General features: G+C 41.5%; 1 protein-coding gene and 1 long non-coding RNA gene across 4 annotated transcripts; one reads left to right on the top strand and one right to left on the bottom strand.

The window, feature by feature from the left end:
* Positions 1-19,705: 19,705 nt before the first annotated feature.
* LOC142096619 (uncharacterized) lies at positions 19,706-43,330 on the top strand. Its single transcript, XR_012678058.1, has 3 exons — positions 19,706-19,860; positions 36,276-36,407; positions 43,142-43,330. It is a non-coding gene; the product is annotated as an uncharacterized LOC142096619 (long non-coding RNA).
* On the bottom strand, positions 41,998-71,711 carry SUDS3 (SIN3A corepressor complex component SDS3). Of its 3 annotated transcripts, XR_012678056.1 has the most exons (13): positions 71,391-71,710; positions 68,720-68,789; positions 66,220-66,275; positions 63,942-64,013; positions 61,698-61,717; positions 61,445-61,601; positions 59,884-59,979; positions 57,426-57,487; positions 56,530-56,551; positions 55,238-55,343; positions 48,157-48,241; positions 45,598-46,269; positions 41,998-42,950 (listed from the first exon to the last, which is right to left on the bottom strand). XR_012678056.1 is itself a non-coding variant. In XM_075178540.1 (12 exons), the coding sequence occupies exons 1-12, from the start codon at positions 71,506-71,508 to the stop codon at positions 46,171-46,173; spliced, it is 963 nt and encodes a 320-aa protein (XP_075034641.1). In that variant the 5' UTR covers positions 71,509-71,710; the 3' UTR covers positions 44,397-46,170. The 3 variants fall into 3 exon arrangements, 1 of the variants encoding a protein (XP_075034641.1); XM_075178540.1 differs by lacking the exon at positions 41,998-42,950 and having other exon boundaries at positions 44,397-46,269; XR_012678057.1 differs by lacking the exons at positions 41,998-42,950; positions 45,598-46,269 and adding an exon at positions 49,548-49,606 and having other exon boundaries at positions 71,391-71,711.
* Between the last annotated feature and the right edge of the window lie 378 nt (positions 71,712-72,089).

Genomic DNA, 72,089 nt, shown 5'->3' with positions numbered 1-72,089 from the left:
GGACTGATGTGAAATGAGCGCTGCGGAATTAGTGGCGCTATATAAATAAATAAATGATGATGATGATGATTGCTGGTGTGTTCCCCTTTATCTGTCTGCCTTAATGCATCAGTGGTCCTTCAGCCCTCAAAAAAAGCCATAGGAAAAGATTATAAAATCATTATTTATTATTTTACACGGTGATACAACTTGATATTTATTCAGTAACATAAAAACTAAAATGTTTAAGAAATTTAATAACATTTGTTAAGAGCAGTTCTTTATATTGCCTACAAATATTCATCTAGAGACTGGAAACTGAAAATAATGTTGGATTCTTTATAGCAGTACATTTTTAAATCTGTAAATGTCACAAGTCAAAAATGTTGTTACAGTTACTAGTGTTGGGAGTTAAATTTAATGTATAACCATTTACATAGCAAACAAAGCTCACTTGCTTCCACCAACAGAATAAATACATTTTTCAAATGTAATGAAAAGTAAGTATTTTGTAGCAATGTTAATTTATCATTGTGGTTATTCTGTAAAATTTAAATATTAATTCAGCTAACCTGTTCACTATGTACTGCAAACCAAACTGAAATCAACTGCTGCAAAGGGAGAGCTACATATTTTAAAAAAATATTAAAAGGGGAACTATTATATAAGTCAACAAAGATGAGCTCTGATGGTGGCCATTCTGCTCCTTTTCTCTGGTGGAGAAAGTGCCACCAAATTGACATAGAGAGAGGTAAGAATGGGGTTTATTAGGGAGTGAATAGCCAGGGTTTTTAGGAGGGGTGAGTACTGGAGAACTGAGCATAATTAAACATATTGATTCATAATAACTCTATAAGATTCATTACTTTACACTTAGTAATCCTTACCACAGTAGTTTAACATGAAACTCTACTACAGTGAATCCATATATATAAATAATCTATGGTAGAGGGACATCGTCTGACTGGGGCATGAAGGGACCACAGGGGAAACCAATGACTGGGGCCCACCTAATACCATGTAGCGCAGGGACAAATGCAGGATGTGAGGAGGGTTTCCACTCCATGCCACCAGAGGGCGTGACCAGCATGCATGGGGACATGGCTATAATTATAGACAGTGCTAGCCTGCTCTCCAAATCTTCCAATGCCCTTCATACACACAGGCAATGCTGTTAGTTGCATGCAGCACCCCCTTCATGAGCAGAGCAGTGTGAACCAGGACATAGCTCCCAACTGTCCATATAGTTTTCTCTGTGCAGCTACCCCTCCCTATAGTTTAATATAGCAGCCACCCCTCCCTATAGTTTAGTATAACTGCCCCCTCCCTATAGTTTAGTATAACTGCCCCCCTCCCTATAGTTTAGTATAGGCAGTCCCTCCTCTGTATAGTTTAGTATAGGCACCCTTCCTCCCTATAGTTTAGTATAGGCACCCCACCGCCCTGTAGTTTAGTATAAGCAGAAACGCTAATTTTCTTTAGTTGAGCTGGCCGCTGTCGCTCCTCAGATCAGGCAGACAGGAAGTGAAGTAAGACCTCCTGTCTGTCTCACAGTACTGTGGGGACCCCATATAGCAACAGGCTGCTGTCCACTGACCACCTATGCTTTTGATCAATTCCTGAACCCCCCCCCCCCCTCCTTCACGTATTGGAAAAAAAAATTTAAGTAAAAAGTGAGCTGCTCACTACTCCATTCCACCAATGAAGGGGGCGGGGTTATCAAGCATCAAGGCCCACCATGGAATACCCCGGGGATCCAGTCCGATACTGTAGTGGGGTAAGACCAGGGAGCAATTAGGTAAATACTCTAGATGTTCAGATGCAAATTTGATTTGTAAAGTTTCAGTTTCTCACTTATTGGACAGATCCAGCCATTTTGTGCTTGAGTTTCAAGGGTCAAATCACATAGAGGTCTGTCACTACTGTGGGAAGTTGACTGCACACATAAGCCAATATTAATCATCTGCCACATTATCTAAAATATTCTAAATCATTAAAATCTTATTGGAACTACTATTGATAGTTAAAATAAAGCTTCTGTCTGAAATTGCCTGTTCAAAGCTCATAAAAATTCTGTTGCTGCAATTTGACAAATAGCCTGTGAATAGAAAATCTGTAATCATTGAAACCATCGGCCCAGTCCACAATTTGTTTCCATGATTACTAAGTTGTTATGTAAAATCCGCTATTTACAATATGACTCAAATGACAGCAAATGAGTTTTTCTGAATTTTCAACAGGTAATTTCAGACTTCATAAAACATAAATTTGGATTATATGGCAGGAACAATGTAATATTATAATTATTATTGGAGATTTGTAAGGCACCACAGTGCTCCACATTCTCTCCAGACACTGCATTTAGAGTAGTGACAATCTAAACAGAACATTACCAGATAGTGATAACTATGAGACCAAGTTCATCCTATTACTATGGGACCTAAAATAGACACACAGCCTGCAACACTATTTCTCTCTTTAGTGCTCTGAAAAGGACATATTAGATCTTCAACTCCCACAAAAGAACATGCTTCAGCAGTGTCACAAAGTCATCAGAAAGGTGGACGTATTCCTGCCAGCAGCTGACACTACTGCAGTTTAACATGCCCCCGGAGTTCACCAAAGACCCTGCAAAGAAGTTTGGGCTTAGCTGCATGGTCCTCTGAGGCAGATGCTAGCAAGCTAGCTGGAGTTTTGCATAGTACGTACTGAGCAAGCCGGGTCAGTAACAGGAGATCCAAATGAAGCAGAAACATGAAGCAGAAGGATGGCTGAGGTAGCAGAAGTCAATGCCAAAAAACTAACAGAACCAGAATCGTTTAACAGAACCAGAATCGCCAAACAGGAGAATAGTTAGGGACAATCCGGTCAACAACGAGGAAACAAATGAGGGGTTAAAGAAGCAAGACACAGAAACCATGAACAGCATTAGGAAGATAGTGATCCAATACTCTGGCACTGATCCAGCCTTTTATATGCTAAAGAATATAATTTCTGGCAGTAAGTGACATCTCACTGACTTTTTGACTTCCTAAGCCCTGGCTGACCCAGAACCGAAAGTCGCGTCCCATTGCTAGGTAACAGGCTGTGCACTGCTGGAAATACAGGCGTCTGTCCCCGCTGCAGGAGTAGAGATAGGTGACAGCGCCTAACAAGGATTTACAACAATAGGTCTAATCCAGTCCATGCATACATAAGCACCAATCTGCTCAACCAGAGTCCTAACAATCAGAGCTGTTCATTATTTGAAATTCCTACAGCCCTACATTTCTGAAGTGTAATGGGATGTACCCTATCTATAAGGTGTAAGGATATTTGAAGTCACTTAAGAATTTCATGGCCATATAAAGGCACAAGATGATAGGCCAAGTTCTTTTATACAGGTCAAAGCAATACAAGTTAACTTCATTTATCCAAGATAATTTCCATTAGTGAAACATTAGTCCTTACAATACACAAGTTTCACTAACTGACATTAAAGGTGATATTAGAACATTTTATTAGGAACATCTGAAAATGTAGATAGATAATAAACATTGCAAAGTTAATAATTGCACACGGTTCTCAGAGAGAGTTATAGAGAGAGTAAAATAAAAGTGAATGCAAAGTATTGCACAATATACATAATCAAATACAGAATTATCCATAAATATTTTATATTTACAACTGAAAAATAAAAAACAATTAGTGTCAAATGGTTTTAAGGTTTTAAACAAGGAGAGGAAGATAGGGGGGGGGGGGGGGAGGAAAAGCCAGGGTGAATAACGCTAGGGGGAGAAGATCAAGAACCCTTTCAAGAAATGGAGTAGGAAATAGGAATAGAAAATCTAGGATGGTACCCAGATCGAATAGGGGAAGTATTATAGCAATGGGGAGGAAATTGTGTTCAGTTGAGTCCAAGACCGCCAAGTTTCATGAAATGATACTGTTGAGCTCTGCAGGATACAGGTCATAATTTCGATTTCATATATGAACCAAATCTTCAGCGCATACTAGTTATAAGAGATTACATCACTATTTTAATTAGATTTTCTTGACAGGTATTTTATTAATCTATTTGACTAACATTACTTCCTTATTCCTCCTCTTGCCAGTTTCATGCGAGCAGCACAGATTACAGAGGAAGCTTTGTGTTTTCCTGCAGCTATTCTAGCATTAGCCCCACTGTTCCCATCTCTGGTTTACAGTCCAACAGAGGAGGATTCCCGAGCCTGAAGCACCAATAGGGAGCACCAGCAGTAATGGGTAACCCGACTTCCTGAATCTATACCTATTGATTCTATAGAAGGCCATGTTTTCTTTGTCTGGGGTTTTATGTTTTTTACTTGGTAGGGATAAGATTTTGCAGCACTTAAAAATCACCACCCACAAACAAAAAATACAATAAAAAAAATTGATCAATACTATTAGATTTGATTAGTAAATTTAATCACTCTGTAGAATATATTGGAATTAAATTCTAACTGGGAGTGCATGAGAAAATATATCAAACAACTACACAGAATACTGAGCAGGTGCCCCAGACATTACTTCATAAGCTATAAAATCATATCTCATGCAGTTTTCCCGGAACAGATGAAATTGAGACTAAATGAAATTCATCTGAATACCATAAAGCCTTCCTAGCATATAAACAGTAGATAGATACCCCTAATCAAGTTGTCATTCAAATAGAAGTCAAAATGTGCATGTACGACATTAAAATGGAAATTCAATTCTCAAAAGTGAATACATGTACTAATAGTCCATATAGCTGTTCATTGTGCAGCCAACGGCCTGATCTGAGAGAGAATAGTTTATACTATAATATAAAGTGGAGTGAATGAACTTCGAACGACCAGACATTTGTCTAAGTTTTGTGTCAATGGTGTGATAGGTTGTGGGTTAAGGATACAGATTGTCCAGGAAAACATGTCTGTTATGGGCACAACTAGAAGTCACCCTTTGGAGAAATTTTAAATGGATAGAAATTAATTTCCACTATAAACTTTGTTTCTCAATTGTTCCATTTGAACAGCTTCATGAAAGACCTTAAAATATGCACTCAGTATAGACAACAAAACATGTGAGGGGTCAAAGACTTGTATTTAACCTAAGAAAACTTCACTCTCTCCTTACTTTAAAAATAAGGATTATAAAGATACACTCATTGAAGTGTTACTAAAAGATTGTCACGCAGAGATATCCAAGAGATCAAACAACCCCAATGTAAAGACGCTTAAAACTTTAATCTGAGTCACATCTCTGATTCACATCATAACTGGATCAACTCTGTTGAAAAATGTCAAAAATAATCATTGCTGAAAAGAAATGAAAATATTTTATTTTTGTTCTTTAACGTGTATAATTATATTTCCATTTAAAACAACACACCCATGGGTGTGACTTGTGAAATTTTGGGTATTCATTAACAGGTCCCTGATAGATACCCTTGGCTACTTCCCTTTAGATCGGTACACACAGAAACAATAGCCCTTTATTTATTTAATATGTTTATTAAATATTCTCCATTTATGGTAGTAGTATTGCATTTTTTTCTATTTCCATATTTTGTATTTACATTAAAGTATTGAAATTTAGTAGTCACAAAGGTAACTGATGAAATGTAAAGGAACATACAAAATAGCGTCCCCAGAAACTCTAGTGCACTGTTGTACTGTTGGGCACCCAGAGGCAAAGGCAGGATATCTACAGGGGGTTTCCATGCTGCGCTGTCAGAGTGGGCATGACCATTGGTGTGACTATCATTTTAGCAACTGCTAGGCTGCTCTCCAAAGCCTTTCCATCCACTTCAAAACATGGACAATGTTATGTGCACTATTGTTAGATGTACGTAGGATGCCCTTCACAAGCAGAGCCATGTGAAACAGGACATAGTCCTTCCTGAGAAAGATAGTAACCCAAAATCAGCATTGTCCCACCAGAATCAGGACAGTTGACAGACTGTCCTCCTTTCTCCAACCTGTTCTTGCAGCTTTCACTACTTGCGACTAATCGTGTTGCTACTTGTCTGGAGCCTTGATTGTTGCGGTTTGGTTTGGAAAAAGGAAAGGTATATGAAATATGGTAAGCTGTACAATGAGTGAACACTCTAGGCAGGGCCCCCTAACCAGCCAAGATATTATATCAGTAACTCGCAGCACCCAAGTTTAATAATTATGCCTCCTGACCTGCAAGCAGTCTCAACATTAAATTAATACTATTCCCATTTAAAAATAGACCTATTTCACCCCAACCTACTACAATATTAAATTCATAGCTTTCCCAACCTACTACAATATTAAATTAATAGCTTTCATATTTAATATATAGGCCTATTCCCCCTAACATGCTCCTAAATTTAAACAATATTATTCACATTTAATAAATACATGTATTTCTACGTCTTAACCATCATCTCACATCATCCCCCATACACAAACAGGCTGCTTAGCGAATGGCTGCTGTTGCTGTCCATAATAACTCAAGCATCTACCCACATTACATTAACCCTTTCTCCCCCCACACTTCCCTTCTTCCATTCTGCATTTCGGAGGCAGGCTCTTGTGGCTACCTCTCTTGCTGCAATCATATGTGGGACTGGCTGCACACATGTCAGGTGGTGCATGCCCCACGTGTTAAACATAAGATGTGAGCAGTACACAGTAGTGTCCTCAATTGCTATTATGCTGCACAATAATGCCCCTAGTCATATAGTGCCCAGTTTACAACATGCCGCAGTAATGCCCCCAGTTCAAATTATTCCACACAGTAGTGCCCCTAATTCATATTATGCGCACACACACACACACACACACACACACACACACACACATTACCATTATAACACATAAACAGCCTGTTGACCAACATCTGGAGTCAGCACACTGACCTTTCAGAGAAAGCTTTCAGATAGACAGTCTTCCGTTACGTTGATGGGAGGAGGCGCTGCTTTGGCCGGCGCCGCAACTCCATTTCTTGAAGCAACTGAGGCGTGCAAATGTTACATGCTGTCAAAGTGAGAGAGGGGTGGGCACAGAACGGATCTATATTATCCGTTGCTGCCTGGTCCCAGTTGTTCCATTCCCTGGCAAGTGGGGGGGGGGGGGGTATGGGCAATTAGAAACCTCCCCTAGGTGCTTGCCTGGTACCTCAATGCACCTTGTGGGGAGATAGATTGTAGACCTCGGGGGTAGGGTTATCTCACTTTTTTAAGTCCTTTTCTCCTGGCTGTGGATCCTGGCAGGGTCCACCAGGATTTCACTCAGGAAACCCCGCCAATTACCTAAAAGTAACTTGTTATAATTTACACACACACTCCAGGTAACGGGAATAAGCCACTTGGCATATATATTATAAAGTTGTCTAACCTATAGGTCGGTAACCTGATAATTACTGGGTGATGTACAACAAGTTTAATCTTTGATGTGGTGATAAGGGCAAAACTAATTTAATTGCCACATGAAAAATTTGCAATAACATATATACAATAAATTAAAAGACTTAGATTAGGTGAACAATAATGCACAGTAGCAACAGTTGAAACAACATAATATAGCAATTTCTGAATGTAATTGGGAAAAGGCAAAACTCAATACAAATGAGTGAATGAAGCAGCAGTAACAATGTGAACACAGAGAATCACATTTAAGATACTTTGAATGACTCTTAAGGAGAGTTATGTACTCTGCTCTAAACCTGAAGACTGAGGAGGTGTAACAGTATCATGTCACTAAATGTACTCTTTGCCTAAATCATGGGTTTGTGCTATAGATGAGGGGTAACTCTTAATTAACATTCAGGTGCACACACTGATACAAGATAATTAATATTGGTCATATGGACGAAATGGAGAAACTACCTCAGGCAGGTTTGGTAAAGGTCATTTACAAACCTAAAAATATGCTGATGTTTAAAGCCTTTCATTTTATGGAAATGTGCCTCATTCTATACCTCACATATAACAAGGAGCACTCTCTCACTGAGGTTTTTGAAACTGTCCTATAAAAATTATCTGTGTCACCTTTAGTGGGTTTGGGTGGAAATGTGCATGGTGGAAAGATTAAGAACATAACATTAAAGTCATGCCTGCACCACTGTCCCTGAAATCAACCCTCTCTATACCTTCAAACTCATTATGACAATCCTATCCCTCAGATCAAAACCTAATTTTTGCATGTGGATTTATAACCAGGCACATTTTTGCACCTAGCCTGCACTCAGCAAGAGACACACTCGCCCGCCCATCAGTTCTCCTCAAAACATGCAAAATCGTGCACCCCACAACCAACCATGTAAACAACTTGTTCTATGCCACAAAATCTAATATTTGCATTTACAGTAAACGGAGACACACAAATGTGATTAGCCCACATTTAGTTAACAAATCCTCCAATCCGGCTTGCAGACGCCACCATCTCTGCTACAAGTCCATCTGGTTTCCTTTACAAACAGGCTCATTCGTGCAAAAATGAATGCATTATGTCACAAAACCTAATGTGCACTGTGGGTTCGCAGTTTTGTAATTTTGCTGCATTTTGGATCCTTGTTCAGGTCAGTCCCCTGTTTCCTCACTATGATCGTACTGTATCAGTGCAGTCTGGTACTGGACAACCTTTACTTTAACAGGTTCAAAGAGATCCTGCATATAAATTCCATGTCTTTCATTGTTCTGACCTAGTCACTACACTGTTCATTTTCTAACTGAAGTCTTTAAGGTAACTGGGTAGTCTATGATCATGCATAAAAATTCAGACATCTGATTGTTTTGCATTAAAAGGTGTTATTTTTAATTGACTCATTTATGGCCTCTTAAGCATTTGGAAATTTGCTGACCTCTAATGTGTTCCTGATTCAGATACTGTGACACCTGCTATGACCTGAATCATTCATGTATACATCAAGGATCATCTGTTTGTCCCACTGTAATTTGACTACAATTTAATTAGTGAAACTGGAGGCTCAACCTTAAAGTGACCTCTCAGAGAAGAAAAAGCTCTCATTTGACACTGTAGCCCAGTTCTGGACAAGCTGCATCTCTCCAGGAGTTGTGAAACTACAAGCCCCAGCATGCTTTGCCAGCCGATATCTATCAGGATACAATGGGACGTGTAGTTTCACAACACCTGGAGAGCCACATGTTGGCCTGGTCTGTTGTGGAATGTCACAAATATGGTCTTCAGACCAGGTTTTGTAACAGTATATACATTTGACAATAGTTGGAGGCATTTCAATTCACTTGTTAATACTATTAGATATCAGGGAACTTTTATACCTCCAGTAGTTCACAGGAAAATAATGATCAAATTGGTGCAAGGGAAGAGAGCTTGCTCAGCGCCTGTCAACATCTAGTATATCCAACATCCCTCTTCATGAATGCGCTACCCTTTCTTCTCATTAACCAGTCTATTAATTAGTTACATCTACTTTACTCTACGCGGTTTATCAGCTGTAATGATAATCAATAACAATAAGAATCAATAACAAGAATGTAAGGATGTGGAATTTCATGCAGACGCACACAGAAAAACAAAACATAGCCTCCGAGCCTAAGCAGACTTTTCTTTCTATTTATACACTGAGCTCTTTAGACCTTTCCGTGTTTTAATCTCTTATTCCTTTGACAGAGAGCAATGCTGTTTGCATGTGTTGAAAAGCTCTTTGAGGCAGTTTAATTTGTGTTTCCTCTTAAGGAATTATATTCCACCTGAGATACAAGAGTGGTAAAGTCAGCTCTTTGTTCCTGGATTTACATTTACCATTGCAGGCGAAATATCTAATTGTGTAAGTGTGCTTATGTAGTGTAACCAAAAGTGCTATCTTTAAGGCTTCAGAGACCCAGAAATACAGAGAAGTAAACACTTCAATAAATGTCATGCAATTATGATTAAGAAGAATGGACAGCAGGTAACAAACATTGCTACTTCACAGGCAACTCATTTAGCTCCTGTCACTTACAAATTGTGGCACTTTACCTGGCTGTGAATGCTTGCATATATTGTCACTTTCTCAGTAGAAAATAAATGGTATATAAATAATACATTTCAATGGCTAATTGAGTAAATGCTGTGAGTTTTTAAAGACACAAAGATCCCTATATCATGAAAGGGTTACCTTTACATATGGTTAGGACAATTCCTGGCTCTGCAGTGAGGCTACATTTTTTGTCAAGAGTTTTGCACCACAGCCTTGCAGAATTGTATACAGGGCACACCATTGCACGTATTATTATTATTTTTGGCTTTTTAAGCTTTAACTCAGAGAAAGTGGGGTATTCTGGCTAATACTGGGCTGTTACCCTATATGTTAAGCATCCATCACCCGTAGCAATACAGAATTTTTTTTGTTTCACCCTTCTGTTTACATCTGGCTTTACCTTGCACTCACTCATCTCCTTGCCTTTTATGCTTGTCCCACTTTAAGCCTTTAACCTTCCATGTTTTCCCCATGTAAACATCATCCAATATGCCTTTATTTGCAGTAGTATTATACCAAAAGGCATTGTCTTTGTGCTTCTCCTTCTCTGCAACATCTATTATGATCATAAGCACGGACCTTCCCAGTTTAAATAAAAAAATGGTTATAGGGTCCCTTACATCTGCAGAATTACTGCGCTTTATCATCACTGCTGACAATGAAGCTGGGTATTTGGTACACATCATAAAACTGTCTTATTTATAAATAATGGGTACATCACTCTACCTGTATAGAAACAAGAAACCAAGGACATCTTCAAATATCTAAGGATACTATAGTTTCTTTGGTGACTTCTCTGTGACGTTACATGTCTGGCTGAGTGGCTGAATATTACCTGCAGTTTAAATTTACATAGATGACAAGCAGTTATAATGACAATCTTGCTTTAACTTCATACTCTTGGTTACACTTAGAAAATCAAATAGCTCCATGTTATAACCGGTTTACAGTGTACAGTATCCTTGAGCCTAACAGACATCCATTTAATATTTATATTAATATTTAATATAAATTATTTTCTGTTGTCACAGAAGAGATGGCTTCAGCACTCCTTACTATGTATTCTTGAGGGAAAACACCAAGCATACACTCATGGTCAAAAGTTTTGAGAATGACACAAATATTATTTTTCACAAAGTCTGCTGCCTCAGTTTTTATGATGGCAATTTGCATATACTCAAGAATGTCAAGAAGAGTGATCAGATGAATTGCAATTAATTTCAAAGTCTCTCTTTGCCATGACAATGAACTTTATCCCAAACACAACATTTCCACCGCATTTCAGCCCTGCCACAAAAGGACCAGCTGACATGTAACGCCCCCTGCGGGGAAAGACAGGGACAGACGCAACACAAAAGAACTCACCTTGTAAACGATGGTCACCTCCAGTCCGCTTCCGATTTCCCAGCTGCGATCCAATCCCAGCAGATCCACAGCCGCAGTCACCTCCAATCACGTCCCTCTAAGATAGAGGCAGAGATTACGGCCGTGCCTACCAGGTAAGGGCTGTCCGAGACTACGGCAAAGAACAAGGGCACAGTCAGTCCAAGCTCCTTGCCGCCTCCTCACTTTGTTCTTGCCAAGACGCGGGGGACTACAGGCACTGAAGGCCAAGACTAATCCGAGGACTAATCCCGCCTCAAGTACCTCACACACCTGCCGGTGAGGGCCTAACCGAAAGGGGGAATCGAGCGTGATACTCACCGGGACACTCCCACTTCCGATCCGGTTCTCCTGCACCTTCCCGACTCCTGCGGATGACAAGAACACACAGCCTCCCTCTACGCTCTCCGTGGGACTAAGATGGCACCCACCAAACTGGACTGACTGCAACAGCGACCCGACCCTAACAACGTTCTAATGGTCGGCAACGCAACTAAGTCACACACTATGACTAACTAGGTGTGGTGCACTAACGGAACTGCTCACTTACACGCTACGGGGAACACCAGCCGGTGTTCACAGCCTAAACCGGAGGGCGGTTCCTAACCCCCTCACCCAGGTCGTACCAAGAAGCTGCCTTCTTGCTATGGAGTCACACACAGGCCCTAAGTACGGGTTCTTTAAGCCCGGCTGAGGCTCAGTAGAACAGCACACTAACCCGCGGGCTGACTGCCGCACGGAACAGCCGATCGAACTGAACCGCCCGACTGCCTGTACTCGGGTATCTCACACGTGTCCCTACGTCCGGAACCACAGGTCCACCTGCACGGAACCGGCCTTGAGGACCCTTGATCAGAACCACGGCCGCCCCTGGAACTGCCTCAAGGTGTGCTGCACTGCCACCAACTCACTCAGCCACCCCCCTCTGGGTACCAGTGTGACCCCGGGGACCTAAGGGACAGGAAAACTACGTGTGTTCTCCCCTGACTATGTGTATGCTGGTAACTACACTTGTCCCCACAGCACGGGTTAGCACAGGAAAACCACAGGAACAAGAGCCTACCTTTAATGGGGGCCTGACGTCTTGCCCCTGGACACAGTTATATAGCACACCAAAATACTGTAATGTAAACTACACTCGCCACACAGACAGAATAAATACAGTATACAGTACTTTGCCCGCTACTTACCCGAACACACCGCTATTAGCCAACCAGCAGGTTGCTACAGCACCACAGGAGCCTACGCTCGACTGTACCTCCTAACCACGTGTGCTCACCTCACACAGGACCGCGCCTACACTCACAAGGCTCTCACGCCTCTACCACACACCACCAGGGCCTTATGCCCCACACACCATGGGTCTCTGCCCAGCTACACACAGAGCCTTCTGCTCTGTTTCCTGGGCCTCAGCCCCCTCTCTACCTCAGGGCTCTGAGCCCACTACCTAGGGCCTTGTGCCCTACTACCTAGGGGTCCTAGCCCCTGCCTGAGGCCTGTGGCCTCCCTAACTGACTGAGGGCCTTGTGCCCTTAATAGCAGACGGGCTACCAGCCCCTAACCAGGCCCTCTGGCCTTCCTATGGCCTCTAGGCCACTAACTACCTAAGGGCCTTGTGCCCTTGTACCTGGGCTCTCACGCCCCTGTCTGCCTAATAGGGGCTTGTCCCCTTTATATATATACTAATGGCCTACTGGCCCACTACTTCGTTGGGGCCTAGTGCCCAGGTCCCTGGGCCTTGTGTCCCTACTTCACAGTGCCACGGGCCTTGTGCCCGACTGTGCCCACGGGCCTAGTGCCCGACTTTAACGTTGAGTATACTTACCTGCTCTGCGCAGGATACTCAACTTGCCACGCCGTCTTCTGCTTCTTTCTCCGGGTCTTCCAGACCCTCCAGCCGGCGGCGCCTCTTCTCCGCTTCGGCGCTGGGTCTCCTGTTGCAGCTGGGGCGGGGGCGCTCTCAGCCCTGACAAGGGCTCCCCGCCGGCGATCACCGCTTGCTTGGAGTCTTCGGGCGGCAGGGTAGCTCACGGCCCTTACAAGGGCCCCCTGCCGCCGCTGCCGCTGGTCCTGTTGCTGGACGTCTTGAAGAGACGTCCTCTCTCTTCTCCGCCGACGGACTTCTGACAAAATGGCGCCACCCGGCGACTTATATAGTCGCCGGCGTGACGTCATCAGCCGGCGCGAGCGCTGATTGGCTCGCGTCGGCGCCAATCTTTTGAATGGCCGGGCGCGAGCCGCGATTGGCTCGCGCATCCGGCCGCTGATTGGCCAGCGGGGAAAGATGAGCCCTGATTGGCTCATCCTTCCTCCGCGGACGGGACCTGCAGAAAGAAAGTTATACTCACCGCCGCTGGATCGATGGACGGGTAAGTACTTCTTCTCTTCCTTCTTCCTGCTGGGCACCATCGGGGACCTCTTCAGCCCCTCCAGGGGCACCAGGAACGTCTTCTGTCCCTCCAGGGACACAGCGATGGCGGGTACCTTCGCCCGCTTCTCGGGCACCATCTCCACATTTCCGCCGCCTTTTTCCATTGTGGTCCCCACAATCGACGTCTTCTCCTCAACGTCCACCTCCAAGGGTCGCTTACCGGCATCCCTGACTTGCATCCACCGGATCCTTCGCGGTAAGGCCTTCTCACGCAGGATCCACACCATCCTGGCAACTTCCTCGCCCGAAGTCGGTATCCAGGGAGTCTCTTCCTCGGCGCCTGCCGGAACCTCCCATCCGTCCGATACCTCCTCGGTTGTGCGGGAAGCTTCTTCAGAAGGTGACAACATCCACCACTCTCCAGCTGCGCTCTCTAAAGTGCAGTCTTCTTCAGGCAGTACTTCTTCAGCAGCTCTCTCTTCCGGGGTATTGATGGCTTCCATCCTCTCAGGTACCACCGGGCAGACATCTTCACATGTCTCCGGACACAACGTTGCCCCGTGGAGGGTCTGCTCAGTTCTCCCTTCGTCCTCAGGGACCAACTCTTCCACAGCCACGGACAAGTCGTCTGACGTATCCGACGTCTCCAATACCCCGGCTCCAGCATCCGGCTGACGCGGGTATCCTTGTCGTGAATCTGGCTTGAACGGGACGATCACCTGCGATCCAACAGTCAGCAGGCTCTGCCGATCCTTCCCTCCCGACTCCGACTTCTCTTGAGACCATTGATGGAAGGCTTCCTCGTCCTTCCACTCGAAGACTTCTACGTCTTCCCATTCATCGGAGACTTCTTCGTCCTCCCATTCATCAAAGAGCTCCTCGGTAACTGGGCAGTGGTATGCGAAGTGTCCAGGCAACCCGCACTTCCAGCACAGCATTTCTTCCACCGGTTGCCGTTTAGTACCTCTGTTCTTCTTCTTCCTTGTCTCACAACGTTCCAGGATTTGCTTCGTGAATGCTGCCACTTCGTCACGAGAGATGACACAGCTGTATCCCTCGTACAGCGGAATGATCCCCCGATGAGCCATCGTGTATCCTGCCGACTACGCCAAAATGTAACGCCCCCTGCGGGGAAAGACAGGGACAGACGCAACACAAAAGAACTCACCTTGTAAACGATGGTCACCTCCAGTCCGCTTCCGATTTCCCAGCTGCGATCCAATCCCAGCAGATCCGCAGCCGCAGTCACCTCCAATCACGTCCCTCTAAGATAGAGGCAGAGATTACGGCCGTGCCTACCAGGTAAGGGCTGTCCGAGACTACGGCAAAGAACAAGGGCACAGTCAGTCCAAGCTCCTTGCCGCCTCCTCACTTTGTTCTTGCCAAGACGCGGGGGACTACAGGCACTGAAGGCCAAGACTAATCCGAGGACTAATCCCGCCTCAAGTACCTCACACACCTGCCGGTGAGGGCCTAACCGAAAGGGGGAATCGAGCGTGATACTCACCGGGACACTCCCACTTCCGATCCGGTTCTCCTGCACCTTCCCGACTCCTGCGGATGACAAGAACACACAGCCTCCCTCTACGCTCTCCGTGGGACTAAGATGGCACCCACCAAACTGGACTGACTGCAACAGCGATCCGACCCTAACAACGTTCTAATGGTCGGCAACGCAACTAAGTCACACACTATGACTAACTAGGTGTGGTGCACTAACGGAACTGCTCACTTACACGCTACGGGGAACACCAGCCGGTGTTCACAGCCTAAACCGGAGGGCGGTTCCTAACCCCCTCACCCAGGTCGTACCAAGAAGCTGCCTTCTTGCTATGGAGTCACACACAGGCCCTAAGTACGGGTTCTTTAAGCCCGGCTGAGGCTCAGTAGAACAGCACACTAACCCGCGGGCCGACTGCCGCACGGAACAGCCGATCGAACTGAACCGCCCGACTGCCTGTACTCGGGTATCTCACACGTGTCCCTACGTCCGGAACCACAGGTCCACCTGCACGGAACCGGCCTTGAGGACCCTTGATCAGAACCACGGCCGCCCCTGGAACTGCCTCAAGGTGTGCTGCACTGCCACCAACTCACTCAGCCACCCCCCTCTGGGTACCAGTGTGACCCCGGGGACCTAAGGGACAGGAAAACTACATGTGTTCTCCCCTGACTATGTGTATGCTGGTAACTACACTTGTCCCCACAGCACGGGTTAGCACAGGAAAACCACAGGAACAAGAGCCTACCTTTAATGGGGGCCTGACGTCTTGCCCCTGGACACAGTTATATAGCACACCAAAATACTGTAATGTAAACTACACTCGCCACACAGACAGAATAAATACAGTATACAGTACTTTGCCCGCTACTTACCCGAACACACCGCTATTAGCCAACCAGCAGGTTGCTACAGCACCACAGGAGCCTACGCTCGACTGTACCTCCTAACCACGTGTGCTCACCTCACACAGGACCGCGCCTACACTCACAAGGCTCTCACGCCTCTACCACACACCACCAGGGCCTTATGCCCCACACACCATGGGTCTCTGCCCAGCTACACACAGAGCCTTCTGCTCTGTTTCCTGGGCCTCAGCCCCCTCTCTACCTCAGGGCTCTGAGCCCACTACCTAGGGCCTTGTGCCCTACTACCTAGGGGTCCTAGCCCCTGCCTGAGGCCTGTGGCCTCCCTAACTGACTGAGGGCCTTGTGCTCTTAATAGCAGACGGGCTACCAGCCCCTAACCAGGCCCTCTGGCCTTCCTATGGCCTCTAGGCCACTAACTACCTAAGGGCCTTGTGCCCTTGTACCTGGGCTCTCACGCCCCTGTCTGCCTAATAGGGGCTTGTCCCCTTTATATATATACTAATGGCCTACTGGCCCACTACTTCGTTGGGGCCTAGTGCCCAGGTCCCTGGGCCTTGTGCCCCTACTTCACAGTGCCACGGGCCTTGTGCCCGACTGTGCCCACGGGCCTAGTGCCCGACTTTAACGTTGAGTATACTTACCTGCTCTGCGCAGGATACTCAACTTGCCACGCCGTCTTCTGCTTCTTTTTCCTGGGTCTTCCAGACCCTCCAGCCGCGGCGCCTCTTCTCCGCTTCGGCGCTGGGTCTCCTGTTGCAGCTGGGGCGGGGGCGCTCTCAGCCCTGACAAGGGCTCCCCGCCGGCGATCACCGCTTGCTTGGAGTCTTCGGGCGGCAGGGTAGCTCACGGCCCTTACAAGGGCCCCCTGCCGCCGCTGCCGCTGGTCCTGTTGCTGGACGTCTTGAAGAGACGTCCTCTCTCTTCTCCGCCGACGGACTTCTGACAAAATGGCGCCACCCGGCGACTTATATAGTCGCCGGCGTGACGTCATCAGCCGGCGCGAGCGCTGATTGGCTCGCGTCGGCGCCAATCTTTTGAATGGCCGGGCGCGAGCCGCGATTGGCTCGCGCATCCGGCCGCTGATTGGCCAGCGGGGAAAGATGAGCCCTGATTGGCTCATCCTTCCTCCGCGGACGGGACCTGCAGAAAGAAAGTTATACTCACCGCCGCTGGATCGATGGACGGGTAAGTACTTCTTCTCTTCCTTCTTCCTGCTGGGCACCATCGGGGACCTCTTCAGCCCCTCCAGGGGCACCAGGAACGTCTTCTGTCCTTTCAGGGACACAGCGATGGCGGGTACCTTCGCCCGCTTCTCGGGCACCATCTCCACAGACATCAGGTCAGTGATTCTCTCGTTAACACAGAGTAGAGTGTTGATGAGGACAAGGCTGGAGATCTCTCTGTTATGCTGATTGAGTTAGAATAAAAGAATGGAAGCGTTAAAAGGAGGGTGGTGCTTGAAATCATTGTTCATGGTTAACTGCAAGGAAATACATGCAGTCATCGTTGCTTTGCACAAAAAGGGCTTCACAGGCAAGGGTATTGCTGCTAGTAAGATTGCACCTAAATCAACCATTTATCGGATCATCAAGAACTTCAAGGAGAGAGGTTCAATAGTTGTGAAGAAGGCTTCAGGGCGCCCAGGAATGTTCAGCAAGTGCCAGGACCGTCTCCTAAAGTTGATTCAGCTGTGGGATCGGGGCACCACCAGTGCAGAGCTTGCTCAGGAATGGCAGCTGGCAGGTGAGCGTGCATTTGCACACACAGTGAGGTGAAGACTTTTGGAGGATGGCTTGGTGTCAAGAAGGCCAGCTAAGAATCCACGTATATAAACTTAATGTAATTGTCAATTAAAGCCTTTGACACTTATGAAATGCTTTTTATTTTACTTCAATATACCATAGCAACATCTGACAAAAATGTCTAAAAACACTGAAGCAGCAAATTTTGTCAAAACATTTGACCATGACTATATATGTCTGTGGTCTTTATACACAATATTAATTCTGCCCTGTTTTTTAGCATGACATGCCATCTTGTTCTCCCTCAAAGAAAAGCGGTGGTAATCGTTTAAATTATGCTGTTTTCTGAAAAAAACAAATTCAATATTAGCAGACTTACCTGAAAAGCGAAGCTCCAGATTTCCGATGGCACCGGCATGCTGACAGGAACTCATTCCAAAGACACAGCTCTCCGGCAGTTCAGTTTGACGTCAGTGCGCCTTAGTTCAATGTTAATTGATCAATGTAAAAGTGGCAATATCTGGACCCTGCAGGCTATGTGTTTAAACACCTAACTTGGAAGGATTTCCACAAGATGCTGGAGTGCTACTGTGGGAATTTGTGCCTATTCATTACGTAGAGCATTTATGAGGTCAGGCACTGATGTTGAACGAGAAGGCCTGGCTCACAATCTCCTTTCCAGTTCATCCCAAAGGTGAGATTGAGGTCAGGGCCAGTCAAGTTCTTTCACAACAAACTCATCAAACCATGTCTTTGTAGTCCTTGCTTTATGCACTGGGGCGCAGTCATGTTGGAATAGAAAAGGGCCTTCCCCAAACTGTTGCCACAAAGTTGGAAGCATAGCATTGTCCAAAATGACTTGGTATCCTGAAGCATTAAGATTGCCCTTCACTGGAGATAAGGGGTCTAGCCCAAACCCTGAAAAACAGCCCCATACCAATATCCCTCTTCCGCCAAACTTCACAGTTGGCATAATGCAATCAGGCAGGTAATGTTCGCTTGGTATCCGCCTGTCATGCCTGAGGATCTGTCTGTACCCAGACTGGGTTGTGTCTCTGGTGACTACGTGGACAAAACTGGGTGGCCTGATAATGTTCCTCTGCATGTAGTGAATGGACTGGTTCAGATGTGATTACACTAGCAGAAGAGAGCAAACAGGAACTGGATTGCTGGACCTGACTGTAACCGGAATGCTGTAACCGGAATTCTATAACCGGAATGCTGAAAGAGGATTGCTGTAACTGGAACGCTGGAAGAAGATTGCTGTAACCGGAATGGTACCAGAATGCTGGTATGGAACTGGAGCCAGAATGCAGACTGCACTGTACTGTCAGAGCTGCAATAATAGCAAGACTGTAGCAAGACTGCAAACTGCTGGGAACTAGGTTGGCGTCTGAAATATAACATTGCACTGGCAACAGGTAAGGGCTCCCGGAAGTCCTTTTATAGTTGTTGTTGATTCCTGATTGGAGACTGCAGTCAGCTGGGCAGAAGCAGCACTCTGAGTTACTGAGATGGATCAGGTGACTATATCCAAGATGGTAGCTCCCATGAACTGTTTTTGGAGGGAATCTGAAATGGGGGCTGTTATCACCTGAATGGCTGATAGGAATCATGTAACCGAATTCATGATGGCCACACTCATACTCTGATTCTGGAGTGGAGACAGACTGGACAGCATCTTACAGAGAGGTCTGAAACCAGCAGAGCCTGAGTGTGATACCCCAAAACCTGAGTACCCTGAGGTGTATATATGTAAATATATGTGTGTACTCATGGCTATGTTCATGTACCTACCTGTTTAGATGTGGTTACATTTGTTAATTGTTTTAAGTGTTTATAAAGATTAAAAAAAAAAAAAAAAAAAGAATTCCTGAGGGAGAAGTGACAGTTGGGAGTGGTTGGTGGTTGCCGGGGGTGACAGGGAGAGAGGAGTGTGATACTCAGGACCGCTGAGAGAGATCTCTGTGTCTGGATAGACTGAGAGCGAAAAGATAGGGACAGAATGAAAATTGGACAAAGTGATATATAAGCAGATTAAAGGTGAAGAAAGTGTAAGAAGTGAAGAAGTGAGAAAAAGAGAGGCTGAGTAAAAAGGAAAGTGCTGAAAATTACTAAGCAGTAGAGAGATCTGTGAATACACAACAGAGACTGAGCTACGTACTGAGGACAGTGTGAGAGGAGAGAGACAAGTTGGAGTTGTATAATAACAGTTAAGCAGACACAGATCGGTATAACTCCACCATGACATCACTGACACTGGAAACATCAGCAGTTACTTAGACACACGTTACTGATCCCTATATACTTGAACTGCTTACTAAAAAAGAATCAGCTTTTCAGGAAAACTACAGAAATAGTGTTGTACCAAAATCTTCTTGTGAAGGTCTACAACCAATTAATAAAGTGACTATTCATAAAGTCCAACGGGATAAAAAAAGAAATTCATGGGCCCCAACCACGTAACCCACTTCTACAAATGGTTTTTGAAATATTTAATGTAGGTCTTAAAGTTGTATTGAGAAATTCATCTGTTTATCGTGTTATTTATCATATATATATATATATATATATATATATATATTAGGGATGTGTCTCGTGTTTTGTGTTTTGGATCCGGATTTTCGCGATGTTTTGGGTTCGGATTTGTTTCGCAAAACACCTGCCGAAAGGTTTTGGTTTGGATTTAAGGTTTTGGATTCGGATTTTTTTTGAAAAAAAAATAAAAAGTGTAAAAGTCAAGTTTTTGGGCTTATTTTCACTCCTACGCTATTATTAACCTCAATAACATTCAATAACAATCATTTCCACCAATTTACAGTGTATTCTGTACACCTCACAATATAGTTATTAGTCCAAAACGTTGCAACGAGGTATCTTTCTGGTCTGCGTAGAGGAGTGTTCCCCACAATATAATTAAAAACCCATCAACTGGTCTGAATTACACCCAAAAATAGTATCTGGACTGCGTAGAGTAGTGGGCACTGGGCACCACAATAAAATATATAGAAAACCTTCAACAGGTCTGAATTACACCCAAAAATAGTATCTGGACTGCGTAGAGTAGTGGGCACTGGGCACCACAATAAAATATATAGAAAACCTTCAACAGGTCTGAATTACACCCAAAAATAGTATCTGGACTGCGTAGAGTAGTGGGCACTGGGCACCACAATAAAATATATAGAAAACCTTCAACAGGTCTGAATTACACCCAAAAATAGTATCTGCACTGGTTAGAGGACTGGCCACTGGCCACCAAAATATAATATATAGAAAACCTTCAACAGGTCTGCATTACACTGCACATACGGCTGCTCCTCCATCCTCTCCATCATATTCATGTTGGAGTTTCAGCATGTCAAAACCTCTTGTTTTTGATAATGACAGTGCATTTTGAATATTTTTCAATTTGCCCCACAACACTGAATGTACTTTATCTATGATACGCATCTATCTTTCTTGACTGCGTAGTGTTGTGGCCCCGGTACACAATTTGGTACCGTGGCCACAATATAATTAAAAAACCCTCCACGGGTCAGAATTCCACCAAAAAAGGGTATGGACTGCGTAGTGTGGTGTGCCCGGAACTCAATTTTTTACAGCGCCAACAATATGATTAAAAAATTGGGCATAAACTGTCACCGTTGTTTAATATCTGATACACCGAAATATGGACTGCACAGTGGAGTGGCCCCGGTAGTAAATTTGGTGCCGGGGCCACAATACCTCCTCCAACTTCCAAGTGTAGTGTTTATAAAATATAAACAAATATACAGTAGTTCTAGAGCACGTCAATATCTCTTGTTTTAAATTATGACAGGGCATTTTACTTTTGGTTTAATTTCTTGAATTTGTTGAAATTTGGTTTTACTTTTTGAACATGGCAAACGACTGTTGAATGGTCATATAATGCAAAAAAAAATATTCCAAGATGGAATTGTCCTTGGGCCCTCACACCCACCCTTATGTTGTTGAAATAGGACATGCACACTTTAACAAACCAATCATTTCAGCGACAGGGCCTACCAAACAACTGTGGCTGAAATGATTGGTTTGTTTGGGCACCCACACCAAAAAAGCTATTCATCTCTCCCTGTACAGACTAAACAGGCTCTACTGAGGCAAGATGTCGTCCTCATCCTCAACCTCTGATTCCTCTCCCCCTACAGTGTGTACTTCCTTCTCCTCACACATTATCAATTCGTCCCCGCTGAACTCCACAACCACAGGTCCCTCTGTACTATCTTGAGGGCAGTGCTGTACTTCATTGAGGAATTGATTATTCATTTTTATAAACATCATTTTTTCAACGTTCTGAGGAAGCAACCTCCTTCGCCGCTCACTGACCAGGTTCCCCGCTGCACTAAAAACTCTTTCCGAGTACACACTGGAGGGGGGACAACTCAGGTAAAATAGAGCAAGTTTGTACAGGGGCTTCCAAACTGGCTTCTTTTCCTGCCAGTATGGACTGTCTGACATGTCTACTTGGATGGTGTCAGCAAAGTAATCCTCAGCAAAGTAATCCTCCACCATTTTTTCAATTGTGACAGCATCCAATACAGCGAGAGTAGACATGTCTGCAATGGTTGGCTGGTCCTTCAGTCCGGACCAGATGTTATCAGCATCCCCACCAGCGCGTCTTTTAGGAAAACTGAGCTTTTTCCTCGCAGCCATAGATGTGGAAGAAAATGAGGGTGGAGCTGTTGGCATGTCACGGTCCTCTTCGGAGGACAATCTCCTGACCAGCAGGTCTTTGCACCGCTGTAGACTTGTGGCCGCCGGAAACAGAGACCCAACATACGCTTTAAACCGAGGATCGAGCACGGTGGCTAGAATGTATTCCTCTGACTTTAAAAGAGTGACCACCCTCGGATCCTGGCAAAGCGTACGAAGGGCTACATCCACAAGAGCTACATGCTTGGTGTAATCGCAATGGTTTACCAGCTCCTCCCTCACTTTCTCCAGCTGCTTCTGCAACAGCCTGATCAGGGGAATCACCTGACTCAAGCTGGCAGTGTCGGAACTGACTTCTCGTGTGGCAAGTTCAAATGGCTGCAGAACCTTGCACAACACGGAAATCAGTCTCCACTGCGCTTGACTCAGGCGCATCCCCACTTCTTTGCCTATGTCGTAGGTGGCTGTGTAGGCCTGAATGGCCTTTTGCTGCTCCTCCATCCTCTGCAGCATATAGAGGGTGGAGTTCCAGCACGTCACAACCTCTTGTTTGAGGTGATGGCAGGGCAGGTTCATGGTTTTTTGATGTGCCTCTAGTCTGCGGTAGGCATTGGCTGAATGCCGAAAGTGTCCAGCAATTTTGCGCACCACCGCAAGCATCTCCTGCACACCCCTGTCACTCTTCAGGTAATGCTGCACCACCAAATTAATGGTGTGGGCAAAACATGGGACGTGCTGCAAATTGCCCATATTTAATGCCCGCACAATGTTACTGGCATTGTCTGACACCACAAATCCCCATGAGAGTCTAAGTGGGGTAAGCCACTGGGAGATAATTTCCCTCAGTTTCTCTAATATGCTGTCAGCGTTGTGCCTCTTATTAAAGCCTGTAATACACAATGTTGCCTGCCTTTGCACGAGCAGCCATTTTGTAGATGCTGCTACTGAGGCAGCTGTTGCTGTTGCTGCGGAAGGGGATGCATCTACCCAGTGGGCTGTCACAGTCATATAGTCCTTCGTTTGCCCAGAACCACTTGTCCACATGTCCGTGGTTAAGTGGACAGTGGGTACAACCGCATTTTTTAGAGCACTGAGGACACTTGATCGTACTTCTCTGTACATCTTTGGAATCGCCTGCCTAGTAAAGTGGAATCTCGAGGGGATTTGGTACCGGGGACACAATACCTCCATCAACCCTCTAAATCCCACTCCACTGATGGCGGACACCGGGCGTACGTCTAACACCAACATTGCAGTTACAGCCGCAGTTATACGCTTTGCAATAGGGTGACTACTATCGTATTTTGTGGTCATGGCAAACAACTGTTGGACGGTCAATTGTTTTGTGAAAGACTTAGCGGTCTTACGACTTCCCCTCTGGGAAGATGACCGACTAACAGCAGCAACAGCAGCAGTGGCAGTAGTAGGCGTACCGCTGCACGATTCCTCGGATGAATCCCGTATTGAGGAGGACTCAGTCTGGCTGCTGACTTGGGCTGCAGGACTCAATCTGATGGAGATCGTGGAGGAAGTTGACGAGGAGGGTGTTGGTGGTGTGTATCCAACTGGACAACGGGATTTAGGTATCCCTGTATCGATGAGGGTCCTAGCCCCAGTTCCTGAACTAACCACTGAACTATGAAGGTTATTCAGGTGACGTATAAGGGAGGATGTTCCTAGGTGGGCAAGATCCTTACCCCTGCTTATTTGAGCTTTACATAAGCTACATATGGCCATACATTGGTTGTCCGGATTTGGATAAAAATAACTCCAGACCAAAGAGGTGCATTTTTTGGTCTTCTGACCAGGCATGACGATGGGCTTTTTCATCCCATGGACATCAGCTGTTTCCCCCCCTGGTGCCTCATTTACAATAACCACATCACCATCCTCATCATCAAGTTCCTCCACAGCGCCAGCTACATCATCAATAGCCTCCTCCCGAGCCACCTCTTCCCGTACAGTGATGGGAAGGTCAGGCTTGACAACCACCAACACCCTTGGACTCGCCTTGGGGATTTGTGATAATTTCTCTTTAGAAGGCCGAGTTGTTTGCTGTTTTGTTGTTGCTGACAGCATAACTCTCTTCAATTTTTTGGAGGGGGGGGGGAGGAGGAGGAGGGCTAAGATCCGTGGGTGAAGCTGAACCACTAGTCATGAACACGGGCCAGGGCCTAAGCCGTTCCTTGCCACTCCGTGTCGTAAATGGCATATTGGCAACTTTACGTTTCTCCACAGATGATTTTAAGTTTCTCTTTTTGCTACTTTTACTTAACTTGGGCTTTTTGGATTTAACATGCCCTGTACTAGGAGATTGGGCATCGGGCTTGGAAGACGACGTTGTTGGCATTTCATCGTCTATGTCATGACTAGTGGCAGCAGCTTCAGCATTAGGAGGAAGTGGGTCTTGATCTTTCCATAGTTTATAATCCAAATTTTTGTTCTCCATTATATGTAGAACAAGATACTGCAGAATGTGTGAACTTGGTAATATTGCAGTACCAATGGACTTATACTGCTGGATTGGTTTTGCAAATTTGGTTATAATTATTATTTTTTTACATTTTTTATTTTTATTTTTTTTATAATTTTTTTTAAATTTTTTAAAAACTTGGGAATAATAGGTAAATAACTATGCCCTTAGAAGCACAGAGCACAGGACACAGCACCACTGGACTGAACAGGACACAGCACAGGACCCAGCAGCACCACTGAACTCAGCAGGACAGAGCACAGGACACAGCACCACTGGACTGATACTGCAGAATGTGTGAACTTTGTAATATTGCAGTACCACTGGACTTTTACTGCTGAATGTGTGAACTTGGTAATATTGCAGTACCAATGGGCTTTTACTGCAGGATTGGTTGTGCAAATTTTGTTGTCATTAAAAAAAAAAAAAATTAGTTTTTTGTATTTTTTTTAATAACTTATTTTTATTTTTTTAAACACTTGGGAATAATGGGGAAATAACTATGCCCTTAGAAGCACAGAGAACAGGACACAGCACCACTGGACTGAACAGGACACAGCACAGGACCCAGCAGCACCACTGAACTCAGAAGGACAGAGCACAGGACACAGCACCACTGGACTGAAGTGAACAGGACACAGCACAGGACCCAGCAGCACCACTGAACTCAGAAGGACAGAGCACAGGACACAGCACCACTGGACTGAACAGGACACAGCACAGGACCCAGCAGCACCACTGAACTCAGAAGGACAGAGCACAGGACACAGCACCACTGGACTGAGCACAGCACAGCACAGCACAGAACTGAACAGCACGAGATATAGCAGGACAGAGGACCACCTAACACACCCTCCCTCTACCCTGATCAATGCCCGAGTAAAGATGGCGGCGACTAGCGAGGAATTTATAGGATCCGAGTATCGCGAGATCCGACAGCGGGCTTATGAGTCAGAGCCTCGGTTTCAGATTTGAATTTGGCGCCAATACCCGGATCTGTCTCGGATCCGACTCGGATCGGCAACGTTCGGGTGGGCTCGGATTTCAGAAATCCGAGCGCGCTCATCTCTAATATATATAGATATATAGATTAATAATTTATTTTGGCAGAAGCATTTATAGATATAGAATGAATTCCAATAAGATATCAGTGTTATTAATGTGGTGAATTTAAAGGTTTGTCAATTGTATGTAGTTTCGAAGTGATAAGGTATTGTTTACAAACAATTGTGCACTTCTAAAAAAGATATCAGAGTAATCCTTTTTTAAAAGGAAATTAGTTCAGAATACACTTGTTTCATTTTAAATATCTGTAGATAAATCTCCTTACCTCTCTGGTGCATAGAAAACCTAAAGTGTTGAAACCAGAAAAAGAACTATCCAATACTGATAAGGTGCAACTTCAATGTATTACATGAGGACCGCAGGGACAATTTGGAAAGGCAGCAAAGAGGTAAGTGACACAAGCTGAGAGCCTGGTGCGTGACACCGTTAAACCCAGACACTTCCATCTGACTGCCAAACAGAGAAGAGTGATTCGTCACTCCACAGAACACATTTCCATTGTCGGACTGGGGCATGAAGGGCCCACCGGGGGACTGCAAAGCTAGGGCCCACCAGAGGGGGTGTGGCCAGCATCATAGAGGCGGGGCCTGACACTAGAGGGGGGAGTGGTCAGCCCATGAAGGACAGCTAGCATCATAGTGTAGTATATAAAGAATGCAGTGTGTATATAAAGAGTACACAGTCTTGACCTCCCCCTTAGATTGGGTAGAACAGTCACCAAAAATCTGGATTGTCCCACTAGAATCAGAACATTTGACAGACTGTCCTACCTGTTCTTGTCACCACCTGTGGCTGCTGGTTTCTTAAGTTGCGACTTGTCTGGATCCCGGAATGTTGGGTGCCCTATTTTGAAAAAAAATGGGTACATTTAGAAAATTCCAACCAGCCCCGGCGTAAAATCTATAGCACCCACAATTAATACTTAGGGCTAGATTTACTAAGCTGCGGGTTTGAAAAAGTGGGGATGTTGCCTATAGCAACCAATCAGATTCTAGCTGTCATTTTGTAGAAGGTACTAAATAAATGAAAGCTAGAATCTGATTGGTTGCTATAGGCAACATCCCCACTTTTTCAAACCCGCAGCTTAGTAAATCTAGCCCTTAGGCCTTCCTCCAGCCCCAACATTAAAGATAGAGTATTCTCACTTAATAAATAAACCTATTTCCCTCCCTCCAAACAGCCCCAGCAATAAATGAATATCATTTACGTATAATAAATATACCTATTTCCCACAACAGTCACTGTCATTAAATAATTCATATTCACATTTAATAAATAGACCTTGTGCTCCTCAAACTCAGCCCCACATTTAATTAATAGCACCTAAACCACCCCAGGATTAAATTAAAGGTCCTGTCACCCCATCTTAATTTAATAGGCCCCACTCTTAAATTAAATTGCCCACCAATAAATTAAATTGCCCCACCATCACCCCACAAATAAAATAGCACCCATTAAATAATTAGCCCCCACCTAAACTCCACCATTAAATTAATAGCCTATCTCCTACCCATGTACTATTAAGGCAACCCCACTCCTTTCCCTCATATCACACATTATATTAAAAAAAAAACATTCCCTCATTATAGCAGCCCACACTCCTTTCATTCACACAATATGGTGCCCCCCCTCCCATTTCATTCACACAGTATAGCAGGCCCCTGTCACTCACACAGTATAGCAGCCCCCCCCCTCCCCTGTCTCTCACACAGTATAGCAGGCCCCCCCTCCCCTGTCACTCACACAAATAGCAGGCCCCCCTCCCCTGTCTCTCACACAGTATAGCAGGGCCCCCCTCCCCTGTCACTTACACAAATAGCAGGCCCCCCCTCCCCTGTCTCTCACACAAATAGCAGCCCCCCCCTCCCCTGTCTCTCACACAAATAGCAGGCCCCCCTCCCCTGTCTCTCACACAGTATAGCATGCCCCCCTCCCCTGTCACTCACACAAATAGCAGCCCCCCCTCCTCTGTCTCTCATACAGTATAGCAGGCCCCCCTCCCCTGTCTCTCACACAGTATAGCAGGCCCCCCTTCCCCTGTCACTCACACAAATAGCAGGCCCCCCTCCCCTGTCACTCACACAAATAGCAGGCCCCCCCTCCCCTGTCTCTCACACAAATAGCAGGGCACCCCCCTCCCCTGTCTCTCACACAGTATAGCAGGGCCCCCCTCCCCTGTCTCTCACACAAATAGCAGGCCCCCCCTCCCCTGTCTCTCACACAAATAGCAGGCCCCCCCTCCCCTGTTTCTCACACAAATAGCAGGCCCCCCCTCTTCTGTTTCTCACACAAATAGCAGGGCCATCTTTCATTCACACTTACCTTATTGCTGCAGCTCACATGCTTGCTGTGCGATCAAACGCAAAACAGGAAGTAACATGCGTTACACGGTGGAACGCATGCTACTTCCTGTTTCCTGTTTAGCGAAAGGGACTGGTCCCTGAGGAGGGGCCAGCCACCCACTGCCACGCTGACCCCGCCACGCGGCACCTGGCTCCCGGCCCCCACCAACACCCGAGGACACAGGAATCATTTTTTTTAACCCCGCCCCACCACGGAGGAGATAGCTCATCTGCCATCAGGGCCTACCGGTGGATTTCCCGGTCCACCGGCGGCCCAGTCCGACGCTGCACATTTCCATTGCTCCATAGTCCAATGTCAATGTGCTTTACGCTACTCCATTCGACGCTTGGCATTGGGCTTGGTGATGTGAGGCTTGCATGCAGCTGCTCGGACATGGAAACCCATTTCATTAAGCTCCCAAAGCACAGTTTTTGCTCTGACATTAATGCCAGTGGAAGTTCAGAACTCTTCAGCTATGGAATCAGCAGAGCGATGGCGATTTTTACGCACCATGCGTCTTAGCAGTCGTTGACCTCGCTGTCTGATTTAACGTGGTCTTACGCGTCGTGGCTGAGTTGCTGTTGTTCCTAAACGCTTCCACTTTCTAATAATATCAGTTACCTTGGTACCTTGCCTTTTGGGGCTCAGTTACCCTGAATGGGTCTATAGAGCATTCAAGGATATTTGGCAGGATTTTTATTTTGGCACCCTTTTTTTGGTTAGATATTTCACTTGGAATGCTAGGTATCAGGTTTCCATCAGACAAAAGGTCCTTCCCTGTGAAGTGATAGTGGGTGACATTCTCCACAAGGTGTGGAAGTTAAGAGACATGGAGAAGCGCCGAATGACCAATGCAAACTGGGTCAGACTTTGGCGGGGTCTGAGGCTTCCGTAAGGTACCAAGGTCCGGTATGTCTTCCCATCTGTGGCTGTCTATCTTTTCACCTCCCTTAGATTTTGAGTGAATAATTACCGGTATTTTTTTTATATGGCTTTGCATACATCTAAACGTTCAGTTTATTTCTTCTTTGCTTAAGAAAGTTTTGAAGGTTTGTTGTGAGTTTTGGTGGTTGGGGATGGTTTGAAGTGTTTTTTTGGGTGGTTTGATGTGGTTTGAAATAATGTATTATATTTGTTTTATTTTGGTTTATTTGGTGTGGGCACCCTTCTGATTTTATGTTGTGATTTTATACTGTTATTTATTATGGACCTATGCTGCACTTTATGGGACATTTCCTCTAATATTTATGTTCATTTAATTTTGGGTGTCACATTGTATTGTTAGTTGGTTATGTAAGGTTGCAAGTTTTAAATAAACAACATTTCCAGCCATCACATAGTCCGTGGGCGTATTGTTTCCCAAGAAAGACAAGACAATGCGGTTTTGCGTAGACTAGCGCTGGTTGAACGAGGTGACCGAGTCTGATGACTATCCCCTGCCCCGAATTGACTTTCTGTTAGACGAGTTACCTGGGGCAAAGTATATTTCTACCGTTGACTTGAGTTAGGGATATTGGCAAATACTGCTAACCCCCGAGGGTCAGAAACGATCGTCATTCATCACCACATTTGGCCTGTTTGAGTTCAAGTCCATGCCATTTGGAATGAAGAATGCGCCAACCACCTTCCAGCGTGTGGTTGATTACCTGCTGGAAGGGTGTAAAGGCTTTGCTCAAGCTTACTTGGATGACACTGCCATTTTCAGTAAATCCTGGGAGGACCATCTGAAACATGTAGGGCAAGTGTTGGAGAAAAGTCAGTGGGCAAGTCTGACCATCAGAGCAGGCAAGTGTCAAATGGGGATGTCAGAGGTGCAGTACCTGGGTCATCGTGTGGGGAGAGTTAGGGTTAAGCCAGAACCAGCTAAGATAGAGGCAATCCGAGACTGGCCCCGGCCCATAACCCAAAGACAAGTACTGGCCTTCTTAGGGACCTCAGGGTACTACAGACATTTCGTACCAAACTTTATTATGGTAGCGAAGTCCCTGACAGATCTCACTAAGAAGAAACTCCCCAAAGTAGTTGACTTGACACCCGCTTGTGAGCTGGCATTTCAGTCATTAAAGGAAGCCCTGGTTCGTGCTCCAGTACTGTTGGCGCCCAATTCTGACAAGGACTTTATTGTGCAAAGTGATGCGTCACAGTATGGACTGGGAGCAGTACTTAGCCAGGTGGGGCCTGATGGGCAGGAGCACCCTGTGGCCTATTTGAGCAGAAAACTGCTAAACCGGGAGGTGGGGTATGCCACAATTGAGAAGGAATATTTGTCCATTGTGTAGGCAGTGAAAAAACTTCAGTCTTACTTGCATGGATGACATTTTACTGTGGTGACTGATCATAATCCTTTAAAGTGGCTGCAACAAACCTCAGGGGAAAATGGCCGACTGTTGCGCTAAAGCCTTGCACTTCAAATTTATAACTTTGACATAATTCACAAGCAAGGTAAGGTTCACAGCAATGCAGATGCACTGTCTTGGCAGGAAGACCCGGAATCTCCGGGTCACCCCCGGTAACCCTAAGAACTGCGGACCAGGAGCCAAATTGTTGGGAGCTGGCACACTGGTTGCACGCATGGTCAAGGGGGGAGGAGTGTGACTGGATCACTGATAAATAACTTATTTGTGGCTGGATCATGTAGAAATAATTTATTGTAGAAATGTATTTCAATCAGAGGTACAGGCACCAATGTATAATTTGAAATGCACTTACCGTGTTACATTGCGATGTGTTTTGTATGCAAGTGTCATTGTTTGGGTTTGTATCTTTGCTAGAGGAAGTCTGTTTGCTGATAACAGGAAATTTTAAGTAAGTCTTTAGGTGAAGTGACAAAAACCTGTTTAGCCTGTATACCCAGCAGGGGGCCACTGCCTGGCTGTCTGGCATTACTGGATCTCAGATAATGCAAGCATCAAGTTTTAGCACTTAACAGAAAAGTGTAAATATTGCTAGCTTTGCATTGCATGTAAATCCATGTTTGGGTAAACAAATTGCTTCCTGATTCTAAAAATAGCCCATGAGGCTGTGTTCAAATCGATATAAAAAGCCCTGTCTTGTATTGAAAATTTTTCTTTTTGCTTCATCTGACCTGCTCCTGGTACCTTCAACCAGTGTGAGCAAATAAACAACACTTGCTTTAAAGACCTGCTTAGAAACTTCTCTATTCCTGTGACCTACAGTTTAGAACCAAAATCTAATCCGTTCCCGGCTGTTACTGAGGTTTGGACCCAGCTTTTCCAGTACCACTGCTCTGCCCGCTACCCAGCAGCTCTGGCTAGTGTGATAGGCCAGGGGGGCCTATCACACTGAAATGGAAGAGGTCAGGAGTATCAGCCCAGGTACACCAGCAAGGGGTACGTTATCAGCGTCAGTTACTCAGAAGAAACCTGGTACTGAATGCCGGTAAGGAGTCCAGTGTTGGCAGCATTTGTAAGCCACTCCTACTGCAGCAAGAGAGCACATTTGGAATAACAAAAGGGAACAGTGGTAAAGTAAGTCCAGCCGGTTCCCAGCATCAGCAGACAGGGTGGCATAGGCGGTTCATTCTGTCACGCAATGCATTACACATCAGAGTTTTAATGGTCAATACAGAAGTAACAATTTGGCAACTGTTTTGGACATCTGTGATTTTTTCTAAGCACTAACAGAAGTACAGAATGGAAAGAAATTGTGCCTGTGATAGGATAAGTCAAAAATTCCAAATATGTAGGTATTCAGTACGGAGAGAGTGCTCATTACCTGCTGGAGAAAATAGTACACCAAGCCACTCCCCAACACACTATTAATTACATTATGAAGCTCCACCTCTTGTCTTCACTACTATATATATTCACGTGCTGTGCATTAATCTAATTACTTTCACTACTGAACATATTTACATTTTCTGTTCTCTGGAATTACTTTTCTTTCTTATAGCTCAGTGGTTAGCACTTCTGCCTCACAGCACTGGAGTCATGAGTTCAATTCCCAACCATGACCTTATCTGTGTGGAGTTTCTATGTTCTCCCCGTGTTTGCGTGGGTTTCCTCCGGGTGCTCCGGTTTCCTCCCACACTCCAAAAACATACTGGTAGGTTAATTGGCTGCTATCAAAATTGACCCTAGTCTGTGTGTGTGTGTGTGTATGTGTGTGTGTGTATGTGTGTGTGTCTATATTAGGAAATTTAGACTGTAAGCTCCAATGGGGCAGGGACTGATGCGAGTGAGTTCTCTGTACAGCGCTGCGGAATCAGTGGCGCTGTATAAATAAATGGTGATGATGATGATGATGATCTACAATGCAGGGAGTCCATGATCTGAAAATGAACAATGTAAGCCTTTAGGAAAGAAATGGAACATAATGTATCCAAAGGGCAAAGAATACTAAGGACTAAATAATATCAAAAAAGAATGTAGTCATGAATTAGTCTCTGATTGTATTTGGTATTTAAATGGTGAATCCAAAATAATTCACATATCTGTTGATAGCTAATCCTGTTACACCTGTCTTTTTTGTATTGGCGAAAGGTACTCGAGCACCCTAAAAATCTACTAGGATACACTTTTGTGGTGGGCATTGGATCTGTTTTTTTTCCATTTCCTTTACTCTACAAGGTATTGACTCTCTTAGTAGCTAAAATGAGCTGTTGTTTGAAAGATACCGTGCATTGTTTGGGCATGAAAGAACCTCACTCTTCCTCTTCAGGAAATATATCTTTTCACAGAGGTGTGGCAAGTTTTTACACATCATAATTTCCAGGCTTAAATATGTTGACTTATTACAACTGGTGTTGGGGAAATAACAATGTCACGATCCAAAACTCACTTGCAGTGTCAGGGTACTGCCATGGACTCAAGTTGATGGGCAACTTTGACCACCAATGATCAGATATGCAATTCAAAAATATTGTCTGGTGCGTTTGGTAATGAGTTTGTGTTATAGTATGGTGACATCAAGTTCTTTCGATACTTCCATCAGGCTCCTAATAGATAGTATCTAGTTTAAAATGACTTATGATGTTCTTTCAGTGGCCTTTTTGGATTGTAGAATTGTACTGTGTGATGGAGGAATACATATAGGCTTTACATTAAGCCTTCAGATAATGATAATGATCAGTAGTTGACTTAATACAGTTTTCGTTAACCAAATGTTTTTAAATCAGTGACTGGTAGTCCAATTTCTTCCAAGATACTTCTCAAAGGGAGTGATTCTTCTTAACTATTTTGACACTTGCAGAAATAGGTCCAAAATGTGAACATGGTAATCCTCAGGAGGGAACTTTTTTTAATTTAATCTTTCAGCAGCAGATGACTAAAGCTGAATAATGTCGTGTGGTCTACTTCTTTTTTCAAATGAAAGTATATACAATTAATATTTCTTGAAACACTTAAAAATTGAAGATATTAGATCCGACCAGTAATTTGCATCTCTTAATCCAGAAATTAGTGTCCCCGCAACCTAGCCGATCGTGACACTTTAACATACAGAAAGACTGTACATATCTGCGGCTCTCTCCACAGCGAATTCTGCATATATATATATATATATATATATATATATATAAAATTACATACCTGCACTTTTTCTTCCCGCCCATGCCCTGCTATTCTTGCAGAGCATGTGAGCATTTGATTTGCTGGTAAAAGATTGTCACATTTGTGGGATGGAGGGAGGGAGCGGAGGACGATGCAGGGAGGTGTAGCTGTATGGATGAAGGGAGGGCAGCATGCATAAGGGGGGTTCCATCCGCTCACCACTCTCCAGGGCTTTTAGGCTGATGGGAAAAAAGGAGGAAAGAGGTGACAGCCACCCATCCAGCCCGCCAATCAGCTCGCCCATGCTTTTGGGTTGACAGGAGAAAGAAGAAGTAAAATGTGAACAGGGTTCTAAAATCGACATTCAAAATGTCAACATAGATTAGATTAAAAGAAATTTAAGAACAAAAACAGCTTAACTAAACCTTTTGCTGCCAGCCTACGCTGGTACTAGTAAAATTGGGACGGATGGAAAGCGTTGGTTCCCCCTGATTTTACTATTACCAGCACAAGGCTTTGCCTACCTGGACTGGTAGCACTTTAGTCCAAGCCGCGGGAAATCCTCATAAAATATATATATATATATATCTATATCTATATATATATATATCTATATCTATATATATATATATATGTATATGATAGCAGCCATGGGTATTATAATGCTTGTACTACTACAAGCGCCAGCATGCCCAAACACTTAATGGCAGTCTGGGAATACTGGGACAAAATGCTTTATTATGATTTCTCAAATCATTATTATTACCCCCACACCCACCACTCCAGTGTGGGAAGAACCTTTTTACCATCAGCACGGGGCTGGTTAACCTAGGGGAACCAGCCCCATGCTGACTGGCCTGGGGCTGGTTTGGCATTATGGTAGAGAGACCCCATGCTGCGGGTTTCCCTGCTACAGTGCCATCAGTCCAGGCTGGCAAAGCCTAGTGCTGGTAATAGTTAAATCAAGGGGACCCCACGCTTTTTGTCCCCCTGTACAGAGGCAGGTTGGGCTGGGGGGCAGGGGGCATCTGCTCCCTGTGCCGTTCTCATAGTGGGCTACCTTGGGCTGGGTCACTGGACCTCTTGCTTTTTTTTTCCTTTAAAATGTTCCTAATAGGCTGCTGAGTCAAGTCTTGCCCCCCCCGATTTTGCTAGTACTATCCTAGGCTGACACCACTAGGGTTGGTCAAGCTGTTTGGGGAGGGGGAGCATTTTAATTTCTTTATATCTGTTTACTTATGTGAACATTTTGAATGTGGACTTTAGAACCCTGTCCACAATTTACATGTCTACATTTAATCTGTGTAGACATTATGATATTAGAGGGCATGGTGTAAAACAGGCACAATCCCAAGCACAAAGGCTGTTAAAAAAAAAAAAGCCTGCAATAATGTCATGTAGAAGTCCTGGACTACAGCCAGTGACTAAGCAGGGGTAGGATTAGCATACTTTGTCCTTTGCCGTCGGTGACATACTAATAAAAGCCAATAGCCTGTCTGTGAAGGGCCCTAACAGTTCACTTTGTCTCAGCTGATGTCAGGAGCCTAGATTCAATATTATGTTCTATATTTTGTCTTATGTAATTTTGGCTTAAATGAAAAAGAAAACAACACCTTCACCCTCCACATACATTTCCCTTCCCCCACTGGCTGCTTATATAGAAAATATGGGAAAACCTAAAACGTGTTATATATTCCTGATTCACTAGTGAGAGGGAAATATAGGAGCAGGGACAGATATAGATAGATGGGAGCAGGGGGTAACAGAGGGAATGAGAGAAGCAGGGGGCAAGTGAGGGGGTGAGGCACAGAGGAGATCATGTGGAGTCAGAGAGGCAGGAGGTTACCTGGAATGAAGATTGGGGCACATGCTACATAATATATACAGCTGGTTTGCTAATCTCAAATGTACAAAAGTTGTTCAATAAACTTCACTCACAGATTCAGAAGTGATAAAAGTCAGTGCTGAAATATAATGCATTTTTGTTTAAATATATGTCAGATAGATCTACAGTCGTGACTTTGTCTGGGTGGTGATACCTTTCCTTCCCTCCACCCCTACCCTTTAACCCCCTCAGTTCCACATACTCACTTGTTTCAAAAGCTCAGAGAAAATCAGATCATGCTCTTATGTTTGTTGTCAGCATTGCTTACAGTGTTCAGACACATAATTTATGTATCTTTGTATACTACTAAATAAAGAAAAGAATAAATACAATATATATATATATATATATATATATATATTAGTAAAATACACTCAATACAATAAATATACAGGTTATAAGTTGCAATTAATGATTAAAAATACTGTCAGAACATGTCTGAATACAATAATATTTTTCACAATGGCAGTACCATGGTTTTTAATTATAACATTTTTCTCTCCGGCTAAAGGCGGTAATGAAGACCAGAGATGGGAAATGAAATGGTTGGAACCTTTTGTCTCAAGTGCATCTGTATTTATTGAAGGAGTACTCCCAGCAGACCATATAGGACCAATATAGTTATACATATCTGGCAGATTTTGGAAAATTACGAGTATTCTAAAACTGAATTCTGAACATAATATACATTCTCTAACCACAGGACACCTATATGGTCCTCTAGTTGATGTATCGTGTAATTTATTCTTATGGTGCTCACAGTGGAGCACTCCTGGTTGTGTACAGGAGTAGGTTTCCTACTTCTTAAATAAATTAACATTACTTCAACAACACCCTTTCATACATCTCAAAATACTCTCCTCACAACCACTTAGATCTACCTCTGACTCGCGCGGCACCTCCTCTCACTCCTGCCTACAGGACTTCTCCCATGCCACTACCCACCTACGGAATTCCTTACCACATTCAATCAGACCCTCCTCCAGCCTCCAAACACTGTAAAAAACTATCCTCTATACTGGAGCGGTATACCCTTGCTCTGTCACAATCTCCACCTTGAGTCACACCAACTCCTCTTTTCTCAGCTGCACGGTTTTCCCCTTCAATATGTTTATCAGGGAGTTTTGCTTACTGGTGTCCTAGTTGCAGCAGTTATCTCTGGTAACTGCAAGTCAAGTAACTTCTCACAGTAGGCGACTGGAACCTTTAAGAGCTATTTTAGCCAAGGTACTGGGAACTATGGTGGAATGGTAGAGTTAGACGGCTCATACACTAGATCATTTTACATTCAGTGCAGTTGGCTGTATCATCTCTACAGTAATATGTCAATCATTAGGGTAGCACAGTGGCTCAGTGGTTAGCACTTCTGCTTCACAGCACTGGGGCCATGAGTTTGATTATTGTCCATGGTCTTATCTGGGTGGAGTTTGTATGTTCTCCCTGTGTTTGCATGGGTTTCATCCCACACTCCAAAACATACTAGTAGGTTAATTGGCTGCTATTAAATTGACCTTAGTCTCTCTGTGTATATATTAGGGAAGTTAGACTGTAAGTTCCAGTGTGGCAGGGACTGATGCGAGTTCTCTGTACAGCGCTATGGAACTTATGGCACTATATAGCTGATGACGATCCATACTCACTGAAGCCCAACACCCACATTGAAGGCAGCATGGTCTATTTTTTCTTCTTCTTTAATTACCATACATGACATACATATTTGGGGGGAAAAGAGCCCTAAATAGATAGTGCCTCTTCCTATTCATCAAGCCGCGAAAACGGTAATAGGTATTGTTGATTGCCTTTGTTGTCCACCTCCTGCGATACCTTCACCTAGTGTTACGAGCCGCAGCGGTACTCACAGCCGCCGCGGCTCGCTTCCTGTGCCCTCTAGCGTCCCGACCGTCACCTTGACGAACGGGACGTTATTTCCGCCTAAGACCCGACCGTTGCCAAGGCTAAAATCTCCCCGGCGCCGCATACTGGCAAGATAGGGAAGCCAGGCGCGCGCAGGATGTTACTAGCCTTTGGGCTAATTAATTAGTATAACAAGTAATTAGCAGGGGGCTGTTGATGATTTCAGAGCTAGGCTCTGATTGGCTATCAGCAGTATTTTAGGCAGTGAGGTCTGAGCCTCACTGACAGTTATAGCGTGTCTGACCAAGTCTGCTGACTTGCTCCTGTTCCCTTGCCTTGTCCTGTGGATACCCTGTTTGATCTCCTGTGTATGACCCCCGCTTGGATTATTGGACTCTGCCTGTTTTGCTCGTGACCCTGACACTTCTTGCCTGTACCTTGGAATTTACTACCGTGCCTGTGACCCCGACCTCTGGCGTGTTTATCGATTACCCTGCTTGCCTGTGACCCTTGACCTTGGCTATTGTATTGACTACCCGCTGCCTTCTACCAGTCTCCTGGCCTCCGCTGTGGTCCTGCATTACCAACCCACAATACACTTGTTAAGTCCTGGGGGCATCCGAGTACCGGTGAGCGCGTCAAGCTCTAAGGGAAAGGCGGCTGCTATAGGAAGATCTCCGTCATCTAGTTCTGTGGGTTGGTGTCTGTGCCGTTCTCAGGATGGAGACTGCAGCAGCAATAGAGGAAAAAGGCTTTAGTTAAAAAAAAAGCATTTTTTACATTTAAAAATACATTTTTTATCTATTTTTTAACTATTTAAAATCATTTCTTTGAATCTGCTACTGGAATCTTGGGTCAAACAGCACAAAAGGGACCCCGACTGGCCAGCGAAGAGGTAATTCTTATCACTGCCAGCCAGTGTCGCTGCGGAGATGAACATCGCTGTTGCCCACTTAATGATAAATAGCAGCAAGATTTTCTTTCTCTGCCAGATGCAGTGATAGAAAATCTCTTCAATCATTGCTTTTTGTTAAATAGACCCTTAATACTGCTGCAATAACAGGTGTTCAACCCGATTCCAATGTGTGGCAGACAACTACCAAAGGTAAAATATTTTTTGCTTCATCTAGTGCAGGGCTGGACACCAGGCAGCCCTCACTCCCAACATCACTTATTCTCTGTAGAGAATTCGAGTTAATGGGAGCAGCTGGATTCCGTGTCATGTGACCTCCTCTGCACACTACAGGGAGATCATGTAGCTGTTAGAGTGCTGCGGTGGCTGCAAGCACCGCCACGACTCACCGGTCCTCTCTCGGCCGTCCCGGCTGTCGCTGTGACGACCGGGACCTAATTTCCAGAGATTCAGGCCGACCGTTGCCAGGACAACGGCTGGACACCAAATTTAGGTTCTATGCGCCCCGGCAAGTCTGGCAGTCGAGTGCATGTACAGAGGTGCAGCCTGCGGGCTGATAATATTTTGCTCATCAGTCTGGCCCCGAGGGTTATTACAGGGCAAAGGCCTGATTGGTGGATTCTAGTATTTAAGGCAGGGAGGGCTTAGCCTCCCTGCTGGTTGCAGCGTTTCTGATCCAGTCTTGCTGACCTGCTCCTCTGTTTGTACCCTGTCCTGTGGATACTCTGTTGGATTTTCTGTGTATGACCCCCTGCCTGGACTTTGGACTCTGCCTGTTTGCTCGTGACCCTGACCCTTTGGTCTGTACTTTGCCTGTAACCCTGACCCTTGGTGTGTTTACTGACTACTCTGCTTGCCTATGACCCTTGACCTTGGCTACTGTCTATCCGCTGCCTCCTGGCCTGCATTACCAACCCACTCTACACCTGGAGTTAAGTCCAGGGGGCATCGGAGTACCGGTGAGCACATTAAGCTCTAAGGGAAAGGCGGCTGATATAGGTGAAGACCTCCGCCATCTAGTTCTGTGGATTGATGATCAGACCGTCAGCCTAACAGTAGCGCAGACAATCAGAGAAAGTGCCTTGAAGTAGGTCGGGGTGCCCATCACTGACCTAGTATTTATGAGCCCAAAAGATACAGGGTTACAATTAGTGGTGTAATCTGACCAGGGAGAAGCTCTGGCACTATTTTGGCTGACAGGACGAATCACTAAAATCAGATGGAGAAAAACATTTGTCCGATACCTGCCTTTCTAAGTTCCTGTTTACAAGATGTTATTTAAACTATGAACATTTTTTACATGTTCATTTCTATATTAACCTCATTATCAATTACACTACACCTGCTTACACTCATTTCCCGCAATGCAGTTTGTGTACTGAAAGATAGCATCAAGCAGTTGCTGCAGATATGTTGACTGCACATTCATGCTGCATATCCCAAAGGTGCACCCCTGGATTGAGATCTGAAGACTGTGAAGGCCATGTTCATGGAACCAGCTTGAGATGTGCTTTGTGGTGCATTATTCTACTAGATGGCCATTAGAAGATGGGTAGACTGTTGCCATAAAAGGATGTACATGGTCAGCACCAATACTCAAGTAGGCTCTGGCATTTACACAATGCTCAATTGGTATTAAGGAGCCAATGTTTTCCAAGAAGACATTCCCCACACCATTACACCACCATGCAAGCCTGCACTATTGGCACATGGCAGGATGAATCCTTGGTGTTTACCCAAAATTCTGATCCTACCCTCTGCACGTCAGAGTAAAACCTAGTGTGGTCTTCTGTTGCTGTAGCCCATCCACTTCAAGGTTCAACATTATTTATGTAACTGTGGCCTTTCTGTATAGCTGACTTTCCTCTGATCTCTCTCATTAACAATGAGAAAAATCAGAACTGCTACTCAACTTTTTTTTTTTTTCCTCTTTTGTGGACCGTTCTCGTAAACTCTTGACTGTTGTGTGCTTGAAAATCCCAGGCGATCAGCAGTTTCTGAGATGCTCAAACCACCTGATCGAACATCAACAATTATCCCACTTAGTCACTCAGATCACGATTCTTCCCATTCTGTTGTTTGGTCTGTACAACAACTGAACCTCTTGACCGTCTATGCATGCTTTTATGCAGTTTCTGGCACATGATTAGCTGATTTGATATTTGCATGAGCATGCAGGTATGCCTAATAAAGTGGCCACTAAGGGTACATAATGTAAAATACATGCATTATATCTAAATATAATAGACAGACATAACGTAAAAATAATCATGGTATGTTAATGTAGAATCAAAAAGACAAAACCAAATAATCTTTGAAATGTGGTTTGCAAGTAGCACCTGGCAGTTAATTTCTAGATAAGATTTGCAGGTGACTGATCTGATCATGGAGATGTAGATAAGGGTGTTTTAACATAACCATCAGTAGAGTTGCTAAATATACAAAAAGTAAATAAAAAAAATAAATAAAATAAAATATTGCTATCAAATTGTTTCTGGGTAGAGCTATATCTGAATTTGTTGGCAAAAATGATGACATTGCCTGCAAATAGCAGGGTTGTTTTTTTTTTTTTATTATTTACCAGGATAAAAGTAGATCTCCTTAAGCAGATAAAAAATTGAATCTGTGATGAGGTAAGCTGCCTTAGAAGAAAATCATTTTAGTTTTCAGTAGACAAAAACAAGTAACATAAAATACATTTTCTGTTATGGAATCGTTCCAGTTCTTCCATAGACAAATGCACATAATCAAACATAACCTTTGACCTCACCAACAAGGTATGTTCCAAAAGCATTCCTCCTGTAATTTACAATGAAGAGAAAATCCATCCATTTATTATATGTAATATTTTTTCTTTTTAAATGTATCCTACACACAAAGGAGGTCACAATTCTGTGGACGGGTTCATAGGCAACAGATAGCCCGCATTCTAATTAATAATGTGAGTCAGGTGAAAAAGTGTCTGACTTTACTGTGAATAGACAACAAGTGCACTTTAACTCTCTTTTTGTTGATTGTACCAATAGTGCACATATCAAAGATGAAGATGATAAAAGGTTCTATCTGAGGAATGACTGACTCAAGTATGTTGTTTTTCTTGAAATGTTTTGAGAACAATAAAATAGGTAAACATTCAGTACATCAAAATAAGTTTTTTTTTTTCTAGTAACATTAGTGAGCTTTCTGTCCAAGTACGATAACTGTCACACAGTGGTAGACTTAGGATAAATTTCAATTAGTAGCGAGATGCCGGTGACCATCACCTCGATGCTCGGATACGCACAGTTCCGCCTAATGTGGTAAGGAATCTCTGCTAATTTTAATGCACACTGGTATGAGACACGAGGAAACATAAATGGAGATTGCGTCTTGCGACTGTTCCGGACACACATCGAGCTCAATTTAATCTCCACCTAGTAACATAAATGAAGAAGGCACAGCTCTCTATACAAAGTTATACTTTTTTTTTTTGGGGGGGGGAAATGTGAGTTAGACACTTTCCCAAACAAGTTAAAGGCTATATCCTCCATGATCTATAAACCACAATAAAAGAAACAAATCAATACACACATTGAAGTGCGTTCCTGCATAAGGAAATACATTACTAGTTGGTTTTATCAACCTCTCTACACAGTTGTCACAATTCATTAAGGAACGTAAATGCCGATACACACTGAATTTTGCATAAAATCGCTCTGCGCCTGCCCAGAAACTGACTATATGCCATACAATTCATCTTCACACAAAGAACTCTTACAACAGTATACAACTTCATGGGCGGAACGGGGAGGGGAATGAGCGTATGCACTAGTCATCATAGAGTAAGGCCATGCTGAGCTCGAGCCCACGCAGCAGCGTCTGATTCAAGCTTTGACCATCTGAAATGGTACATTTTCTGTCGTATTACTTGCACCAGCTACAGGTCAGGTATAAGTGCTGAATGACAGGTATGACAATCACGTATGCCTGCTAGAACGTGCTACAATCAAGAGCAACTGTGAAAATGCATTGCATTGCATGTATAGTACACAGTAGTCATTATAAATGTATTTTATGGGGGAAATAGAAGAAAAAATGTTGATGTTTATTCTTAAGGTGACAATAATTGAATACTTTTTTTCTGTGTGTTCTCCTGGGACTATATTTTCCACATTATAAGCATAGCTTATCTAGACCCATATTCAACAAGAGTAATTTCTTCAGATCCTCTTGTAGTTGAATACAGACATGCGTATGCCCAATTTACATGCATTTTAAAAATAAAGGCAAAAAAACTGCACAATATGTTCGTTTTGCGCGCCTCAATGAATCAGGCCCAGTATGCGATTTTTTTGTGGTTATCTTTTTCAAACTGTCGTTTCCCTGGCAAACAACACACAGCTGGTGTCTTGTGTTCAGTGGAATCCGATGCACAGCCAATGATGGTGTACTCTAGAATAATGAACAGAAACAACTTGGTCTAATAATTGAAATACACAGTACAAAAGTAATCTGAAGCTTGAAAACTTCTATGTGATAATGGGTATCTGGATACCTCATACATAAATAAAAGCATGTTATATACAATGGTAGTAACAAACATTTATTTAGAAATGCTGATTTTTATTTATTTTTTCCAACAGCTTTAACCTGAATAGCAAATGAATATATAAGAGAAGCGGATTGTATTATAATTTGGCATTGGCAAGGAAATCTCCGGAACGGCATGATCAAGAACTCTCCGCCAGTGAAGCAGAGCAAATATGTGGGCGAGAGCTGCTGGTTTGCTTTTAACAAAAAAAAAAAAAGCCAATGACATTTGATGTTCTGTTCCACTGGTGTTATCATATAAAACCTTGTATAACCTGGGTTTACAGTCTGAATAATAAATGTGTACTGTGAGTGCTGAGTCTTGGATAATGTTCATGACACAAAAAACAAAACAAAAGAAACCCCCAACAATATATAAAGGCAAAAACAAAAAACAGAAAAATGTTACACCACCTGTCAATGTAACTGTCACAATATATTTTAATAATTAAGACGAAAAATAATATCCCTACATTACACCTTACTAACACCTGGTCTGCAAATAAATATTTTACCTTTCAGATAACTAGTGGTATAATGTTAAGGGGGTTCATACAGACAATGCATCCACGGGTGTCTCCAATTGCCTTATGTCAATGTGACATTCACAGGGGAGGGGCATCTATAACAATGTCACTTTTTTAAAATCGGTTGGGTAGAAATAAGAATGTGGAGTGCCATAATATGACTGTTAGATTTGTCCTGTACCCAGCAAATATAGTGTCAGGTCATCCGCCACAGCTTAAAACAGTTTTTTGGGTTGTTTTTTTTTTTTTTTTTTTTTTGTTAAGTCTTGGGTGGAGTTATTATTTAAAGTATTTTTTGACATGGAAAACTTTGGCTTGTGCAGCCATACTGTAGTTTTTACTGCAACAGGATGCTTTATCTTTCAGGTTACGTTAAATGTTTCTGAGCCAGGTATTCATATAATCAAGAATCATTATCATGGTTGCCCTGGGATACAACAGCCCTGCAGCATTCTATCCATTGGATACAATAGTAGTCAGAGAATGACTTTGTATTGTACCAAACAGCAATATTATTTTTGAAAAATGTTTTAAAAGCAGAGACGGAAACCAGATAAAATATTGTAGCTAGCAAGAGTTACAGGAGGGTATGCACAAACTAATAAATAAACTCCTTCTAAACATGAGCTATTTAGACATTTTCCTGGTACGGCTAGGTCTCCAAAAGCCAGTGTTTTAAGTGCTACTCATTTATAGTATTCTCCAAGGGCAACAATAAGGAAAGCTAGTCATGTGAAGGCCCCACAGCAAAACTGTGTAAGTCGGCCTAGGATTGTAAGAAAAAAAAACAAAAAAACCCCACACACAGAACTGCTTAGACAAAGGGGTGTAGGGGCCCCAGAGTGGCTGCACCCCTGCCACTGTTAGTTACACCTTTGCATGGAGTCACATAGTTGACATATGCTAGATACTTTCTGTGCAAAGGGATGGCGATTCACTTTCCTGGGTGAGGCACTGGTGCCTTGAGAAATAGCCATAACAGTGTACCTGTACAAAAGCTCTCCTATGAATTACGCAGCTTGCATGAAAACATATTGTCCTAGAGTATGAATGCTTTAGATTTTGCTCCTTTAAAATAAAAGACTTGCTCTATTTTCATTTTAGTGTACAGCTTTTGATTAAATTCCACCATTGAACGGTTTTGGGATAGTTACGCACAGGTTCAGAAGTGTTCATGTCTATGGTCTATAGTTTGGAATAAGCAATTAAATTGTTATCTAGGACACGTTCTGTTCAAATAGGATGTATTTCAATTATTTATCAAGCATTCTAAGCATTTCTCTAAAATACTGTTCTCTGTGTTTTAAAAACTTGTGACATCTTCTTCAGTTACTCATATCAATGCAGGATTTTAATTTGGGCCAGAACACTTTAAATGTTATATGATAGGACCCTTAGATTGAGTGTGGTCATTCTCCAAGTGACCATGGTCTGTTTCTTCAGTACACACATATCAGCCAAGCAAGTTAATAACACAACATTTTAAAATCATTTTGGAAAAATTAGGTGTGCTTACCAATATTAAACTGACTTAATAAAAAAAAAAAGTCAGTATCATCAGTTACATTATTAATTCCTGAGATTGGTGTCTCACTAAACATGTTGGGGTATGAAGGCATCAGTTTCACTGTCTTTTTTTTTTGTTTTGTTTTTTTTACAAAATGGCAGTAGCAAACCTGAAATGGAAAGCAGCAGAATGCACTGGTGGTGGTAACCTGTGTTATCCAAGATCATACACGCCTGGCTTTCATTATACATTTAAAAAAAAAAAACCCAAAAAAACCCAAACATGACAGGTACAAAAAAAATAAAATAAAACACTGTTCTCATTAAAATTACAAAAGGGTGGGTTAAAAAAAAACTTCTGCTAAATGTAAACTGCAAGAATAATTTTTCATATCTCACCTAATTTCACCCAAAACTACATTTGTAGTTTTTGATGGCATAGGGTGACATATGTAAAATAACAAAATGTCACTTACCTGCACTATCCTGATTTGTCAGGTCCCAATATGACTCTTAGCAGCCCAAGCAGCAGAGCTCTTGCTCAGGATTAGAATCCTTACATCATCCGACCAGCAAAAGTAAGTGACATTTTGTTATTTTTATTTTACATTTCTTGACTAATTTCTAACACGCAATTGTCATTTTGACCTTTGTGGAGCATTTTGATAAAAAAATAAAATAAAAATAAAAGAGACAATTGATGTAGCAGCACCAGGATAAACATTGTGTGAAATGATTCTTGTTGTAGGTAACAGTAGCTGCCTGGCTCCAATTTATGCATCTTAACATTGAGACAAGGTGAATATTTGAAGAAATCCAGGGTCGGCCAATATCGAAGAATAGTCAACTCATCTTAAAAAATACTCCCCCATCAGTCTTGAGTTCCACATTTAGAAAGAAGTCCACAGAGACAGAAAAGGATTTTAAAACCTCTGTGTATAAATTAATGTTTACTGATCATAGTTCTGGGTTTCTGTCCATGACGGTCAGTGATTGAGGCCTTCATTTATTGGTAAATGAGCAATGTCAGTTAAAAAGTCTGGCAGCATTCAAGCAGCTGAACGCCTGCGGATAACAAACAGGCCCCTCTGTAGCTGGCCTAGGTAGATCCTCATCTTTGTGCTGTCACTGCTCTTCCTCACCCAAATCTGGAAACAAGGACATGAAGAGAGTGAAATGCAGAGTAGTATTAAGCATATATTGACGTTTTCAGAGCGATACAACATGAACATACATAGAATTTCTGCCTTCAGGCGATTCACTCCTCATGAATGAAAGCGGTTTTGACTCTATAGCACACTCAGTTAAATCCACATTTAACACTACTTGACACTTCTTTTTTTCTAATGCAATTCAATGGATGCATTTCCCAGATCTTAATCACAATTGTCCCAGACAGAATATATAGTATGTCATAGTACAGTAATTTTCTTCTGGTTGCTTATTACTACAAATAGTTAATTTTAGTACTGGAAAGTTCCAAACGCTGTACATACAGTATACAGGACTAGGTAGGATTGCTGATTTCAGTTGGAAACAACCTAAATTGTAAGCTTGCGAGCAGAGCCCTCTTACTTCTGTCTGTATTTCCCAGTATTGTCTATTACTATTTTTGTCCCCAAATGTAAAAGCGCAACGGAATTTTCGGGCGCTCTATAAACGATGATGATGATGTTTATTTTAATCTAATGCTGTGTTTGGTGAAGTACACTCCACCAAGTGAAGACATTCTACATGCTGCAACAAACCCTTTAAACACAAAGTACTACAACTTTAATGCAGGGTTAAAAGACCGCAGCACATCCTATAAAACGCATGTTAGTCTTCATAACAATTTTTTATTCATTTTACCTGCTCGCTTGTGTGAACAAGCACAGGAGGCATAAAATCAATTGTGTATAAATGATAATTATGTTTAAAGAAAATATTAAGTACGGCATTGAGTGTATTATTTATGTATTTTAAATGCAGCACTCAGGTCTAAATTTTTAGTGCTTTAATAAAACTGCCAATTATACTTTACCAGTTCTTCCAGAGCCAATATCACCAGGCTGATTGTCAACAGCCTATAAAATTTCCCCATACACTAGAACCCATTTGTTCAGTACAACTGCCTAATGACAATTAGTAAATCTCACCAAGCATGTTTGGAATTGTCAAATTAACTGCTTGCAAGATGGACTTTTTTTGTTGCTCAAAAACTCCACACAGAGTGATGCAGATGTATCATGCAGTGTAATAGAAATTTACTGTCCAATTTGATTAATCGTTATTGGATAACAATTATTTTGCTCATACATATTTGGCCAATTCTGGACAATTTTTCCTAAAATATCCAAAATGACAACTGAAACAGCTTAATGTTTGAACATGATGCAGTCTTGCCATCCAGCCCAACCACTGAGCAGCGGGATTACTGCCTAATCTGCAAGGACTTGAAAGATGACCACACACAAGCACTGTATTTATGGCATGTCCAATAATAATTGGACTGAATGCAAGCAGATTATTTTTGGGGGTCATTTTAAGGCCACACATCTTTGATTTTGGGTCAACTGTAGATATTGCATTATAAGAAAGGCAGTTTGTCTCTTGTCTACTTTATGCCAACGGTGAGTCGCAATAATGGAAAGAACCAGTATTGGAATTGTAGCACTGGTGTTTCAAAATGGCTTCCTAGGCTTGTATTATGCATGTGACAAGTAGTTAGTGGCTGAAAATGTCCCTAGCAGTACAGGCATCCACAGTTAAAGCAAAGGGGAATTATTTTACATAACATTTACATTAATTTAGTCTGTATTAAAATACTCTTGTTGACAGTTTTTTTTTACTCCAAGTTCCTGTCCAATGAACAAATGGCTAATGCAGTATCATAAATAGAAAACATATTAGGAACTTGTGACCTTGCGCCATCAATTAACAGACACACATATATTTGTAAATAAACTTGCAGTGTTGAAAACCTAATATAGAGGACTAGCTCTGGGTGCAATAAAAGCACAGATCTCAGGCAGAAGCATACGGTCTATATTTACCTCATTAGTTCCCACAGAACTGATCACACAGCTGATTTTTGTGTTGTCCTTGGACTCTAGGTATATTGCTTGACTCTTGTGGTACCTACAGAAAATCAGAGACATAGTCCATCAGATAAAGTGTTCAATAAAAGCACCAAGATGGTAGGGGCGCCATTTTTCAGTAAAAGCACAGTCCATGAAATTCTCCCATTTTAAAATTAAACAGTGTTTCACCATTTTATTCGAGGACAAACAATGAGCCGAAGTACAAGGTAACCTGTTGTATTTTGCAATGCATTTTTCACATTAGGAAACAAACTTTGGGTTCCACTTTTCGTGACAAATATTATTTGGGGGGAAAGATCATAGCTACAATAAACAAAATAACAAGGGTCCCTATATAGAGACAACTCCAGGCTTGCAATTGAGTAATAAAGTTTTACACGGCAAATTAGGCCTAAGGAGCAAGTTAACATTAACGTTCAGGAAGAGTATTCCAATTAGTAAGGTACAGAGTACGTAAATATTAGATTCATGGAACACGCATGAGAATCATAACAAAAATGACGTGAAAGCAGCAGAACTGAAAAATAAAGCAAATACTTTTTGAATCTTGAGAATTAAAACAAAATTTTAGCGCAGAGCACTAAACGCTGTTCATTTTGTGGTGTCCTAAATGAAACAAGATCATTATTGTGACATTCCAGACTAAGGAAGAGATCTCAACTGTTCATTAACAGACAGAAAGGGATTATATTATTATGATTATCTGATGTTCACACATGAATACAGATCATGCATATGAGGAACGGACAACTTTTTGGCCAGAAAGCTCAAGAGACTATTTTATTCACAAAAATATCAGATATCAATATAAAATTACTCATTACTTTGTTTTGCATGATGTTCTCAACGGAACAATACAACAGAACAAAATAAAAAGGACAATGCAAACGAATATAAGTTAGCATGGTAAACCGTACAGAGAAGAGAAGTAAAGTCTCCACATGATTTTGTTAGAAAATAGGGACAATGACATAATTCTACTTTCTAGTGTATTACTGGTAAAGCTATGATTCTTATGGATTTGCAGATAGTCTTCCCCTCAAGTATATTAAGCCTGGATGCTATGGATTGTGTACATAGAGGTGAGAAAAGAAATGTTCAATATTTTACCAGAAATCCAGCCTCAAAATGTTTTATTTAATTTGTGTTATAAGACAAATGTGAAGAAAAAAAAGTTTTTATGTTTATCTTTGGATAAAGATATTTCCGTGGGAGGCCGTGAGTTTATATTCACATAGATGGCAGCCAGGAGTGGTCCCTTTTGCTACCTTCCCTCTCCCGCTTCCCCCCCCCCCCCCATAATCCTCCCTTCTAAACACACATCTGGTAAGAAAGCGACGTACTTCTATCTGCAGGGGGTGGTGCAGATGGAGAGGTTTTAGCATACATGAGAAGGTCTTATCTGAAAAGACAAGAACAATGGTTCTGCTTCAAACGGGCTGTGGCTAGTAGCAGGCACTGTCACAGAATGTACACAAAGCCTTTGTACAATGAGATTTCTTTATAATTTCATCAGACAAATCATATAGGTTTAAGCTGGGTACACACTACACTGTTTTCGTCCCATAATCGGCTCAAACAGCCGACATACGACCGCTCGTTCAAAAGTCGGGTCAGTGTCTGCAGTGACACGATGGTCGAAAATCTGCCCAAATGGACATTTGGTTGGTCGTACCATTTAATATTTTCGTTCCAATCTCGTTTCCGCTGTGTAGTGTGTATAAACTTCCGACCGACCCACAACAGTGAGTATGAAATTACAGTCATTGCTCACGACAACATGGCTGTAAAAAGTCGCTAAAGGGACGTCCGCTCTTCCCTTTATCGTCCTAAACAAGGCTAGTGTATATGCAGTCCATGGACCGAGCGATCGGAACATCGATCGCATGTAAAATCGCTCGGCATAAAAAGTTGGTCGAAATTTCTGTAGTGTGTACCCAGCTTTAGTGTGTAGAATTCTTGTAGATCACTTTAAGAAACATCATTGTAAAAGAAAACAGCAACTGGAATTACAACTGTGGTATTACTGTGACCATTATGAGGTCACCAACCAAAACAAATACAGGAGAAAAAAAAAGGGATAAAATAATTTCTTTATATCCCATCTTTGGCAGCCAACAAAACCCAAATAAACCATTACCAGTGCCTCACTTTTCTTGTCAAGCTCCATAGACTCAACGGTATGACATCATTTATTCCATATGCAAGCTCACAGCAATCATAATGCAAATACAACACAGAAATATAGTGCATGTATTTGATTGCACTAAACTAACAAACCATAAACACAACATAACAAAATATAGTATTTTAAGTACAAATATAATTAAATGGGTTCGAAACAAAAGAAAAAAAATACACCAGTATGTTGATGTTTGAAGACAACTCTGCATGGCTTCAATAACAGGCTGCAGTCTCTTTCTGTTTGGTAAGGGCAGTCAAACTGCAAAAGGCATGAAATAATATATCACAGAGTCAGTGACATGAACCTCTTTTCTTGATACAAGATGATGGTTTTTTTCTCCATGCTCTTTTACTGACTAATACATTTATCCCTGAATGAACAGTGTCACCTAGTGGCTCAATGTAGTCGCGAGAGCTCAGTTTCTAAAACTGTATGTACTATTCACAAACATGGCTATACTAAAAGGTTGTGTGTAAAGGCAACCAATATGCTCTATTGATAGCATAACACAATGAAATAACAGTTGTCAGTTGCTAAATCAAGCAATGTGAGAAAAAAATAAATAATATATATATATATATATATATATATATAATCTATCACACACACACACAGTGGCGCACGAAGGGGGGGGTTCTGAGTCTCCAGAAACCCCCCCTTGCGCTAAGTGCCCGCCATAGCGGCACTATCCTATACAGCAGCCGCGGCGCTGTCAAAGAAGTGTTTGCGGCGGTGCTTGTATACAGCACCGCCGCGGACGCTTCTTTGACAGCGCCACGGCTGCTGTATAGGACAGCGCTGCCGATACGGAGGTGCTGCGCATGCGCGGGCTCTCATGCGTGTTTTTTTTTGCGGGGTCAGGGGGGGGGGGGGGGTCGGGGACAATCCTGCGTGCGCCCCTGAAATATTCATTATTTGGAAAAAACAATCAAAAAGATTCCTCAGGATCCCCACTCTACAATTACGTTTATCCCCAGGTTAGTAACAAGACATCATACTGCTCCCCGGCATGGTTTGAAATGAACACTATGAGACTGGGTGAGAGACACCATGGTTGTACTGCCATATATCATCAATAAACATTTCAGAAGTGTATGCAAATGATCTTCTCATGAAACAACACGTTTTGCTATTAAGCTTTTAAACATAATTATGCAAATCTCTAGTGACTGATCCACTTTAAATATCAAGATTATTATCTGCTTCAATTTGTATGTACCGTATATACTCGAGTATACGTCGACCCGAATATAAGCCGAGGCACCTAATTTTAGCACCAAAAACTGGGAAAACTTATTGACTCGAGTATAAGCCTAGGGTAGGAAATGCAGCAGCTACTGGTAATTCTTTTTTTTTTTTTTTTATAAAAGCTCACTTCTGTTTAATTACTGTATTTTTTTTTTGTTGTGCATATATAAGTAAAAGGCTTCTCTCTCTCTCTTAGCCAATGTATGAAACCTTTTACTATTCTTTTCAAATGTGTACTGTGAAACAGGAACAACATAGGCCAAAAACAAAAAATGAATATGATAATGGTAAAGCAAAAATCAATGTAGGGTGCTGTCACCATAACGAGGAACCCACAGGCTCTTTATCTGGGCCAACTTTTGGAGTGTGTAACCAGGGTTAACCAGCAAACACACACTGCACCAGATCACATCTTACCAGGCTAACTGCAGCCTATCATTCACCTCCAGTACCATGGAAATAGAAAAATATTTTCACATTTAAGAAAGTAGAGAATACATAAGTTTATTAATGCAAAGCACCAAGAAAGCTTTTAAGCAAGGATTAAGTTACACATGTAACATAACACATAGTACAGTACCATTCAGATGCGCTGGTAGCCAACCCTGGGGTATCCCTTTTTAAGGCGTAATCCTTTGTGACAGAGGTGTCACCCCACAGATCCACAACAACATCCCCAGAGATTCAAGAAGAAGAATGAAGCTTACTGGTCCTCAAAGTCCTTCACTTTATGCTCTGATTCTTCAATCAGTTCAGCAGCAGCTGTATTCCCCTCGTTAGTCCTGACATCTCTCTCTCAGCCCCGCAGTGGAACGCATGTGCATTCCACATACAGGAAGTTCGGCATTTCTGTTACAAATGCAAAACTTCCTGTCAGTGGAACGCACATGCGTTCCACTGCGGGGCTGAGAGAGAGAGTTAACAGCTCAGGGACCGGACACCAGGTAAGTTCACCCGTGTATAAGCCGAGGGGCCTTTTTCAGCATACAAAAATGTGCTGAAAAACTCGGCTTATACACGAGTATATACGGTATATCTTTTGGGGTTTTTGATCAAGAGTACACAATTTGTATAGGTTTCACCCTCTTTACAGTCATATTAATCCTATTCTGTTTTGCTTTCTACTTATGTTATTATTTTGATAGGATTTTTTAACAACATTCACGCTGTAGGTATTTTCCACATTTCTATAATGCCGTCACTACGTCTGTTTAGCTTGCCTGGAAATAAATAGTTGTCTCTATTAATCCACTTAGGTCCTCTTGAAACCCCCTTATCAATCTTGCTATGGTATCATACACTCGAGGAGCTTCAACAAAGGCATTCTGGCATAAGGACGGTGTTGGGAGCTGGCAGTCTGAAATCTCTAAGATTGTTCATAATTTGTACAATACCCAACATATACAGTCAGTGCAAAGGTGCCTATATCTTTGGGCATGTTAACACACAATTAACAGTATTTGGTCTTCACATTTTTTCTCTGTTAATATACAGAACCTTTGTTTTTTTTCACTCTGAATTTAATACTGTATATCCTTTTAAACTATAAAAGAAATGGCAATGACAAAATTATTAACACCCTAGACTTAATATTTGCTAGCACAGCCTTTGGTCAAAATAACTGCAATCAGTTGCTTCCTATAGCCATGGATGAACTTCCTGCACCTCTCTGCACAAGAAGAGAGGACCAAACTGCATGTAAACTGCTCCAGTTCTCAAAGATTTGAAGGCTCCTTCTCCCAACTGCTGCTCTCACATCTCTCCACAGGTGTTTATGGGATTTAGATCTGGACCCATTGCTGGCTACTTCAGTGTTGTCCAAAACCATTCTTGGTTACTTTTTGAAGTGTGTTAGGGGTCATTGTCTTGCTGGAAGACAGAGCCCCAGCTTTCTGATACTGGGTTGAACATTGTGCTACAAAACTGGGCTGATAATCTTCAGATTTCATGGTGCCATGAACATGTTAAAGACACCCTGGGGTATATATACTATGGCGGCAGATCCGTCGATTCCTGGTGCTTTGAAGTCATTTTTTAAAATGACACTTTAATAAAAGACAAAGCCCGCCGGGTTTTGTCTTTAATAAAATTGCTGTTTGAAGAAAATAACTTCAAAGCACTGGAAATCAGTGGTTTTACAGAACCGTTGCATAGTAAATCTACCCCCCAGTGTCAGATGCAGGAGTTACCTAAAAACATCTCCTCCATGGTGACTTTAGGGAAGCTGTTCTTTTCATGCTGTTTTCTGTAAACATAGTGATGATGTTCTTTACCATCAACATCTAATTTGGGCTCCTAAAGCCACAAGACATTCTCTATTGTGGCAAACTCCAGTCGGGCTTTATGTCTCAGAAGTGCAGCCTTTCTGAGCCTCCAGCTGTATAACTATTGTTCATTAATTTGACAGCGGATGGTGCAAGTTGAAACTGTTGTACCTGGTGTCTGAAGGTCAGCTTGAATCTGTTTGACAGTTGATCAAGGTGTTTTCACCGCCCTCAAAACAACCCTGCTCTGCTGGTGTCAGTCATCAAATATTGTAATTCCTATTGAATTGAACCCCCTTTTTCCATCAGCCCCATCCCCCGAATGGTCGAAAGCATAATTTCCGTGGAGGCACCACTAAACTCTCTGGCCTAGTTTACACTGCCTACTGTGCTTAAGGACTTTCACTGGGTCAGCTATTTTGTTAAAATTAATGGCTAAATGTCTTAAAATGTAATTGTTCTGCATTGTTTTCTATGTTATGTTGCCCCCTCCCACTTATTTTTTCTTCAGGTGACTCTGCCCCTCATCAGGAACAGGCCGGATGATCTGTCATACACAGGAAGGTCCAGATACCGGTTTGTCAGAACTCAATGAACACTCTCTGAAACTTTGCCTCAAAATGTTGTCCGTAGTGAAACAATCACATCTCCTTTTCCCCTTGGATCAGACATAGACCTCTGGGGGCTTCTCCTCTTATCCAGAAATGAAAGAAATATACCCTAACCCAAACACATTTTTCCAATATCTCCCAACTGTGGCATTTTTTTTTCGTAAATATCGCAAAAGTCATATCCACCACCAGCGATCCACGCACAAATCTCTTTGTTGGCTCTGATCACACGCCAGGGGTCTACTATCTTATTCCTTCTCTTGGTACCCCATCGCTTGATAACTTTGATGGCCCCTGTCTCTTTGGAACCTAGTCCACATGGTTGCCCTGGGCTCCGGGCACCAACACCCAAGACTGCATTGTTACGCAGCCATAGTTTTGCCTACCTTCCCTTTTTTTCTGTAAATGTAGTTTACCATTGCCTCTTCTTACTTTGGTTTGTACCTACGATTGTCTAACATCCTGTAATCTTTGTACTGATAACTGCAACATTCCCACATGCCATTTTTTCCTTTATACCAATTTCCAATAAAAAGACTTTAAGGCTACTGAGCCCCAACAAGTAGGATACAATTCAGCAAGCCAAGGGCACCATTCACCATGGGGGCCCTATGTGCAGCCATTTATCCAGAGGCTCAAAGGTTCTTCTCTCACAAAATGTTTCTTAAATTTCTGTTTATACAATTGTCACTAAAAACAGTACAGATGAAAAATAAAACAATTACCATCTTTTATCATAATAGAGCTTTCCATCCTCTATTCGAGCCTCAAAACGCTGGACAGGAGATTCTGCTTGTGTTGCTGGAAGATGTTCAGGAGTTGACGGTGATACTAAAAAGGAAAATGCACAAGAACTAAAGCAAAGTCCATCAAGACTGTGGGGTATATTAACTGAACGGTGGGTTTGAAAAAGTGGAGATGCCACATATAGCAACCAATCAGATTCTAGCTTTCATTTATTTAGTGCATTCTACAAAATGACAACTAGAATCTGCTATATGTAGCATGGCAACTTTTTCAAACCCACAGTTCATTAAATATACTCCTAAGCTACACATAAAAAACCAAATAGGGATTGCACTCACACAATACTGCCGTGTAAACCAACTCTGCCTACAATTTAAAATCTGGTTTGGGGCACAGAACTTGTATTAGTCTGGAATGAGAAATAGGAGAGAGACTGTTTCTATGTAAAAGTGTGATGGTGTATTTCCTTTTTCTACGTGGCAGCAACAAACACATCTCAATAGCTTCCTGTCTGGGACAGCTGAAATGGGTCAGGAAACTTTTATAGCTAAACTTTACATGACTTTTCCAATTGCGTTGGGTTAACTTATGAAACCACCAAACTGTACACCATTTCTAATAAACATACAAAAATATCAGAGTGGGTTTACCAAAATTAAAGGGTACCTGTCTTGGATACAGATCAGTTCCTGACAAAACTATGTGAGCCACAGAGAAATGCTGTATTATGTTTTATTTAACATGAATAAAATCACATCTAGTGAGAACGTTCCTGTCTGCATCTAGATCGCCCCTCCACTTTTTCATGACTAAAGGGAATGTCACTCAAAAGAAAACCAATATAGAAGGATCACCGCAATAGTATGTCAGTTTTTATATGCACTTCATTGTATCAAAAAAGTATATTTCCAGTAAATTAAAGTTTAGTGCAATTATATTTATATCCTTTAAAAAATAGGTAGCAAGAGATTTCAACTTGTTATCTGGACAATATTTACATTATATAACAGCTGCAGAGTGCATTTAATGTCTGTGGTTTTAAAAAAACATTAAGTGTTGACAAATTCAGCTGGTGGCCATAAAGATGTACTATAAAAGGGACAGTGTACTTTCCTTCCTAAACATTTTATGCTACCACATTATTTTAACTTTAGCAAGTTAAAATAAATCATATAGTGCTTAATTTTCCATTGATAATAGCAACAAGGCTTAAAAGAGCTATTGCCATTGTTACAAAGTATGAAGTTTGTTATTCTGTGATGTAACTTACCTGGTCTTTTAGGAGATTTTAACTGTTAGAAAGAATGACAAAAAGAAACAAACATGTAAATTGAGCCAGCAGGCTATTTATTTTTCTATAACAATAAAAAAGTAAAAAAAGGTTCATTATATCAAAACAAAGCTTTCGATATAATGATTGGCCTTTATCTGCTAGCAGATTTCTCTGTACAGATCTGTGAATAAATTTATTGAAGGAAATTGGATGGAATGACATCGGCCACTTATGTAACTTAAACCACCTTCTTAATTCTTTTACTAAGAAGTGTCCCTGTCTTTGTCTGGAATTAACTGAATGTATGGTTTGTGTGTTAATAATTACATGTATGTTCATTTAGCTAAGTGATAAAAAAATTACATGGAGTTATATTGTACCAATGGTCTGAGGGGGGTTAAGTGCAGAAGCCAGCTAGGAGCATAGAAGAAAGGACTAAAGGGGCAAGTACAAGTTTGTAGATAGTGGTGTGTAACAGGCCAATAGAAGTAATGAAGTACAATTTTTTAGCTGGAGCAGTGAGGAGGGAAGAAGTAGACAGTACATAATAAAATAACAGCACGTTCGGCCAACCCTTCCCGCAAACAACGGTACAAGTCTTCGGACGTACACCTTGCTGTGTGAAATCATGCTAGTGAGGTGTTTGAGCCTACAAGTTCTAGCTCTTACTCTCCACACATGGCTTCCAGAACAGCCCCAGGAAAATGGGCAAATAAACTGTAGTTCACAAAACTCACAGCACCCCGCTTCCATTGTTAAGTTTTTGCTTAGATGCATTTAATTTATATTCCTTTTTACAGGGATAAATTAGATAACAAAGAAACAAAAAAACATAGTGATCATCATTTGGAGGCACACTGACATTAGAAATAGGAAGCTAAATCACCCCTTACCTTGTTTAGTGTCCTTAAGTCTTCCATTATTTGCTCATCTGTAAGCAGATAATTAAGCTGGGGTGGAAATGTTAAGGCAAACTGAAACGAAGCTTGGAAAGAAAACGGACAGTCCCATAAAAGCAATAATGGGTCCCTTACTCGGGATTATTATAGAAACATAGAATTTGACAGCAGATAATAACCGCTTGGCCCAACTAATCTGCCCATTGTTTATTAACCTAAGGTAACCTCAAACCCTATTTATTCCTTGGTTCTTTATAAGGATATCCTTATGTCTAACCCAAGCAAGTTTAAACTGCTCTACTGTATTAGCCTCTACCACCTCTGATGGGAGGCTATTCCACTTACCACTACCCTTTCTGTGAAATAGATGTTCCTCAGATTTCCGCTGAACCAACTTCCCTTCATTTTCAGTGCGTGTCCTAATACTTCTCTTCCTTTTATGAATGTTTGCCCCTTGTAAAACCCTTAATACATTTGAAAGTTTTTATTATGTCCCCACTTCCCCTTCTCAGCTCCTAACTATACATATTAAGATCTTTTAGTCTCTCCGGATAAGTTTAGTGCTGTAGGCCATGCACCATGTTAGTAGTGTTCCTTTGTACAGTCTAATATATTTATATCCTTCTGGAAATATGGCCTCCAAAAATGAACACAGTATTCTAGATGAGGCCGTACCAATGGCCTATACAGTGGCATTATTACTTCTTTCTTTCTGCTACTGATTCCTCTCCCGATGCAACCAAGTATCTGACTTCCCTTTCTCATTGCTTACCTGACTTTAAAGTCATCTGAAACAGTGACTCCTAGATAACGATATTAGAGGTTACCAATGAGTTGTTTGATTATATAAAACGCATCAGTCTGCAGGCAGAGTTAAGGTATACTAGTCGTAAAAGTCTATGTGACTTAAAGGGCTACCACTGGTTGAAAATATATGTAAAAAAATAAATAAATATGTTTTACTAATCAAAAATACTGAAGTTTCCCCAAAAATATTTTTTGCAAAAAAATAAACATTTCATGTGCTCTTGTTGCATGCACACTACTACTCTCTGCTATCAGCTATTACGCTTTAGAATTCACACAAATTCTTGAAACATTTTACCAACAGAAGTGTGGTACTAAAAGAATTTCACAATAAACATTCCCTAATCTCATACCTTCAAATAAGTTCCTAAAACTTTTCAACTGAAAGTTACTAGTAACCGAGCCAAAAAATAATAATAAAATAGACGTTTAGTGTTTGCTGTCTTTAAAATATATATCTAGAACCCTGCATTTTGGCATTTCTATGTAAACTTTAAGCAACAAGCAGGTGCAATGGTGATCAGTGTTTTACTATAGAACGTGTTGTACAAGGGAGGGCTGGCAAATTTCAGCCCAGGGGACAAGACTCGACTCGGCAGCCTATTTGAAAGTAAAAAAAATGCAGGTGGCCAAGTGACCCAGCCCAAGGTAGCCCACTATGGGTGCCTCCCAGCCCAGCCTGCCCCTGGTGTTAAATACATGAGATGAATAAGTAACACCACATGCAAATGGAAGGAAGCAAATACAGCTTAACAGCTCGATAACAAGACATTTGATGTAAGCATTGCCCAATGCATAATGTATTAGGGTTAAACTGGATAATAGCTTTCAGAATGATAGGTTGCAAAAACTTGGGAGAAAATATCTGCAAAATTATTAGTTGAACATGTGTATAGTTAAAACTTTAAAAATTAGCTTGCTAATAAAAAATGTTGCATTTGTTGACCGAGAAGTATATGGCTTCACCTACAGACTTAGGTTTATTTTTCTACTGATATTGTTTAAGTTGAGGAATTAGTTACCTCAAACACAAAGGGAGTGATTTTGCACTTTGGCAAAACCATGTTGTACTGTAGGAGGAGGTCAATTTATAATGTGGGGACAGATTTATAGTTGGGAAAGGGTATGTCCTAGATCAACTTTAAATTTTAGTGTAAAAATAAAGCTATCAAGTATTTATGTGCTACATGAAAAAACAGCCAGGATTTTCCTTACATGTAAAATAATAAACTAATTTGTACCCCTTGCATTGTAACATGCTTTGTCCAGGAGTAAAATTACTACTCCTTGTTTTGCATTGCTCTCATTAATGAATCAGGTCCAATGCCTACTCCGCATGCATAACATTTTATATGAGAGATGAGAAAAGGTCTAATTTTCATTCCATAATAATTAAAGGATAATTCAAATTTTTAAAAAAAAAAAAAGGAAAAAAATCTTAATTGAGATTCTTAAACTTTGGAGAATACTGCAGTATGATTTAATCTAAGATATAACTGGAAACAAAATATATATTTTAGTCCTTCATTCATTTTTAAGGACTGGAACATTATTATTCCGAGATTATAAAGAGCTGGCAGACAATACACACAGGCAAACTCAATCTCTGTACACCCTTACAGAAAATTATCAGACAAAAAGATATCAGGAGCTGGTTTCCTCCGTTTGTCAGGAATTGGCACGGGATCGTTGGGACGACGTCGCAATTTACGAGTCATAATAGGTTTGACTTCCATGGAATCTGTTGACATAGATATATATGTTATAAAAGAGTTCAGGATCAATAAAATGTTATTAAAAATTTCCAATAACTCTAAAAACACATGTTGTCTGGAGTGAGAAAACGATCCAAAATAAATGTACGTACACACACACATATACAATATACAGCAGTGTCCTTCAATAGGAATACGGACATGAAGCCTGTGGTGAATATGAAAAGGATATTCTCACTGTGAACACAGCTTTATCTGAAATTATTTATGCACTATATCTGTTAATCCCCTGAACCTTTTAAATACAGGTATGGGATTTCACTCAGAAACTTGTTACCCAGAAACATCCAAAAACCAGTAAGGGAACAAAAGTTAATAAATGTCACACACAGACAGACATGATCATCAAATGCCTCCAGAGTGACAAAAGCAGTGTGAGGAAAGTGGTTATGTAACCAGACATTTGTTTTCATTGTCTAACTTGCATTAGACAAGCGAATTGCAGATTGGTCACTGCATAACCATTCCAAGTCCTTATTAGGATTTTATTGGCATGCTTTTTATTCCGTTTTTATTAAGATTGATTCCCAGCACTTGTTAATATGTTTTATATCCCTTTTCTTATCTGTTGAGTTTATATAAGAATGTATAATACGCTTTAAAGCTTTATATAAACATTTTCTTACATTGCACTAAATGAAAGCAGCCAATCAACAATTAGCTTTTCATCTAGCACATCGCTAGATAGGAAAGTAAATGTCTGATTGGCCGCTAAGGCATGGTACAAATTTGCACCCGAATGCAAACATAGTAAATAATCTCCTTTATGGCTGTAAACAAGTAGTGGTGTTAATGCAACCTTTGAAGTCAATAAATTCTTAAGTGGGTAGTTAAAATAGACACAGAAACACCATAAATACTCAGATTTACAAAAACGTAACAGTAAGCAGGGATTACTACAATAGCTGAATTTAAGGCAGGTTCTCTACCAATGTGGTTGAATAAGGATAGGGCAATTCTTCATTCTGTGTATACCGTAGGGCTTACTTCCTAAAACAGCGCAAGTAGAACACATGCACAGTCACCCACAGAAAATGGATATTAGCGTCACCACTCTGTCTACATTGGACTATTAAAAGCAGATATCTAGTTGCTAGTGTTTATAGTGGATCATTGCTCTTTGTACAATGTTATTAACCAAGCACAAATAGGTTATCCTTAAGTACAAGGAAAGGCAAAAACTTAACTATGAAAACGTTTAAATAAAAAATACAGCATAGACCACCACTAAGTTACCCAGCACCCTCAAAATGAGATACATTCATACAACACACGAAAGATGCCTCAAACCAATATTAAGCTCAAGCTCATTTATACTCAAAGCAGATGACACAGAAACCAGTTTATAACTTTTGTTTGAACAATGTAGTAAGCTGCAAAAAAGGCTCCTAGATTCTTAAGGAAGATATTTTAGGCTAAGATTGACCATACCTCCTGTCAACTCCATCGTTAATTTCTCATTTTCAATCATTTTCTTCTTTTCCTCCAATTCTGCAATCAGATTCTCCTTCAGCTCAATCTTCTTATCCTCAAATTCCTTAACAGCTGCTTTCTTCTCCTTGATGTAGTTCCTTTCCACCTGCTCTGTCTGAAATGCAATACATAGGGTTTAACTGCGTCCCTATGAATAGTTAATAAGAATGATAGTTGGGTTTACACTGTAAGAGTCGGAAACATCGCTTACCTCCAACTGTAAGAAGAGCTCTGAAAAAATAAAAAAAGAATTAGAATATATTAAGTATAAAAAAGGAGACAATGATTATATGTCCATTAGTACTGTGCACATGAAGGATTATACTGAAATACATGGCACAAATTTTTCTGCATGTTAATTACATGCAAGAAATGCACCAACTAAGGAAAAAAAAAACGTGAAAACAGTTACGATAACTGTCTATTTCTAATTCAATCAAGTTTAAAGACCATGTTGACATCAATAGATTTATTTTATTACATACATATTTTTATTACTCTATAAGCAGGGAGGTTATATCCCCATCTAAGTAGTACAATAATGTAGTTATGGTTATGGCATCAATTCTGCAATAGTGTTTTGTAATTGGAGTTGCAAATATTAATTGTTAAGTTAACATTTTGTCTCGCATGCTGTTTGCAGGCCCAGCGTCTCTCTCCAGGTGAGTAGAGACTTTCCCCATGCAATTCTGGAGACACCTGCTCCCTTACACCCCATCCTGTGCCTCTCTATCGGCTAATTGCACTGCCACGCTCAGAAGGCACTCTGTGTAAGTAGTGCAGCATTGTAGAATTCTCCTCTTCAGAGATGTCAGAGTATCTACCAAGTGGCAGCATTCCTGGGCATCAAATATTTGGTAGATGTATGTAATAATTACTCTCCATGCTGCGTACACAAGAGGGGTATATAGTCCGAACGGGATATAGTTGAGCTTTCTTGCATGCAGCAGTGAAAAAACAACTGGCAATGGAGGAGAGCAACTGCAGTCTCTTAATAGGCAGCGGGTGAGGGGGGGCTACTGAAGAAAGAACTATTTCACTATGTACACACACAGGCAGTTACATTTTCCGAAACAATATGTAGTCGAAAGGCAAAGGACAAACTACCAAGTGCAGCATATAACCACAATGCTCAAATATGACTGAACCAAAAAACATTAAAAAAGTTGGCAGTGGTAGTACTGCCAATAGGTGGCGCTGTTGGTTATCTGGGTGCAAAAGATGTAGCTAAAAACTTATAGTAAGTATGTGTTAAAAATGCAAAAAAATACATAAAAACAAACACTAGTTGTCAAACAGATGCTGCAATTAGAAACGCACTTCACGTTAAAAAATATTCATAGTCTTATGCTTAAAGTTCATGAAGAAAAAAAACAAAACACAAATTTATGTGGATCTTTCCATACACATATCAAGAATACAAACACTTCATTTATTTGAAAAGTGCACAAATGCATCAGCCAAAAACGAATTTTGTTATGTGCATCATTTCGACCATTTGGAAAGGAGGCCGTTTCCGAAACATCTCAGATCCAGCACCTGACACTCCTCAGAGGCAGACGTCTTACCTGGGATCTTTACATGGCGCAGATACATCCCAGCAGCCCAAACTTTTGTTTCACACAACTATATTTGTAACAGTTTCTAACATTGTGGTCTGTGGTGTTACGTTGCTTGTACTGCTACAAGAAGATTAGGAACATTTTTTTCAAATACAGTGTTTTCAGCAGTCTTACAGGCAACCAGAAATAAGCAAAATTAGAATATATTTATATATAAAAAAAATCCCAGCATTTGTTACTTTTTCAATATATAAAGTGCTTTATTGCTTATATGGTGATTTCTGATGCTTCCTTTAGCTACAAGAACTGATAAGATCATTTAGGTGGCAGTGTACTACTGGACTGTGATATTTTACATTATATATATATATATATATATATATATATATATATATATATATATATATATATATATATATATATATATATATACAGCGGTTACTAGTTGTATAGTAAACAAAGTGTTAATATTGTATAAACTCTATGTTTACTGTATTATTAAAACTAAAATATAGATAAAAATATTTAAAGGAATAGCGTACTAATCACTGAAAAGGGGGGTATTTGGCATACATGTATTGACATAAGGAGGTACTTGGGGAAGAAAAAGGTGAAGACGAGAAACGCCAGTAGGCGGGAGGAAAGCATGTTCATGAATATGTGAATGCTCTCTTGAGAGCGGCCCTCTCAATGAATTTCTCATTTAAACAGGTAAATCTTAAAGCAATATATTGTAAATGTAGAAAACTATGATTTTATAAGTTGCCTATTCATATGCTGGATACATTTAATATGCCGAGATGTGAGGTCTCCATTAACTAACAATAGAAAATATTTCTAATGATTTTATAAAACGTATTAACGTTTTAAAAAAAGTACTTTCATTTTCTTACCAGCATTTCTCAATCTCTCTTTGTATTGCTGATCTAATTTTTTCATGCGTTTCTGATATTCCTGCAGGGTACCTGTTTATAAAGCAAAAGGAAGCATTGTAATCCATACACACACTAACAAAAATATATAGTTAAATTGCTATAAATTAATTTACACTACATATAGCATACTTTTATTTACATTTATGATAATAAGTAGTGACTATTTTATGTTGCTGTAATACATCTATTATATATTTACAATGCGTGAAGTTACAGCCCATCGTTACTTTTAAATATGCTCATGGGTATAGTGCAGTAAATTGCAATACCGAGATTAGTTTATCCGTTGTAATAAATAACAATGGTAACTCTTGGTAGTTGAGAGTGTGAGTTCTGGTGAAAACAAAGAACCACCAACTGAGGGGACAGTAAAATGTAAACCACCAAAGTCTAGCAATATATAACCACCATTCCTGTTTGAACTATTGTTCTAGATGTGCAAAGATGCACAGAGGGGTAGATAAAAATTTGTTAGTATGTTTTTTTCAGAACAGCAGTCACTGGTGATATCACAGGCTTGGCAGAGACAGCTGCAAGGAAAATTTGTTGCTCCTTGAATGAGACAAGCAAAATAAATCTACAACAAACAAAAACTATAACGCTAAAAGCCCTTACAAAGTTTCTTTAACAGGGAACATGACCTAGAGCAGTGGTTCCCAAACTTTTGCAGTTCGCGGCACCCTTAGGGGGGTATTCAATTGACGGCGGGATCGCCGAAAATCCCACGCTCGAAAAATATTAACGTTAATACGGTAATGTCTCGCTGGATTTCAGCTCGCAGCTCCCTGAGCGGGATTTTCGGCACCCCTCCAAAATAATTACCGAGCAGTCCCGTTTTATAAGTAGTCAAAAAGACGTAATAAGTATTTAGGTCAGAACAGAAATACTTATTTAGTTGTATACAAAAATAATACACATAAATCCAAGGGAAAAGAATTTATTTATGTATATTTTTTTCAATTATATTTCTGTCGAAGCTAACACACTCTCTGTGCCCCCTCAGCCTCTGCCCGCTCTGTCCCCCTCAGCCTCTGCCCGCTCTGTCCCCCTCAGCCTCTGCCCGCTCTGTCCCCCTCAGCCTCTGCCCCTCAGCCTCTGCCCGCTCTGTCCCCCTCAGCCTCTGCCCCTCGCTGTGCCCCCGCCGTGGACAGGAAAAATAAAAAAAAAAAAAAAAAAAAAACTACTTACCAATCCGGCGGCGGCCTGGACCCAGCATCCTCCTCCTTCCTCGCTTCTCACTGAATGCCGGGCGTGACGTCATGCCCGGCATTCAGTGAGAAGCGAGGAAGAAGGAGGAGGATGCTGGGTCCCGGGCGCCACCGGATTGGTAAGTAGTTTTTTTGGGGGTTTTTGCTTTTTCCTTTCTCTTCTTCTTCCTGTCCACGGCACCCCTGTGACAGCGCCACGGCACCCCTGGAAGCCGCGGCGCACAGTTTGGGAAGCTAGGACCTAGAGCAATAAAAATAACAATCTTATTCCAGAAATTAATAGTAAGAGAAGCCATCAAAAATATATGGTAGATGGCATATTCTGAACACACATATGTACCAGCTACCACAAGTGTTACATACTAGAGCATATACTGTATACTTCAATTGATTACACATACAAGTTATATTTGCAAGATAGAACCATAGGATCTATTTGCACATTTTAAAACAAAATTAGCACTCTTTTTGCATTTAAGGTTTAAATATAGGGAATAAAATAGCGAGGGGTGTAAAGGAGGATGAGGATGTGTGTGTTGATGGAGTTGTTCAAAAGTAGCTAAGATACCTGGAATGGCATAACCAAATAGTTTATAAAACATCAGCCAACATAACATTATCTCCGCTTTGTGTTCCAGGAATAAGGGGAAAGAAAAGCAGAACCAATGAAGAAATATACTAAACTGGGAGAGCTTGTGCAGTCACACACACAGACAATCTTATAAAGAAGGTTGCTTTAACATATGTAAAATATATTTTAAAATATTTTTGTTGAATTTTAATTTAAGATACGGGAAAAATATACAAAACTCTGAAATGATCCTTAGTATTTTACATGTACATGTAGTATTTTACATTAATGCAACTAGTAACTGGTCAATATAATGTGACTAACAATTTGGATTTTACTTGTTAAAGAAGAATTCCATGCAACACTAATTTTGTTTCAGGTGGAGTCTAGTAATGAAACACACAGTACATGTCTCCCCTTCACTCTTATCCTTAACTTATAATTTAAGATTTCTTACCTTCCTGAAGCTGCTGCAGTTGTCTCTTGAGAGAGGCCAGTTTGTCTTGATACATCCTAGTGAAAGAAAACAATTAGACATGTTTGTATACAACAGTTCTTTTGTTTTCTTCTCCTTAAGGATTTATATTTTGTTTGGGATATATATCCGTCAGAATTATTCATTACACTGTATCAGATGGGCCCAGATAAAAGAGAGCAGTCCTATACAGACGTGGACAAATTTGTTGGTACCCTTCCATGCAAAAAAAAAAAACAAAAAAAAAAAAACCAACAATATTTTTCTCTGAAATAACTTGAAACTGACTGGTAATTGGCATCCATCACTGTTTATTCCATATTTAATAGAAATCAGACTTTACATTTGAATTTTGAGTAAACAGAATAATTGAAATAAAACAAATGAAGATGGCATGAACAAAAAATAATGGGACCCTTAACCTATTATTTTGTTGCACAAGCTTTAGTGGCAATCACTGCAATCAAGCGATTTCTGTAGCTTTCATTGAGACTTCTGCAACTGTCAACAGGTAGTTTGTCTCACTGTACCTGAGCAAACTGCCCCAGCTGTCTCAGGTTTGATGGTGCCTTTCTCCAGACTACATGTTTCAGCTTTTTCGATAGGATTCAGATCAGGGCTCACAGAAAGCCACTTAAGAACAAATCTTTGGACTATTCTGATCTTTTCTTCTGTGCTTTTAGCAGTGTGTTTTGGGTCATTATTCTGTTAAAGGAACCATGACCTGCAACTGAGACAGCTTTCTGACACTGAGCAGTATGTTTTGCTCCAGAATACCCCGATAGTCTTGAGTTTCCTTGTGCCCTGCACAGATTCAAGCCATAACCGAGCCTCCTCCATGTTTCTCAGTAGGAATGGAGTACTTTTCTTTCAAAGCTTTATTTGTCATATGTGGACAGAGCCGATATGACTTGGCAAAAAACTCGAGTTTTGACTCATCTATCCAAAGGACAGTTCTCCCAGAAGCATTGTGGCTTGTCAATATGCATTTAATGTTCTTTCAAAAATGGTGTCCTCCTGGGACTTATTCCATGAAGCCCGCTGTTGCTCATAAAGCATTGGATGGTACGATCAGACAGCGACCTTGACGTTGGAGTTCGGTTTGTATCTCTTTGGAAGTTTTGCTTGGCAATTTTTTTTCCATTTTCACTATCCTTCTGTTTAATCTGTGGTCGATTCTCCTCTTATGGCCACATGCTTGTCTATAATTATTTTTTTTATCTCCTCAGACAACCCTATCCTGTGCTTTCTCTGGTCCATGTTCATTGCTGTGCACACGATGATACCAAACAGAAGAGTGATTACTTTTATCCTTTTAAATAGGATGAATGAATGATTAGAAGATTGATGACATGTGTGATGCTTATTCAAGAAAGCATTTACTTTGAAATAATGCTACAATCCAATTATAAATAATCTTTTCTAATGGTTACCAAAAAAAATCTGTCCAACCCATATTAGAATATCTTTGTAGAATAAGCAATATTTCATGGTATCTTTGCTTTATTTTATGACATACCAAACGCATGCAGGTATACATGAGACAATAGCTTTCGATTTCATCACTTTTCAGGAGAAATGAAGCATTGTTTCAATAAGCTGTAAGGGTACCAACAAATTTGTCCACGCCTGTATTTGAGTTTAAACTGAGCTCTCAACATTACAAATAGCCGTCCCTAGAGGGACTACGTCACATATATCAACCAGTGGAGAGGATTTTGGTTAAAAAACAAAACTGAGTTGGGCTAACATCTTGCAGGGAGGTTAATAAGATTAAAATCATTAGTAGAAGTTTTATGTACAGAAGTGTGAAAGTCACTAAGTGCATTTATACAACAGATCACATATAAAACACTTTAGCTTTTGTGGGCAATAATAAAAAACACAGTAAAATGTAAACAATGCCAAAAACTTTTAAACAGTCTAATAAAACAGTTCAGCTCATGTGTTTTATTAGTTTTATTTTAGAATGGTTTTGCATTTCAATTTCTGTGTGCAAATATATTATAATTACATTTATTCAATAAATATTATTACTTTCTTGAAACCCATCTAAAAATGTTGTCTTTGACTTCTTAAAAAATTACATGTCAGATAGGCTTGCTTTTTTATACCGCTACATGCAGAGAACAGATTGGCTTACCGGAATTGATTAAATTAGGATGCGATTGCATTTTAGGATAAATTGGACTAACAGAGGATTGTATGTTTTAGACAGACCAGGTGGATTTGCTTTGAGGCAAGTCTTGTTCTGACAGATCCAATGAAAAAAAGCCCCCACACCAAAGTGCTAATATTAGACAAAAAGGGGATTTACTAACACTGTTAAATAAAAAGGAAAATGTCTCTAACATGTATACACAGTGTAGAAATGGCCATGCAAAAAAGCTAAATGACAAATTTCAGAAAATTGCTCTATATGTAAGCCTTATTAATGAAACATAGTGATACAATGACACATTACTCTACAATTCACACGTACTGTTCTTTCATTTCCACATAGTCCACGTTGTCATGCTTTGCCAGATCAGTTTCGCTGGCATCTTCAGTATCTACATAAAGAAAAATAAAATTATGGAACTGTCACAGCAAGATAAGCATCTAAACAATAGTAAATTAATTGGTGAAAACCAGGTTCTTGGATTCAACACATTTGTTGGAACACCAAGGATCTGCATTAATTCCAATGAAGGTTTATTCACCAATATTGCTTGAACACGAACATCTGCATTAATGCCAAAGCAAACAGACTGATTATTTCTGATCTAACCTGCACCAGACAGATAAAAGCCAATTACTGATTGGCCGCTATGGTTCCAGCGCAGATTTGCACCTTTCAGCAATGTTAGTAAATAACCATGATTGTAACAGTTTAATATACATTAAAGTAATTCATTAGCCACACAGGAATAGAAACATGAATAAAATATATTGCATTAGAAAATAAATGTCACAACAGGTGTAGTACAAAAATCATTAAAAAGAAAAAACAAAAACAAATCACCTTACAATATTACAACAAAACCTTCCCTCTAAAATAGCGAAACCACATCAGTGTCTTCCCTGAACCCTAAATTGTGAGAGATGGATTGAGGGAGAGACCCATAGCAAACAGGTTAATTAGTGGAAGGAAGGAGATGGTCACAAACCTTTTTAGGGAGAAGACTGCCAATGGAGAACTAAAACATTTAATGTCTTTAAAGGGTGTTTTTTAAAAAATAATATCTAAATGGTATGTATTTTTCATGAACGTAAAGTGTAGTTTTAGCAATCACTTTCCCTTTAAATGGTTTTAAAATAGGAAATACATTTTTATAATTTGCTGACAGCATACCTGGATTTAGTAAGAAAACTTGCTAGACAGTTGATGGTGTGTAATTTTACAATAACAGACATTCAGCAAATCATCTAGTAACAATTCTAAAGCATATAGCAAAGTGTGATTAATATCATTGTAGATTTGAGATATTATTATAATAACCAAATAGAAAAGTGTTTTGTTTTGCTGTAATAAAGTGATTTATCTTTACATTTTCAAGATAGTTGCCCTGTAAACAACAACATATTTATGCATTACTTTTCAATGACGTGTCTGCCAACCCTGAGATACAGATAGACAGAAATAAGTATTCTAAAATGACGGCATTACTACTAGCTTATAGACAGTTGTAATAAAATAAATCATCACAAATTAAAAGAAAAAAAATCTAACATTATATAAGTTATGTAACCAAGGACTGAAAAAAGTAAGTAGACTATGGGGCAGATTCAATTCGGAAACGTCAGTCTAGGATTAACACTGCGTTACAAATATCTTTAATATGGTAATTTTAAACTGGATTTTTACTTGTGGCCCCGAAAGGTGCGAGCAAAAATCAGTGTTAAAATTACCGTACTAACGATAACACTGCGCACTTTTACCGTACTAACGGTAATAGTGTGTAGGCTGCGTTATTCCTAGAATAACGCGGTCGAATTTAATTGGCCCCTATGGAGTGCTACCACATTACACGAGCTAACCCTTTAGTTTCAGGAAGTGCTTATTTGTAAAGTACATACACGTTCTACAAACTATACAGCGATATGTAAAAGGTTAGGAGCATGTAGTAAATGATTCATGCAAGCTAATACAGTTTTTAGAAAATATAATTTGCAAAAGAGGTCTTATGTTATTTCTAACCTAAAAACACATCCGCACAAGTGTTTGCTTTAACTGTATGTGGAAAAAAGTGTGGCATAATTAGCCATAATTTCAAGCACAATTTAAAAATTCGTACATAGAAGAGCCCATTAAGTTGGATATTTTAGCAGAGAAGCATCCAACTAAATTTGAAAAGGTAGTAATATAAGCGTTAACGTCTCTCACCCTAACTTAATTTACAACAATAGAGCTAAGCACTCAGCAAGGACCACTGCTAGAAAAGTATAGCCAGACAGCAGCAGATAGAAGGGATTCCCCTAGCTCCTGCAGAGGCAAGCTCTTTAAATGCAGGTACTGTGTTACCCATTAACAACACTTTTTTGGCTGGAGTAAAAGAAATTGTCACTGGCTGCAGCTAACATCTGGAACCCACTGGATAAGGTGAACACCGGATAACAAGTATTCATGATTAATTTAAGGAACACTGTCTTGCTGGCAATGGCAATTCTCTTTGTTGATATGACAGGTCTTGGCTGTTGTAGCTTTCCTTTATTAATGACAGATCCAGGGCTTTATCTCCTTTCTAAGCTACTGGTCTGAATGACAGCTCTCTGTCCTTAGGATCGTGGGTTGGGGGGGGGGAATCAAACTTAGGCAGGATTGGTATATACAACTCCTAGGCATACTAGCTGGTGTGCAGCACGATGTGTTTTACAGATAAAGGATAATTCCACAAGTATTCAGACAATCTCTAACTGTACAACATGATCATGGTACAGCATAGTGTCAGTTCCCCCCTAGCACCGCCCCTGCCCCACCATTGTACACACGGGAACCTCCCGTTACCACAGCTCATAACACGGAGGCGCTACTGTCCAGCGTGGGAGGTCCTGGTAGTACTAATGACGGATGCTGTATGGACCCCTGTACGGTGCATTACAGAACCATAATATTACCAGTACACAGCATGCATCCGGGTCCTCTAACACACACACACAACACGGTCTCTCACCCTCATCTGACTCCCTGCCCCGAAAGCTGCGGTCATCCTCCTCGTCGGCACTCTCCAGCTCTTCCTCCTCATAGTAATCAGTAGCTGCCGCCGGCGACATCACCCCGACGGAGGTCATGGCGCGGAATAGCCCGTGCTCTGCCGTACAGCCGGAAGTAGCGGCGACCTCGCCCGCCGGGGGCGGCCACAGCCGCAGCTTCACAGCAGCAGCGGAGAGATAATCCCAACACACAGGCAACTTCCACGCGCTGGAACCGTCAGACTGAACTACAACAACCGCCGCACAGCAACGGGGTCCTCAGACAGCCTGTCTTCCTGTATCTCCGTTCCGCCTGCCCTCTGTACTGCCTGCACATAATCAGAGAATACAGTGACGCCACATGAAAGGAAGTCCTGACATATAACTAAAATACATAAATCTAGTATCATATGAACAACATAATATCTCCAAAAGCAGCCCTGGGCATACACGCTGGACTAGAGCTACGATGTTCGTGCAGGCATTACTGAGGACACCCTGACGTAGGATTTAGTGGGAGAGGCTGGAAGCAAATTCCCCCTTTAATTACTATGATGCGATAACCAGCATTAGGCTGTAGGTATAGTGCAGCCCGACATCGTTACATTATTTATTTTGGGAGTGATGGGAGAGGGTCCCAGCACTCCAACAGTCAGTTGAAGGGGACCCTACTAGGCCCC

Source organism: Mixophyes fleayi, chromosome 1 (assembly GCF_038048845.1).
Source record: "Mixophyes fleayi isolate aMixFle1 chromosome 1, aMixFle1.hap1, whole genome shotgun sequence".
Taxonomy (NCBI): Eukaryota; Metazoa; Chordata; class Amphibia; order Anura; family Limnodynastidae; genus Mixophyes; species Mixophyes fleayi.
The sequence above is the reverse complement of the archived record's forward strand: the minus strand, read 5'-3'. Positions and strand labels throughout refer to the sequence as shown.

Bases quoted from the DNA above. Each gene is read 5' to 3' on its own strand.
- SUDS3 (XM_075178540.1), bottom strand. From the start codon at position 71,508: ATGACCTCCGTCGGGGTGATGTCGCCGGCGGCAGCTACTGATTACTAT. The intron at 66,276-68,719 runs GTACGTGTGAAT...TTCTTTCACTAG, and splicing joins TATGTGGAAATGAAAGAACA to GATGTATCAAGACAAACTGG. The intron at 46,270-48,156 runs GTAAATATAGAC...CCTTGTTTCCAG, and splicing joins GTTCTGTGGGAACTAATGAG to ATTTGGGTGAGGAAGAGCAG.